This window comes from Aegilops tauschii, chromosome 1 (genome assembly GCF_002575655.3).
Source record: "Aegilops tauschii subsp. strangulata cultivar AL8/78 chromosome 1, Aet v6.0, whole genome shotgun sequence".
In the NCBI taxonomy this organism is placed as follows: Eukaryota; Viridiplantae; Streptophyta; class Magnoliopsida; order Poales; family Poaceae; genus Aegilops; species Aegilops tauschii.
In genome coordinates, this window is record NC_053035.3 from 161,343,799 (window position 1) to 161,415,887 (window position 72,089).

The 72,089-nt window shown below is 47.4% G+C and overlaps 1 pseudogene; it reads left to right on the forward strand.

The window, feature by feature from the left end:
- The first annotated feature begins 11,195 nt into the window (after window positions 1-11,195).
- LOC141027887 (uncharacterized) lies at window positions 11,196-30,813 on the forward strand (annotated as a pseudogene).
- Window positions 30,814-72,089: the final 41,276 nt, after the last annotated feature.

A 72,089-nucleotide genomic window follows, 5' to 3' on the forward strand; every position in this document is an offset into this window, starting at 1 on the left:
GGGGTGCTTGGAACTTTAGTCTCTTAAAGAGACTATTTTTAGTCAGACTAAAATAAGTCCCTTGGATCCAAGCACCCTCTAAGCATCCTGGAATTCTTTGACAAAACTAAGCACCCTGAAATTCTTTGACAACTAAACTGTTGGCTATATGATGTTGGCCATATTTATTGTACGTATATAATGTGAATAAACGAGTGGTAGTACTATACCAACTAAAAGATGAAATGTAAGAAATACTAGTATGTACGTACTGAAGAGTTAATGTAACGAGAAGAAACATAACATAGTTCTGCTGGGGGCTCAGCACAACACACCCCTCAAATTAAATTAAGCACACCTGAAATTAAACTTTGCAACTATTCCGGTAGACACTGCATTAGAACCACTATGAGCAACGACACTGCCACCTTACTCGGAGTCCTCGTCCAGGTCCTCGACTTCGTCCTTGTCCGTCTTCCTCTTGGCCAATACTTCTTTGCTTGAACCGCACACTTGGCTGTTGCTCTTCATCCAACCCTTGTAGATATTGAAGCAAAGGTAGCCATCCATTGTAGCGTAGTGGATGTGGTCTATATCTAGTACATTCCGCTGCCATGCATGACGATGAAACGTGTATGGAGGTTTCTCCTGTTTACCGTACGAAGGATGAACCATGGCTCCTGCCAGGGTCAGCATTGAAGGCTGACAAGAGGACACCAGCCGATTCTTCTGGAGGTCGAAGGTGTTGCCTACAACAAGGCCTATCCGACGCAGGACTTCTTTGTCGTTACCAAAGTCTACAGTAATGAATTTGACTAGGTTGCTCTCGAGGAAGTCCTTAAAATCCTGGCACTCAACGTCGGCATGGCATATGTGGTAGACCAAGCATAAGTCATGCACGCAAACCTGGATCACGGCGGGCTTCTTCCTCTCTTCGTCCTTTAGATCCTTCCCTCGTCCCAGGACTGTGGTGTACTCAACATCTAGCCCAGCGACCCACTCATCATCTGAGTCTTCGAACATGCGTCTGAAGCGAGAAAGGCATCCTTTCACTATCGCGGAAGAACAGGTGTAGATGACGTCGAACTCATTGCCGGTGATGGTTCTAACCTTGTACTCACCGCCGATCCTGGAGATTTGGGCCGCCATGGATTTGGGAGGAGGGTTAGGATTAGTGGAACTGCTATAATGTGAATGGACGGGACGACTAGGAGCGAACCGCCGTAGTATTGAAGGACGTGTGGGGACGAGTAGGAGCGAACTGCCAGCGTGCGAACGGCAGGGTAGTGGCTTTCCATTCTCCCATGATACGGGCTTCCGAGAGCCCTTGGATCTGAGATCGGACGGTTGCATGGCGTGATTCTAGACCTATGGGTGAATATCCTATCCTGGAGGGTTATTCTGCAAATTTTCAGCAACTTAGCATGCGATCGTTTGATCTCAGATCCAAGGGCTGCCAGCAGCCCGTATCATGGTCGCGCCTATCACGACCGTCGCGTCGCTCGTGCGGTCGAGCCCTTGGAGATTTAACACGGTGTGTTAGGCTATTTGATGTTGGCATGTCATACATAGTCATCACTTAGTCACTCATACTACAACAAGGTTGGCTATAAGGTTGGCTATAAGTGTAATTTTTTTACTCCTCTCTATCTCTTTCTTCGTACTCCCTCCGTCCCATAATATAAGAACGTTTTTGACACTAGTGTAGTGCCAAAAACGTTCTTATATGATGGGACACAGGAAGTACTAGTATTTATTGCATTTGCCAAGGAGTGACCTCTTCCAATGAAATGGTGTTGCTATGTTTGCTTCATTTAATTAGACTCAAAATTGTCTTTTCACCTAGGTACACGCGCTTAGCACCGTTTCTTCCTTGGGTGACCAAACTAGTCTCTCTCTTCTTGATTAACTTGCCACATCAGACTTTATGCCTATGTGGCAAGCTTAAGCACATGTAGGAGCAAGTAAAAGTAAGTACAAGAGTGCGCTTTACATGGCATTTTTGCATATGTGGAGGAAAGAGAGGCAAGGAAAAAGTGGAGAAGTGGGCTCTCATGCAAGAGCCAGCCTCTACTACATGGTGGAGCATTGGGAGAGGCACCTGTATGGAGGTGGTCAGAAATCGGGAGACTCACGCCGGTCGTAGCGCCGCAGTTAAAATGATAATGGCAAGTCAAATCACGGGGCCCCACCTGTCCAGCAGTAACTCGCTGTCAAATCACACAGCCCTACGTTTGCAGCAGCCTACTCCCTCGTCTTCTCGCGTCTCTGTCGAGCCTACTAGGCGGAACTGCCCCGCCTACCGCGCAGGAAAAGCCCCGCCCTCGACTTTTAAATAGTATACAGTATACTAATTTTGTATCCATGGATTGCACCCGCGCCATGGAGCAAAGCGTCTAGAAAATGGCGGTACACATGTACGGAGTATACGGCACGCCCGTCGCGTTCGCGTCGCACCCCAGACGGTCGGTCGGTTTGGCACGCTGCTCTCCAAATGGAACGCGCGTCATATTGCGTTTGCACACACATGTGGGATGGCAATTGAGAACCGAACATAGGCACACTCCCCGGCCCCGCAAGTCGGGTGACTTAATAGAAGAGGGAGACGAGCGATAGTACTAGAGAAGTGTTGTACTACGTTGGTGCCTGGACGATCCCTACAAGACACGGAAGAGGGAGAGGAGCGTGCGGCAGCGATTTAGGATTGGACGAGAGGGCCGGCGCGCTGTGACTGGATCAAAATCAAAATCAATTTACCCTTCAATTAAGAAAGCGACCCCAGATTAACTAGTCTCCCTTTTATTCTGGGTCATAATTGACCATGATTTTCGCACATAAAATATATGTTATACGTTGCAAAAATAATATAATTTGAAAGTACATTCAGATACGAACCAAACGATACAATTTTTGGTGACATGCATTCACATTTTTCTTGTCAAATACAGTACGTGGTCAAACTTTGACCCAAAATACGCAAAACAACAAAAAAATACTTCCAGGACCAGCGCCGCTCTTCCACTCTTCTCGTCTTAAACCACCGCCGCTCCTCTCCTGTTCCAATCTAAATGCAGCGCCGCTCCTCTCCTCTTCCATTTCAAAACCACCGCCCCTCCTCTCCTGTTCCAGTCCAAAACCAGCGTCGCTCCTCTCCCGTTCTAATCCAAAACCAGCGCTACTCCTCTCCTCTTCCATTCAAAAACCACCGCCGGCAAGTGAAGGTGCTGTGGAGAAGTAGATCGATGGAGGAGTACAACCGATACGTGAGGATCGCAGACGGCGACCCTGTGAAGCTAGCTAGGATGTTGGAGATACAGTCTTGGTTTGAGAACAAGGACCAACTAGCGGCGACGGCGACATCCATGGCCAAATATCTGCAACAGAGCGAAAAGGCGGCGATACTCCCGAAGGGAGTCGCGCCGGAGTACATAGAGCTGCTCCTTTGGGCCATGGAGCAAACAGATTCACCGAATCCGATCGTGAGGGAGCGGTGGTGGGAGTATCGATCCCAGATGGAGTATCGACCAGAGATTGAAGGATCGAGCATCTACAGGGTGCCATTTGTGAGGGTGTCCTGCCAGAGCGAGCCGGTGGAGTCTTCGTCGACCGAACCCAACTGCAAGAGGAGAAAAGCAGTTGGCCCGACGACGCTTCCCCGCCATCGTCTCCCTCGCCGTTCACATCGTCTCACGGGGCGACTGTCTGCCGCCGAGGAATAGGAGGGGGCTGCCCCCCCCCCCCCCAGCCCAATAGTCGGGCAGGTTGTGAATTGTCAGGAGGAGCTTAGGGTTATCAGTATTTGCATGTTGTGAATTGTGTTCTGTGTTGTGTATTTTGAGAGTACTTTCAGATATGAATGTCTTTTGAATTTCAGATTTGCAGTATTGAGCATATGAAGTATTTTATGAATTCTAGAGATCTATTTTTAGCACTTGAAAAATGTAGTTTCATAGGAGTATAAAAGTGCAGACAATGTGATTCTCAGAGAAGAAACTGCAAGTTTCAGTTTCAGATAAGAAACTCCAAGTTTAGTTTCAGATAAGAAACTCCAAGTTTAGTTTCAGATAAGAAACTGCAACTTTCAGAGGCAGAGCATTTATATTAACACGGCCTTTTCAAACAGGATTAACATCATGTTGGAAGTTTTATTCATGGTTGAAAATGGAACTACCAGCCAGTTAACATCATGCTGATCAACATTCATGCATAGCACATCTTCATATGATGCACAGTCAAAATGCCCACACAATGTAGAGTGTGCGAAACATAGAGAAAACGAGGGACGAAGTTTTGGCAAGTGTTGGACATGGTTTTGGGCTGCCCCGTCTAGGCCTGCTCCCTCCTCCCCGCGGCCGGCTCTGCTACCGCACAGGCCTCACCGCCCCACCATACTCCCATCGCTGGCCTAGCCATCACTCTACTCACCCACACCTGCTGTTATTCTCCGGTGACGGCAGACGAACCAGTAAACCCTCGTACAGTCATACTCCCCTCCGCGTGGGAAACAACTGCTGAATCTTCCCTGCCTCCGTGTCATTCCCTTCCTAGGCCTCGCCGTCGTCCACCGCCCTGGTGCTCTCGGCGCGGCCTGGTCAACGTGGTCAACGACCGACATGCATATGAAGTGGACTGTACGTGGAGAGGCCGACAACTGGGTCCACGGCCGCAAGCAAGGAAATGCCTCCTTATTACGCGCAAAATAATGATTCCTCCACCTGACATCAGGGACCCACCGAAGGCCTCTGTAGTTCGCGAAAAAAATGTTACCACCGCTGACAGCTCGGACCCACCAGCTATATCTTCGCACGCAAGGAAGTGCCTCCTTATTATGCACAAAAAAATGAATACTCCCCCAACTAGCTGGGACCCACCATGGTGGGAGGCTGACTTGGGGGCCTACTAAGTTGACTGGGACGGGGGCCTTTGTCAACTTTAGTCAATATGAACGATTCTAGCTCAAGTGACCGTACGATGTCCATCCAACGGCCGTAGTGCTTCTTCAACCTCTGGTCTTCTTGCTCCAGACGCCCAAAGCAGCACCGGTCGTGCCGCATGCTCCTGCCTCCCGTGGCCGGCTGTGCTGCCACGGAGGCCTCACCGCCCCCTACTATTCCCACCGCTGGCCAGGCCCTGCGGCGACAGCAGCCTCACACCGCAGCCGAACCAGTGAACCCTCGTACTCCTCTCCGCGCGGGCTTCCACTGCCGCCTCTTCCCCGGCTCCGCGTCGTCCCCTTCCTAGGCCTCGCCATCGTCCACCGCCGTGGTGCTCTCCACGCGGCGTGGTCAACATGGTCAAGGAACGACTTCAATCGGAAGAGTACTGTACGTGGAGAGGATGACAGCTGGGTCCACGGCCACAGCCCAATTTTTTTGTGATTTGCCAAGTAAGTCGCTTTGTCAAGCCTGTTGGGCTGCAAATCTTTCAAGACGAGGAGAGCTTTCATTCTGCTGGCCGAGAAAATGGCCCATCAGTAATGAGAAATGGGCTGTACATTTTTAAAACACATCAAAGCGACAATTAGTTCCAAATATCTTTTTTTCATTTCGAGATTTTAAATTACATTAATTTTTTTTCGTGGAGAATTTGTTTGATTTTATATTGATATACATTTATTTTTAAAATCAGTTTGAAGGTGAGTCGAAATTTCAGGATTAAAAACAGTTCGGACCGCACCGAAATATGCAAAATTTCGTATAATTTTTTAACCGTGGCCACAATATGGGCTGTAATGCTAACAAAAAGAATATGGGCTTCAAAAAACCTTAATAATTAGCAAATGGGTTGTAAATTATGAGAAATAATGGCAGATGGGTTGTATGCTGTTTTCCACAGATTTGAGGCTTTCCTAAAAAAAGGTTGACGCACAAGCAGTGACTGTTGGATGGCCATCCAACGGCCGTCGTGCTTCTTCAATCTCTGCTCTTCCTGCTCCAGCCGCTCAAACAAGCGCCGGCGCCCCTCCTCCCCGCGGCCGGCTCTGCTGCCGCGTAGGCCTCACCGCCCCACCGTACTCCCATCGCTGGCCTAGCCATCCCTCTACTCACCCACACCTACTATTATTCTCCGGCGACGGCAGACGAACCAGTAAACCCTCATACAGTCGTACTCCCCTCCGCCTGGGAAACAACTGCCGAGTCTTCCCTGCCTCCGTGTCGTTCCCTTCCTAGGCTTCGCCGTCGTCCACCGCCCTGGTGCTCTCGGCACGGCCTGGTCAACGTGGTCAACGACTGACATGCATCTGAAGTGGACTGTACGTGGAGAGGCCGACAGCTGGGTCCACGGCCGCATGCAAGGAAATGCCTCCTTATTACGCGCAAAATAATGATCCTCCACCTGACATCATGGACCCACCGAAAGGGCCTCTGTATTTCGCGAAAAAACATTACCGCCGCTGACAGCTCGGACCCACCAGCTATATCTTCGCACGCAAGGAAGTGCCTCCTTATTACGCACAAAAAAAAGAATACTCCCCCTGCTAGCTAGGACCCACCATGGTGGGAGGCTGACTTGTGGGCCTACTAAGTTGACTGGGATGGAGGCCTTTGTCAACTTTAGTCAATATGAACGATTCTAGCTCCAGTGACCGTACGATGTCCATCCAACGGCCGTAGTGCTTCTTCAACCTCTGGTCTTCTTGCTCCAGCTGCCCAAAGCAGCGCCGGTCGTGCCGCATGCTCCTGCCTCCCATGGCCGGCTTTGCTGCCGTGGAGGCCTCACCGCCCCCTACTATTCCCACCGCTGGCCAGGCCCTGCGGCGACGGCAGCCTCACACCAAAGCCGAACCAGTGAACCCTCGTACTCCTCTCCGCGCGGGCTTCCACTGCCGCGTCTTCCCCGGCTCCGCATCGTCCCCTTCCTAGGACTCGCCGTCGTCCACCGCCGTGGTGCTCTTCGCACGGCGTGGTCAGTGTGGTCAAGGAACGACTTCCATCGGAAGAGTACTGTACGTGGAGAGGCTGACAGCTGGGTCCATGGCCACAGCCCAGTTTTTTTGTGATTTGCCAAGTCGCTTTGTCAGGCCTGTTGGGCTGCAAATCTTTCAAGACGAGGAGAGCTTTCATTCGGCTGGCCGAGAAAATGGCCCATCAGTAATGAGAAATGGGCTGTACATTTTTAAAACACATCAAACCAGCAATTAGTTTCAAATATCTTTTTTTTCATTTCGAGATTTTAAATTACATTAATTTTTATGCATGGAGAATTTGTTGGATTTTATATTGATATACATTTATTTTTAAAATCAGTTTGAATGTGAGTCAAAATTTCGGGATTAAAAACAGTTCGGACCGCACCAAAATATGCAAAACTTCGTATAATTTTTAAACCGTGGCCACAATATGGGCTGTAATGCTAACAAAAAGAATATGGGCTCCCAAAAAAACCTTAATAATTAGGAAATGGGCTATAAATTATTAGAAATAATGGCAGATGGGCTGCATGCTGTTTTCCACAGATTTGAGGCTTTCCTAAAAAAAGGTTGACGCACAAGCAGTGACTGTTGGATGGCCATCCAACGGCCGTCGTGCTTCCTCAATCTCTGCTGTTCCTGCTCCAGCCGCTCAAACAAGCGCCGGCGGGACTGCCTGCTCCCTCCTCCACGCGGCCGGCTCTGCTGCCGCGCAGGCCTCATCGCCCCATCGTACTCCCATCGCTGGCCTAGCCATCCCTCTACTCACCCACACATGTTGTTATTCTCCGGCGACGGCAGACGAACCAGTAAACCCTCGTATAGTCGTACTCCCCTCCGCGTGGGAAACAACTGCCGAGTCTTCCCTGCCTCCGTGTCGTTCCCTTCCTAGGCCTCGCCGTCGTCCACCGCCCTGGTGCTCTCATCGCAGCCTGGTCAACGTGGTCAACGACCGACATGCATCTGAAGTGGACTGTACGTGGAGAGGCCGACAGCTGGCTCCACGGCCGCACGCAAGGAAATGCCTCCTTATTACGCGCAAAATAATGCTTCCTCCACCTGACATCAGGGACCCACCGAAACGGCCTTTGTATTTCGCGAAAAAACGTTACCGCCGCTGACAGCTCGGACCCACCACCTATACCTTCGCATGCAAGGAAGTGCCTCCTTATTACGCACAAAAAAATGAATACTCCCCCTGCTAGCTGGGACCCACCATGGTGGGAGGCCGACTTGTGGGCCTACTAAGTTGACTGGGAGGGGGCCTTTATCAACTTTAGTCAATATGAACAATTCTAGCTCCAGTGACCGTACGATGTCCATCCAACGGCCGTAGTGCTTCTTCAACCTCTGGTCTTCTTGCTCCAGCCGCCCAAAGCAGCGCCGGTCGTGCCGCATGCTCTTGCCTCCCGTGGCCAGCTGTGCTGCCGCAGAGGCCTCACCGCCCCCTACTATTCCCACCGCTGGCCAGGCCCTGCGGCGACGGCAGCCTCACACCGCAGCCGAACCAGTGAACCCTCGTACTCCTCTTCGCGCGGGCTTCCACTGCTGACCTTCCCCGGCTCCCCGTCGTCCCCTTCCTAGGCCTCGCCGTCGTCCACCGCCCTGGTGCTCTCGGCACGGCGTGGTCAACGTGGTCAAGGAACGACTTCCATCGGACGTGGACTGCACGTGGAGAGGCTGACAGCTGAGTCCACGGCCGCAGCAAGGAAGTGCCTCCTTATTACGCGGTAAATAATTATTCCTCCACCTGACAGTTGGGACCCACCGGATGGGCCATTGTATTTCATGAAAAAAACGTTTCCCCCTGACTGCTAGGACCCACCAGCTACATCTTCGCACGCAAGGAAGTGCGTCCGGGCAAAAAAAACGATTCGCCCCCCTGACTGCTGGGACCCACCAGCTACATCTTCGCAGGCAAGGAAGTGCCTGACAGTCGGGACCCACCTGGTCGAGGCGTACGTAGTGTTGTCATTCTGGTCGCGAACGTGTATGTACATATATACTGGTGGATGTAGAGGCGCGCACGTGTCGTAGTAGAGGCGCGCACGTAGCATGTACACGTACGTACAGCGGCCAGGGTGCAAGAAAGAAAATACGGCCACGTATGTGTACATACGAGCGGGGTCTCGAACGCCTACTCGCGCATACGTACCGCCGGGGCTCGTGTACATGGCTGGGTCGGAACGGAGAAACAGCGTCGTCGTCGTGTTCATGGGGAGGCAAGGGAATGCGTCGTGTTCATGGGGAGGCAACAGAATGCGTCGTGTTCATCGGGACGCAACGGAACGCGTGGGAGCCAACCGGCTGGGTCAGAACGGAATGCGTGGTCGTGTTCATCGGGAGGGCTTGGACGGAACAGGCGATGGAAACGAGGCCTGGCGTACCGCACAACGGAGGAAACGGACCTCCTACGTTCGGAACGGGGTCCTGTTGATCGGGAGGGGTGTGGCGTACCGCAAAATGGAGGAAACAGACCTCCTACGGTCGAAACGGGGGTCCTGTTGATCGGGAGGGGTGTGGCGTACCGCAAAACGGACGAAACGGACCTCCTACGGTCGAAACGGGGGTCCTGTTGATCGGGAGGGGTGTGGCGTACCGCAAAACGGACGAAACGGACCTCCTACGGTCGAAACGGGGGTCCTGTTGATCGGGAGGGGTGTGGCGCACCGCAAAACGGGACTCCACGGGATACTGTTCATCTCCACCGTCGACCTGCTCCAGCCTCCACGGGCTACCCGACCTCCTCCAGCCTCCACGGGCTCCTCTTCATCCAGCCTCCACCGAGCGCTAGTCCACCGGCTACTGTTCAACCACCCCTTCACGGGCACCCCTCCACCGTCTACTGTTCATCCAACCCTCCACACCACGGGGTCTTGTTCAACCACCCCTCCACGGGCACCACCGTCTACTGTTCATCCAGCCCTCCACCACACCACGGGGTCCTGTTCATCCAGAGGCAACGCCACCGCTCACTGTTCATCCAACCCGCCCCCCCGCCCCGCAACGCTCACTGTTCACCCCGAGGCAGCATCGATCGGCTTCAGTTAGCAGCAGTAGCGAAGGAATCGCTCGATCGGGTTCAGCTAACAGCCATCGATCGATCGCTCGGGTTTAGTAACGCGTAGCCTGCAGTGCAATCGCTCGGGTTCAGTTAGAGCCCAACGCCTCGCTCGGGTTCAGTTAGAGCCAACGCCTCGCACACACGCGCGTATGTGTATGAGAGAAACGCGCATCGCTCGGCCCCTGACCTCCCACCGTAATCGGGAACTCCCTGAAATTTTCCTCGCCCTCGCTTCTACCACAGTTTTTTCCGTCATGGACGGCCCAAAGAATGTCATGCAGCTGTGTCTCCGGCCCGCCCAAGACGAAAATCCCATTTTCTGTCATGATTTTTTGTCATAGAAGTAGGAGCCCACCACATCTATGATGATACCGGGTTTTGTCACAATTATCGTCATAGAAGTGTCATATGTATGACAGAAAAAAATTTCGTTCGGCCCAAAATGTCACGGATGTGTCTTTTTTTTGTAGTGTAGCCGCTCCGGCTTCTAAGGAACCCATGTTCCTCTACTTCGCCACCACCACCCGGGTGGTCTGTACCGTGATCATGGTCGAGCGCCCAGAAGACGGCAAGGCACAGCCAGTTCAGAGGCCCATCTACTACCTGAGTGAGGTGCTGTCAACCTCCAAGGAGAACTACCCCCACTAGCAGAAGATGTGCTACGGCGTGTACTTTGCCACCAAGGAGCTCAAGCAGTACTTCTAGGAGCACACCATCACGGTTGTATGCACCGTCCCACTTGCCGAGATCATAGGCAACAGAGATGCGTCAGGTCGGGTGGCGAAGTGGGCCATCGAGCTAGCTCCCCACACCGTCCTCTACCAGCACCGCACCACCATCAAGTCCCAAGAGCTGGCCGACTTCATAGTCGACTAGGCCGAGACCCAGTACCTGCTGCCAGCGTCAGATTCCACCCATTGGCGGATGCACTTCGACGGCTCGAAGATGTGCACCAGTTTGGGAGCCGGCATCGTCCTCACCTCTCCCAAAGGCGACAAGCTCAAGTCCACGCTGCAGATCCACTTTGCCGTCTCCAACAACGTGGCCGAGTACGAGGCGCTCATCCACGGGCTCCGGCTGGCCAAGGAGATTGGCATCCGCAGAGTGCTGTGTTACGGCGACTCGGAGTTGGTCGTCCAGCAGTCGTCTGGTGACTGGGACGCCAAGGACGCAAACATGGCGAGCTACCGTTTTCTCGTCCAGCAGATCAGCGGGCACTTTGATGGGTGCGAGTTGCTTCACATGCCACGGGCCGACAACGAGCAAGCTGACACCCTGGCCCGGATCGGCTCCACCTGGCAAGCCATACCAGCAGGCGTCTCCCTCCAGTGCCTGCACAAGCCGTCTATCAAGCCTTCGCCGGAATCAGAGTCCATCTTCGTGCCGGCTGACCCTGGAGCAGTCGAATCCGGCTTGGGGACTTCAGCAGTCAGCCCGGGGACTTCGGCAGGTGCTACCTCTTGAGCACTGCGTTGGTTTTCCCTTGAAGAGGAAAGGGTGATGCAGTAAAGTAGCGTAAGTATTTCCCTCAGTTTTTGAGAACCTAGGTATCAATCCAGTAGGAGGCCACGCTCATGTCCCTTGCGCCTACACAAACAAATACAAACCTCGCAACCAACGCAATAAAGGGGTTGTCAATCCCTTCACGGTCACTTACGAAAGTGAGATCTGATAGATATGATAAGATAATATTTTTGGTATTTTTATAATAAAGATGCAAAGTAAAATAAAAGGCAATAAAAATAGCTAAGTGTTGGAAGATTAATATGATGGAAAATAGACCCGGGGGCCATAGGTTTCACTAGTCATTTCTCTCAAGAACATAAGTATTACGGTGGGTGAACAAATTACTGTTGAGAAATTGATAGAATTGAGCATAGTTATGAGAATATCTAGGTATGATCATGTATATAGGCATCACGTCCGTGACAAGTAGATCAACTCCTTCCTGCATCTACTACTATGACTCCACACATCGACTGCTATCCAGCATGCATCTAGAGTATTAACTTCAAAAGAACAGAGTAATGCTTTAAGTAAGATGACATGATGTAGAGGGATAATCTCATGCAATATGATATAAACCCCATGTTGTTATCCTCGATGGCAACAATACAATACGTGCCTTGCTGCCCCTGTTGTCACTGGGAAAGGCCACCGCAAGATTGAACCCAAAGCTAAGCACTTCTCCCATTGCAAGAAAGATCAATCTAGTAGGCCAAACCAAACTGATAATTCGAAGAGACTTGCAAAGATAACCAATCATACATAAAAGAATTCAGAGAAGATTCAAATATTGTTCATAGATAAACTTGATCATAAACCCACAATTCATCGGTCTCAACAAACACACCGCAAAAGAAGATTACATCGAATAGATCTCCACGAGAATCGTGGAGAACTTTGTATTGAGATCCAAAGAGAGAGAAGAAGCCATCTAGCTAATAACTATGGACCCGAAGGTCTGAGGTAAACTACTCACACATCATCGGAGAGGCTATGGTGTTGATGTAGAAGCCCTCCGTGATCAATGCCCCCTCCGGCAGGACGCCGGAAAAGGCCCCAAGATGGGATCTCACGGGTACAAAAGGTTGCGGCGGTGGAATTAGGTTTTTGGGGATGCTTCTGTTGGTTTGGGGGTACGTAGGTATATATAGGAGGAAGAAGTACGTCGGTGGAGCAACGTGGGCCCCACGAGGGTGGAGGGCGCGCCCAGGGGAGTAGGCGCACCCCCCTGTCTCGTGCTCTCCTGGTTGATTTCTTGACGTAGACTCCAAGTCCTCTGGATCACGTTTGTTCCGAAAATCACGTTCCCGAAGGTTTCATTCCGTTTGGACTCCGTTTGATATTCTTTTTCTGCGAAACTTTGAAATAGGCAAAAAAATATCAATTTGGGCTGGGCCTCCGGTTAATAGGTTAGTCCCAAAAATAATATAAAAGTGTATAACAAAGCCAATTAATCATCCAAAACAAAATATAATATAGCATGAAGCAATCCAAAATTATAGATACGTTGGAGATGTATCAAGCATCCCCAAGCTTAATTCCTGCTCGTCCTCAAGTAGGTAAATGATAAAAACAGAATTTTTGATGCGGAATGCTACTTGGCATATTTTTTTAATGTAACCCTCTTAATTGTGGTATGAATATTCAGATCCGAAAGATTCAAGATAAAAGTTTAATGTTGACATAAAAGCAATAATACTTCAAGCATACAAACTAAGCAATTATGTCTTCTCAAAATAACATGGCCAAAGAAAGTTCATCCCTACAAAATCATATAGTTTAGTCATGCTCCATTTTCATCACAGAAGAATGCTCTCATCATGCACAACCCCGATGACAAGCCAAGCAATTGTTTCATACTTTAGTAATCTCAAATTTTTCAAGCTTCACGCAATACATGAGTGTGAGCCATGGATATAGCACTATGGGTGGAATAGAATATAATGATGGGGGTTATGTGGAGAAGACAAAAAAGGAGAAACTCTCACATCAACGCGGCTAATCAACGGGCTATGGAGATGCCCATCGATTGATGTTAATGCAAGGAGTAGGGATTGCCATGCAACGGATGCACTAGAGCTATAAATGCATAAAAGCTCAACAAAAGAAACTAAGTGGGTGTGCATCCAACTTGCTTGCTCACGAAGACCTAGGGCATTTGAGGAAGCCCGTTGTTGGAATATACAAGCCAAGTTCTATAATGAAAAATTCCCACTAGTATATGAAAGTGACAAAACAAGAGACTCTCTATCATGAAAATCATGGTACTACTTTGAAGCACAAGTGTGGGAAAAAGGGATAGTAGCATTGTCCCTTTTTATTTTCTCCCTATTTTTGGGCCTCCTTTTTTTGGCCTTTCTCTTATTTTTATTGGGACAATGCTCTATGAATGATGATCATCACACTTCTATTTATTTACAACTTAATGATTACACCTCGATACTAGAACAAGGTATGACTCTATATGAATGCCTCCGGCGGTATACCGGGATACGCAATGAATCAAGAGTGACATGTATGAAAAATTATGAATGGTGGATTTGCCACAAATACAATGTCAACTACATGATCATGCAAAGCAATATGACAATGATGGACGTGTCATGATAAACGGAACGGTGGAAAGTTGCATGGCAATATATCTCGGAATGGCTATGGAAATGCCATAATAGGTAGGTATGGTGGCTGTTTTGAGGAAGATATAATGAGGTTTATGTGTGACAGAGCGTATCATATCACGGAGTTTGGATGCACCGGCGAAGTTTGCACCAACTCTCAATGTGAGAAAGGGCAATGCACGGTACCGAAGAGGCTAGCAATGATGGAAGGGTAAGAGTGTGTATAATCCATGGACTCAACATTAGTCATAAAGAACTCACATAATTATTGCAAAAATCTAAGTAGTCATCAAAAACCAAGCACTACGCGCATGCTCCTTGGGGGATAGATTGGTAGGAAAAGACCATCGCTCGTCCCCGACCACCACTCATAAGGAAGACAATCAAAGAACACCTCATGTTTCAAATTTGTTACATAACGTTTACCATCGTGCATGCTACGGCACTTGCAAACTTCAACACAAGTATTTCTCAATTTCACAACTACTCAACTAGCACAACTTTAATATCACTACCTCCATATCTCAAAACAATCATCAAGCATCAAACTTCTCTTAGTATTCAGCACACTCATAAGAAAGTTTTTACTAGTCTTGAATACTTAGCATATTAGGATTAATTTTCTGATTTAAGCAAATTACCATGCTATTTAAGACTTTCAAATAATATAAGTGAAGCATGAGAGAATAATAGTTTCTATAAAACAAAACCACCGCCGTGCTCTAAAAGATATAAGTGAAGCACTAGAGCAAAAACTATATAGCTCAAAAGATATAAGCGAAGCGCATAGAGTATTCTAATAAATTCTGAATCATGTGTGTCTCTCTCAAAAGGTGTGTACAGCAAAGATGATTGTGGTAAACTAAAAAGCAAAGACTCAAATGATACAAGACGCTTCAATCAAAACACATATCATGTGGTGAATAAAAATATAGCTCCAAGTAAAGTTACCGATGGAAGTAGACGAAAGAGGGGATGCCTTTCGGGGCATCCCCAAGCTTTGGCTTTTTGGTGTCCTTAGATTATCCTGGGGTGCCATGGGCATCCCAATCTTAGGCTCTTGCCACTCCTTGTTCCATAATCCATCAAATATTTTACCCAAAACTTGAAAACGTCACAACACAAAACTTAACAGAAAATCTTGTGATCTCCGTTAGCGAAAGAAAACAAAACACCACTTCAAGGTACTGTAATGAACTCATTCTTTATTTATATTGGTGTTAAACCTACTGTATTACAACTTCTCTATGGCTTATAAACTATTTTACTAACCATAGATTCATCAAAATAAGCAAACAACACACGAAAAACAGAATCTGTCAAAAACAGAACAGTCTGTAGTAATCTGTAACTATCACAAACTTCTGGAACTCCAAAAAATCTACCAAAATAGGAAGACCTAGACAATTTGTTTATTGGTCTTCTGCAATTGGAATAAATATTTTATCACGTTCTGGTGATTTTTAATAATTGTTTTCGTGAACAGAAAGTTTCTGGAATTTTCAGCAAGATCAAATAACTATCATCCAAGAAGATCCTATAGGTTTAAGTTGGCACAAACACTAATTAAAACATAAAAACAAATCTAACCAGTGGCTAGATCAAAGATTTGTTCCTAAACAGAAGCAAAAAGCAAAAAACTAAAAATAAAATTGGGTTGCCTCCCAACAAGCGCTATCGTTTAACGCCCCTTGCTAGGCATAAAAGCAAGGATAGATCTAGGTATTGCCATCTTTGGTAGGCAATCCATAAGTGGCTCTCATAATAGATTCATCTGGTAGTTTAATTTTATTTCTAGGAAAGTGTTCCATGCCTTTCTTTAACGGAAATTGGAATCTAATATTTCCTTCCTTCATATCAATAATTGCACCAATCGTTCTAAGAAAAGGTCTATCAAGAATAATAGGACATGAAGGATTGCAATCTATATCAAGAACAATAAAATCTACGGGCACATAGTTCCTATTTGCAACAATAAGAACATCATTAATTCTTCCCATAGGTTTCTTAATGGTGGAATCCGCAAGGTGCAAGTTCAAAGAACAATCATCAAATTCACGGAAACCTAGCAAATCACACAAAGTTTTTGGAATCGTGGAAACACTAGCACCCAAATCACACAAAGCATAGCATTCATGATCTTTAATTTTAATTTTAATAGTAGGTTCCCACTCATCATAAAGTTTTCTAGGGATAGAAACTTCCAACTCAAGTTTTTCTTCATAAGATTGCATCAAAGCATCAATGATATGTTTAGTAAAAGCTTTATGTTGACTATAAGCATGTGGAGAATTTAACACGGATTGCAACAAGGAAATACAATCTATCAAAGATAAATTATCATAATTAAATTCCTTGAAATCCAAAAAGTGGGTTCATTAATATCTAGAGTGTTGATCTCTTCAATCCCACTTTTACCAATTTTTGCATCATGATCTAAAAACTCCGAATTTTTGGGACGCCTTCTAGGTAAAGGTGGCTCGTATACAGTTCCATAATTATCAAGATTCATATTGGAAAACAAAGATTTAATAGGGGACACATCAATAACTTTTAGATCTTCACCTTTATTCTCATAAAAATTAGAAGAACACGCCTTCACAAAGCAATCTTTCTTAGCACTCATCCTAGCGGTTCTTTCTTTGCACTCAAATGGAAATTCTCATGGACTTGAGAGACTCATTGATATCATGCTTAGGTGGGATAGATCTAAGTTTCAAGGAATCAACATCAAGAGAAATTATATCAACGTTCCTAGCCAATTCATCAATCTTAGGCAACTTTTCTTCAAGCAAAGCATTGAAATTCTTTTGCGAATTCATAAATTATTTAACACTAGTCTCAAATTCAGAGGGCATCTTATTAAAATTTCCATAAGAATTGCTGTAGTAATTACCATAATTATTAGAGGGGTTACTAGGATACGGCCTAGGATTAAAGTTTCCTCTATACGCGTTGTTACCAGAATTATTCCTACCAACAAAATTCACATCCATAGATTCATTATTATTTTCAATCAAAGTAGACAAATGCATATCATTAGGATCATAAGAAACACTTTTATTAGCAAATAATTTCATAAGTTCATCCATCTTTCCACTAAAAACATTAATTTCTTCTATCGCACGCACCTTTTTACTAGTAGATCTTTTAGTGTGCCATTGAGAATAATTAACCATAATATCATCTAGGAGTTTAGTAGCTTCTCCTAAAGTGATTTCCATAAAAGTGCCTCCTGCGGCCGAATCTAAAGATCTCTAGAAGCAAAATTCAATCCGGCATAAATTTTTTGTATAATCATCCACAAATTCAAACCATGTGTAGGGCAATTACGTATCATTAATTTCATCCTCTCCCAAGCTTGTGCAACATGTTCATGATCAAGTTGCTTTAAATTCATAATATCGTTTCTAAGAGAGATGATCTTAGCGGGAGGAAAATACTTAAAGATAAAAGCATCTTTGCACTTATTCCAAGAATCAATACTATTTTTAGGCAAAGACGAAAACCAAGCTTTAGCACGATCTCTAAGCAAAAAAGGAAATAGCTTCAATTTAACAGTATCATTGTCCACATCTTTCTTCTTTTGCATACCACACAAATCAACGAAGCTATTTAGATGGGTAGCGGCATCTTCACTAGGAAGGCCGGCGAATTGATCTGTCATGACAAGATTCAACAAAGCAGCATTAATTTCACAAGATTCAGTATCGGTAAGGGGAGCAATCGGAGTGCTAAGAAAATCATTGTTGTTGGTATTGGTAAAGTCACACAATTTAGTATTATCTTGAGCCATCGTGACAAGCAAGCTATCCAACACATGAACAAACAAGAAGAGAGCGAAAAAGAGGCGAACGGAGAGACGGAGAATAAAACGGCAAGGGTGAAGTGGGGGAGAGGAAAACGAGAGGCAAATGGCAAATAATGTAATGCGGGAGATAAGAGTTTGTGATGGGTACTTGGTATGTTGACTTTTGCGTAGACTCCCCGGAAACGGCGCCAGAAATCCTTCTTGCTACCTCTTGAGCACCGCGTTGGTTTTCCCTTAAAGAGGAAAGGGTGATGCAGTAAAGTAGCGTAAGTATTTCCCTCAGTTTTTGAGAACCAAGGTATCAATCCACTAGGAGGCCACGCTCAAGTCCCTCGCACCTACACAAACAAATAAAAACCTCGCAACCAATGCAATAAAGGGGTTGTCAATCCCTTCACGGTCACTTACGAAAGTGAGATCTGATAGATATGATAAGATAATATGTTTGGTATTTTTATAATAAAGATGCAACGTAAAATAAAAGGCAAAAAAAATAGCTAAGTGTTGGAAGATTAATATGATGGAAAATAGACCCGGGGGCCATAGGTTTCACTAGTGGCTTCTCTCAAGAACATAAGTATTACGGTGGGTGAACAAATTACTGTCGAGCAATTGATAGAAAAGTGCATAATTATGAGAATATCTAGGCATGATCATGTATATAGGCATCACGTCTGTGACAAGTAGACCGACTCCTGCCTGCATCTACTACTATTACTCCACACATCGATCGCTATCCAGCATGCATCTAGAGTATTAAGTTCAAAAGAACAGAGTAATGCTTTAAGTAAGATGACATGATGTAGAGGTTTAAACTCATGCAATATGATATAAACCCCATCTTGTTATCCTCGATGGCAACAATACAATACGTGCCTTGCTGCCCCTGTTGTCACTGGGAAAGGACACCACAAGATTGAACCCAAAGCTAAGCACTTCTATGAGTGCAAGAAAGATCAATCTAGTAGGCCAAACCAAACTGATAATTCGAAGAGACTTGCAAAGATAACCAATCATACATAAAAGAATTCAGAGAAGATTCAAATATTGTTCGTAGATAAACTTGATCATAAACCCACAATTCATCGGTCTCAACAAACACACCGCAAAAGAAGATTACGTCGAATAGATCTCCACGAGAATCGTGGAGAACTTTGTATTGATATCCAAAGAGAGAGAAGAAGCCATCTAGCTAATAACTATGTGTTGGGGAATGTAGTAATTTCAAAAAAATTCCTACGCACACGCAAGATCATGGTGATGCATAGCAACAAGAGGGGAGAGTGTTGTCCACGTACCCTCGTACACCGAAAGCGGAAGCGTTAGCACAACGCGGTTGATGTAGTCGTACGTCTTCACGATCCGACCGATCCTGTACCGAACGCACGACACCTCCGACTTCAGCACACGTTCAGCCCGATTACATCCCTCGAACTCCGATCCAGCCGAGTGTTGAGGGAGAGTTTCGTCAGCACGACGGCATGGTGACGATGATGATGTTCTACCAACGCAGGTCTTCGCCTAAGCACCGCTACGATATTATTGAGGTGGACTATGGTGGAGGGGGGCACCGCACACGGCTAAAAGATCAATGATCAATTGTTGTGTCTCTAGGGTGCCCCTTGCCCCCGTATATAATGGAGCAAGGGGGGAGGTGCGGCCGGCCAGGAGGGGGCGCGCCAGTTGGAGTCCTACTCCCACCGGGAGTAGTACTCCCTCCCTTTTCCTTGTTGGATTAGGAGTGGAGGGGGAAAGAGGAGGGAGAGAGGAAGGAAAGGGGGGGCGCCGCCCCCCTCTCCTTTTCCTATTCGGACTAGGGGGGAGGGGTCCGCGGCCTTGCCCTGGCCGCCTCTCCTCTTCTCCACTAAGGCCCACTATGGCCCATTAACCCCCGGGGGGTTCCGCTAACCCCTCCGGTACTCCGGTAAAATCCCGATTTCACCCGGAACACTTCCGATATCCAAATATAGGCTTCCAATATATTAATCTTCATGTCTCGACCATTTCGAGACTCCTCGACATGTCCGTGATCACATCCGGGACTCCGAACAACCTTCGGTACATCAAAACTCATAAACTCATAATATAATCGTCATCGAAACTTTAAGCGTGCAGACCCTACGGGTTCGAGAACTATGTAGACGTGACCAAGACACGTCTCCGGTCAATAACCAATAGCGGAACCTCGATGCTCATATTGGCTCCCACATATTCTACGAAGATCTTTATCGGTCAGACCGCATAACAACATAGGTTGTTCCCTTTGTCATCAGTATGTTACTTGCCCGAGATTCGACCGTCGGTATCTCAATACCTAGTTCAATCTCGTTACCGGCAAGTCTCTTTACTCGTTCCGTAATACATCATCCCGCAACTAACTCATTAGTTGCAATGCTTGCAAGGCTTACGTGATGTGCAATACCGAGTGGGCCCAGAGATACCTCTCCGACAATCGGAGTGACAAATCCTAATCTCGAAATATGCCAACCCAACAAGTACCTTCGGAGACACCTGTAGAGCACCTTTATAATCACCCAGTTACGTTGTGACGTTTGATAGCACACAAAGTGTTCCTCCGGTAAACGGGAGTTGCATAATCTCATAGTCATAGGAACATGTATAAGTCATGAAGAAAGCAATAGCAACATACTAAACGATCGAGTGCTAAGCTAACGGAATGGGTCAAGCCAATCACATCATTCTCCTAATGATGTGATCCTGTTAATCAAATGACAACTCATGTCTATGGCTAGGAAACATAACCATCTTTAATCAACGAGCTAGTCAAGTAGAGGCATACTAGTGACACTCTGTTTGTCTATGTATTCACACAAGTATTATGTTTCTGGTTAATACAATTCTAGCATGAATAATAAACATTTATCATGAAATAAGGAAATAAATAATAAATTTATTATTGTGTCTAGGGCATATTTCCTTCAGCCTCCCACTTGCACTAGAGTCAATAATCTAGATCACATCGCCATGTGATTAACACCCATAGTTCACATCGTCATGTGACCAACACCCAAAGGGTTTACTAGAGTCAATAATCTAGTTCACATCGTTATGTGATTAACACCCAAAGAGTACTAAGGTGTGATCATGTTTTGCTTGTGAGAGAAGTTTAGTCAACGGGTCTGCCACATTCAGATCCGTATGTATTTTGCAAATTTCTATGTCAACAATGCTCTGCATGGAGCTACTCTAGCTAATTGCTCCAATTTCAATATGCATCCGGATTGAGATTTAGAGTCATCTAGATCAGTGTCAAAACTTGCATCGACGTAACCCTTTACGACGAACCTTTTTGTCACCTCCATAATCGAGAAACATATCCTTATTCCACTAAGGATAATTTTGACTGTTGTCCAGTGATCTACTCCTAGATCACTATTGTACTCCCTTGCCAAAATTAGTGTAGGCTATACAATAGATCTGGTACACAACATGGCATATTTATAGAACCTATGGCCAAGGCATAGGGAATGACTTTCATTCTCTGTCTATCATCTGCCGTAGTCGGGCTTTGAGTCTTACTCAATTTCACACCTTGTAACACAGGCAAGAACTCTTTCTTTGACTGTTCCATTTTGAACTACTTCAAAATCTTGTCAAGGTATGTACTCATTGAAAAACTTATCAAGGGTCTTGATCTATCTCTATAGATCTTGATGCTCAATATGTAAGCAGCTTCACCGAGGTCTTTCTTTGAAAAACTCCTTTCAAACACTCCTTTGTGCTTTGCAGAATAATTCTACATTATTTCCAATCAACAATATGTCATTCACATATACTTATCAGAAATGTTGTAGTGCTCCCACTCACTTTCTTGTAAATACAGGCTTCACTGCAAGTCTGTATAAAACTATATGCTTTGATCAACTCATCAAAGCATATATTCCAACTTCGAGATGCTTGCACCAGTCCATAGATGGATCGCTGGAGCTTGCACACTTTGTTAGCATCCTTTGGATCGATAAAACCTTCAGGTTGCATCATATACAACTTTTCTTCCAGAAATCCATTCAGGAATGCAATCTTTACATCCATTTGCCAAATTTCATAAAATGTGGCAATTTGCTAACATGATTCGGACAGACTTAAGCATCGCTACGAGTGAGAAGGTCTCATCGTAGTCAACTCCTTGAACTTTGTCAAAATCTTTTTCAACAATTCTAGCTTTGTAGATAGTAACACTAGTATCAGCGTCCGTCTTCCTCTTGAAGATCCATTTAATCTCAATGGTTCGCCGATCATTTGGGCAAGTCAATCAAAGTCCATACTTTGTTCTCATACATGGATCCCATCTCAGATTTCATGGCTTCAGGCCATTTTGCGGAATCTGGTCTCCCCATCGCTTCTTCATAGTTCGTAGGTTCATCATGGTCTAGTAACATAACCTCCAGAACAGGATTACCGTACCACTCTGGTGCGGATCTTACTCTGGTTGACCTATGAGGTTCGGTAGTAACTTGATCTGAAGTTTCATGATCATCATCATTAGCTTTCTCACTAATTGGTGTAGGAGTCACAGGAACAAATTTCTGTGATGAACTACTTTCCAATAAGGGAGCAGGTACAGTTACCTCATCAAGTTCTACTTTCCTCCCACTCACTTCTTTCAAGAGAAACTCCTTCTCTAGAAAGGATCCAAATTTAGCAACGAATATCTTGCCTTCAGATCTGTGATAGAAGGTGTACCCCACTGTCTCCTTTGGGTATCCTATGAAGACACATTTCTCCGATTTGGGTTCGAGCTTATCAGGTTGAAGCTTTTTCACATGACCATCGCAGCCCCAAACTTTAATGAACGACAACTTTGGTTTCTTGCCAAACCACAGTTCATACAGTGTCATCTCAACGGATTTAGATGGTCCCCTATTTAACATGAATGCAGCTGTCTCTAATGCATAACCCCAAAACTATAGTGGTAAATCGGTAAGAAACATCATAGATTGCACTGTCTCCAATAAAGTACGGTTATGACGTTCGGACACACCATTACGCTGTGGTGTTTCAGGTGGCATGATTTTGTGAAACTATTCCACATTGTTTTAATTGAAGGCCAAACTCGTAACTCAAATATTCGTCTCCGCGATCAGATCGTAGAAACTTTATTTTCTTGACACGATGATTTTCCACTTCACTCTGAAATTCTTTGAACTTTTCAAATGTTTCAGACTTATGTTTCATTAGGTAGATATAACCATATCTGCTCAAATCATATATGAAGGTCAGAAAATAACGATACCCGCCGCGAGCCTCAACACTCATCAGACCGTATACATCAGTATGTATTATTTCCAACAAGTTTGTTGCTTGCTCCATTGTTCTGGAGAACGGAGTCTTAGTCATCTTGCCCATGAGGCATGGTTCGCAAGTATCAAGTGATTCCAAAAGCCCATCAGCATGGAGTTTCTTCATGCGCTTTACACCAATATGACCTAAACGGCAGTGCCACAAATAAGTTGCGCTATCATTATTAACTTTGCATCTTTTGGCTTCAATATTATGAATATGTGTATCACTATGATCGAGATCCAACAAACTATTTTCATTGGGTGTATGACCATCGAAGGTTTTATTCATGTAAACAGAATAACAATTATTCTCTGATTTTAAATGAATAAACGTATTGCAATAAACATGATCAAATCATATTCATTCTTAACGCAAACACCAAATAACATTTATTTAGGTCCAACACTAATCCCGAAAGTATAGGTAGTGTGCGATGATGATCATATCAATCTTGGAACCACTTCCAACACACATCGTCACTTCACCCTTAACTAGTCTCTGTTCATTTTGCAACTCCCGTTTCGAGTTACTACTCTTAGCAACTGAACCAGTATCCAATACTGAGGGGTTGCTATAAACACTAGTAGAGTACACATCAATAACATGTATATCAAATATAGCTTGTTCACTTTGCCATCCTTCTTATCCGTCAAATACTTGGGGTAGTTCCACTTCCAGTGACCAGTTCCTTTGCAGTAGAAGCACTTAGTCTCAGGCTTAGGTCCAGACTTGGGCTTCTTCACTTGAGCAGCAACTTGCTTGCCGTTCTTCTTGAAGTTCCCCTTCTTCCCTTTGCCCTTTTTCTTGAAACTAGTGGTCTTGTCAACCATCAACACTTGATGTTTTTCTTGATTTCTACCTTCGCCGATTTTAGCATCGCGAAGAGCTCAGGAATTACTTTCTTCATCCCTTGCATATTATAGTTCATCATGAAGTTCAAGTAACTTGGTGATAGTGACTAGAGAACTTTGTCAATTACTATCTTATCTAGAAGATTAACTCCCACTTGATTCAAGAAATTGTAGTACTCAGAAAATCTGAGCACATGCTCACTCGTTGAGCTATTCTCCTCCATCTTGTAGGCAAAGTACTATCAGAGGTCTCATACCTCTCGACACGGGCATGAGTATGAAATACCAATTTCAACTCTTGGAACATCTTATATGCTCCGTGGCGTACAAAACATTTTTGAAGTCCCGGTTCTAAGCCGTAAAGCATGGTGCACTAAACTATCAAGTAGTCATCATACCGAGCTTTGTCAAAACGTTCATAACGTCTGTATCTGCTCCTGCAATATTTCTGTCACCTAGCGGTGCATTAAGGACATAATTCTTCTGTGCAGCAATGAGGATAATCCTCAGATCACGGATCCAATCCGCATCATTGCTACTAACATCTTTCAACATATATTTCTCTAGGAACATATCAAAATAAATGGGGAACAACATCGCGAGCTATTGATCTACAACATAGATATGCAAATACTACCAGGACTAAGTTCATGATAAATTTAAGTTCAATTAATAATATTACTTGAGAACTCCCACTTAGATAGACATCCCTCTAATCATCTAAGTGATCACGTGATCCAAATCAACTAAACCATAACCGATCATCACGTGAAATGGAGTAGCTTTCAATGGTAAACATCACTATGTTGATCATATCTACTATATGATTCACGCTCGACCTTTCGATCTCAGTGTTCCGAGGCCATATCTGCATATGCTAGGCTCGTCAAGATTAACCTGAGTATTCTGTGTGTGCAAAACTGGCTTGCACCCGTTGTAGATGGACGTAGAGCTTATCACACCCGATCATCACGTGGTGTCTGGGCACGACGAACTTTGGCAAAGGTGCATACTCAGGGAGAACACTTTTATCTTGAAATTTAGTGAGAGATCATCTTATAATGCTACTGTCAATCAAAGCAAAATAAGATGCATATAAGATAGACATCACATGCAATCAATATAAGTGATATGATATGGCCATCATCATCTTGTGCTTGTGATCTCCATCTCCGAAGCACCGTCATGATCACCATCGTCACCGGCGCGACACCTTGATCTCCATCGTAGCATCGTTGTCGTCTCGCCAATCTTATGCTTCTACGACTATCGCTACCACTTAGTGATAAACTAAAGCATTACAGGGCGATTGCATTGCATACAATAAGGCGACAACCATATGGCTCCTCCCAGTTGCCGATAACTCGGTTACAAAACATGATAATATCATACAATACAATTTAGCATCATGTCTTGACCATATCACATCACAACATGCCCTGCAAAAACAAGTTAGATGTCCTCTACTTTGTTGTTGCAAGTTTTACGTGGCTGCTACTGGGCTTAGCAAGAACCGTTCTTACCTACGCATCAAAACCACAACGATAGTTTGTCAAGTTGGTGATGTTTTAACCTTCACAAGGCCGGGCGTAGCCACACTCGGTTCAACTAAAGTTGGAGAAATTGACACCCGCCAGCCACATGTGTGCAAAGCACGTCGGTAGAACCAGTCTCGCGTAAGCGTACGCGTAATGTCGGTCCGGGCCGCTTATCCCATCAATACCGCCGAACCAAAGTATGACAAGATGGTAAGCAGTATGACTTATATCGCCCACAACTCACTTGTGTTCTATTCGTGCATATGACATCTACGCATAAAACCTGGCTCGGATGCCACTGTTGGGGAACGTAGTAATTTCAAAAAAAATCCTACGCACATGCAAGATCATGGTGATGCATAGCAATGAGAGGGGAGAGTGTTGTCCACGTACCCTCGTAGACCGAAAGCGGAAGCATTAGCACAACGCGGTTGATGTAGTCGTACGTCTTCACGATCCGACCGATCAAGTACCGAACGCACGGCACCTCCGAGTTCAGCACACGTTCAGCCCGATGACGTCCCTCGAACTCCGATCCAGCCGAGTGTTGAGGGAGAGTTTCATCAGCATGACAGCATGGTGACGATGATGATGTTCTACCGACGCAGGGCTTCGCCTAAGCACCGCTATGATATTATCGAGGTGGACTATGGTGGAGGGGGGCACCGCACACAGCTAAAAGATCAATGATCAATTGTTGTGTCTCTAGGGTGCCCCCTTGCCCCCGTATATAAAGGAGCAAGGGGGGAGGTGCGGCCGGCCTGGAGGGGGCGCGCCAGGAGGAGTCCTACTCCCACTGGGAGTAGGACTCCCTCCCTTTTCCTTGTTGGATTAGGAGTGCAGGGGGAAAGAGGAGGGAGAGAGGAAGGAAAAGGGGGGCGCCGCCCCCCTCTCCTTGTCCTATTCGGACTAGGGGGGAGGGGCGCGCGGCCCTGCCCTGGCCGCCTCTCCTCTTCTCCACTAAGGCCCACTATGGCCCATTAACCCCCGGGGGATTCCGGTAACCCCTCCGGTACTCCGGTAAAATCCCGATTTCACCCGGAACACTTCCGATATCAAAATATAGGCTTCCAATATATCAATATTCATGTCTCGACCATTTCGAGACTCCTCTTCATGTCCGTGATCACATCCGGGACTTCGAACAACCTTCAGTACAACAAAACTCATAAACTCATAATATAATCGTCATCGAAACTTTAAGCGTGCGGACCCTACGGGTTCGAGAACTATGTAGACATGACCAAGAGACGTCTCCGATCAATAACCAATAGCGGAACCTGGATGCTCATATTGGCTCCCACATATTCTACAAGGATCTTTATCGGTCAGACCGCATAACAACTTACGTTGTTCCCTTTGTCATCAGTATGTTACTTGCCCGAGATTCGATCGTCGGTATCTCAATACCTAGTTCAATCTCGTTACCGGCAAGTCTCTTTACTTGTTCCGTAATACATCGTCCCGCAACTAACTCATTAGTTGCAATGCTTGCAAGGCTTAAGTGATGTGCATTACCGAGTGGGCCCAGAGATACCTCTCCGACAATCGGAGTGACAAATCCTAATCTCGAAATACGCCAACCCAACAAGTACCTTCGGAGACACCTGTAGAGCACCTTTATAATCACCCAGTTACGTTGTGACGTTTAATAGAACACAAAGTGTTCCTCCGGTGAACGGGAGTTGCATAATCTCATAGTCATATGAACATGTATAAGTCATGAAGAAAGCAATAGCAACATACTAAACGATCGAGTGCTAAGCTAACGGAATGGGTCAAGTCAATGACATCATTCTCCTAATGATGTGATCCTGCTAATCAAATGACAACTCATGTCTATGGCTAGGAAACATAACCATCTTTAATCAACGAGCTAGTCAAGTAGAGGCATACTAGTGACACTCCGTTTGTCTATGTATTCACACAAGTATTATGTTTCCGATTAATACAATTCTAGCATGATTAATAAGCATTTATCATGAAATAAGGAAATAAATAATAACTTTATTATTGCCTCTAGGGCATATTTCCTCCACTATGGACCCGAAGGTTTGAGGTAAACTACTGACACATCATCGGAGAGGCTATGGTGTTGATCTAGAAGCCCTCCGTGATCAATGCCCCCTCCGGCAGGACGCCGGAAAAGGCCCCAAGATGGGATCTCACGGGTACAGAAGGTTGCGGCGGTGGAATTAGGTTTTCATGGATGCTTCTGTTGGTTTGGGGGTACGTAGGTATATATAGGAGGAAGAAGTACATCGATGGAGCAATGTGGGCCCCACGAGGGTGGAGGGCGCGCCCAGGGGGGTAGGCGCGCCCCCTGCCTCGTGCTCTCCTGGTTGATTTCTTGACATAGACTCCAAGTCCTCTGGATCACGTTTGTTCCGAAAATCACGTTCCCAAAGGTTTCATTCCGTTTGGACTCCGTTTGATATTATTTTTCTGCGAAACTCTGAAATAGGCAAAAAACAGCAATTTGGACTGGGCCTCCGGTTAATAGGTTAGTCCCAAAAATAATATAAACGTGTATAACAAAGCCCATTAATCATCCAAAACAGAATATAATATAGCATGAAGCAATCAAAAATTATAGATACGTTGGAGACGTATCAGCAGGCGGCTCGGGGACTGCAGCACTCGAACCCGGCCTGGGGACTTCAGGACCCAGCCCAGGGGCTGCAGCAGTCGGCCCGAGGACTTCAACGACGCAGCAAGCAGCGGACGGCTCCGACCCGCCGCCTCCCAACCCAACCTCCCTGGTTCCGGTTGCTATCATGACAGTGGTAGAAGCACCATCATGGGCGCAGCCCATCCTCAACTTCCTGGTGAGCAGAGAGCTACCAGCCGACGAGATTCTGGCCCGGCAGGTGCAACGCCGGGCAGCAGCATACACAATAGTGAACAGAGAGCTTGTCAGGCGCTGCATGACTGATGTCCTCCAGCGCTGTGTAGAGCTAGAGAAGGGCATGGCAATCCTCAGAGATATTGACCAAGGCGAATGCGGCCACCACACCGCCTCCAAATCCCTTGTCGCCAAAGCTTTCCGCCATGGTTTCTTTTGGCCGGCTGCTTTGGATGACGCCAAGGAGTTGGTCCGCAAATGCAAGGGGTGCTAACGCTTCAGCTCCAAGCAACACATGTCGGCTTCTGCACTCAAGACCATCCCCCTTACTTGGTCATTTGCCGTCTGGGGGCTGGACATGGTGGGCCCGTTCAAAACAGCACGCGGCGGCATGACCCATGTGCTGGTCGCCGTGGACAAGTTCACAAAGTGGATTGAAGCAAAGCTGATCAAGAAGCCGAACGGTCCGACTGCTGTGACCTTCATTGCGGATATCACCGTCCGGTACGGCATCCCACACAGCATTATCGCCAAAAATGGCACAAACATCGCCAAAGGCGCCTTGGCCCGTTTCTGCGCGATGCAGGGCATCCGACTGGACTTAGCATCTGTTGCCCATCCGCAGTCAAACGGCCAGGTGGAGCGAGCAAACGGCCTCATCCTGTCCGGCATCAAGCCCTGACTGGTCGAGTCGCTGTAGCCCTCGGCTGGCTGCTGGATCGAGGAGCTGTCGGCCATCCTTTGGAGTCTCCGGACTACGCCGAACAAAGCAACCGGCTTCACTCCCTTCTTCCTCGTGTACGGGGCCGAGGTTGTCATCCCAACTGACATTGTGTTCGACTCGCCTCGCATCACCATGTACACGGAGGCAAAAGCGAAGGAAGTGCAAGAAGACAGCGTCGATCTGCTGGAAGAGGCCCGGCTGCTGGCACTCAGCCGGTCCACCATCTACTAGCAGAGCCTACGCCACTACCACAGTCGAAAGGGCAGGCCTCGATACTTCCACGAAGGGGGCCTTGTGCTCCGGCTGATCCAGCGAACAGCCGGCCAAGACAAGCTCTCGGCTCCGTGGGAGGAGCCTTTCATCATCAGCAAGGCCCTGGGAAATGACTCCTACTACCTCATCGACGCACATAAGCCCAGGGCATGCAAGAGGGACGATTCCGGCAAGGAAACGGAGCTCCCATGGAACGCAAATCTTCTCTGTCAATTTTATAGTTGATGCACTATATGTACCACGCCACCTTTTGTATTATGCAAAGACAACAGGTCCCCCGAGGAGCACTCGGGGGCTACCTTTTTATCTATATGATAAGATTCGCCTATGAATGTATTATTTCATTCCTTCGCCCTGCATCGGGCCCGGTCAGCCGGCCCAGGGGCTCGCCGCCTTGACCTAAGCTGGTACCACCTACAGTCGGCCAAGTACTGTGCCGACATCTAAGCCCTCTCTTGTCTTAAGCCACAGCTCCAGAGCGACTGTCTGGCTGGCCAGAGCTAAAGGCAGGAAGTGATGTGCACACGAAAAATGACTAAGAACGCCAGCATAGGCCAAGCTGGCTCCTCGCCTCACTTGTCCGGTTGCCGAGCAGCTAGCCGGCAGGCTTCTTGCTTGACTAGCTACGCTCTAGACGGCCAAAGTACTTGTCTATCCTAAACGGTCAAGCCCCTGACCCAGCCACGGACCATAGAGCGGCTGTCTGGCCGGCAGGGCAGTAGCCAAAGGAAGGCGGCAAAGGAAAAAGCCAAAAATGGCAAAAGCAAAACCAAGCCAGAACCCGGCAAGAGCACAAGCATGTGCGAGAATAAGTTATTTACATGAGCAAAAGGCCCATGGCCAGCATTCAACAGCGTTTGAATTACACCCCCGGTGGGTAGAACTGTGTAAATTTAACTTGTTCGATCAAAGTACAAGACAGGAAAAACTTGAAAGATAAACGGCCGACTAGGCCAGGGGCGCTGCAAGCGGCATGGACCGGTCGGCGGAGGCAGAGGCGCCAGCAGGTGGAGCGTCCGACTGGCGGGTCTCGGTTGGTCGGCATCGACAGCAGTCAATGCGGTCTCCCCCGTTCGCTGGTCAAGGCCCGATCAAGCTGAGGCTGGCTGGTCGCTCCGTCATCCGGCGCGACGTCTTCGCCTTCGTCGTCCTCATCTTCCTCGCCCTCGTCGCTGGAGGCGATCTCCTCCACCGAGTCCTCCCCCTCCTCTGGGTTCAGCCCGAACCAGTTTGACGGCACCTCAGCGTCGTCTTCGTCCAGCTCCAGGATGAAGACGTCGGTGTCGGTGTAATCGGCAATTGCCGCCGCACGCTTGACAAGCTCGTCGAGCACCACCTCCAGCTCGAGTCCGGCCTCCTGCTGGAAGGTGGCCAGCTACGCCAACCTTAGTTCCTGATACTAGGCCTTGGCGAACTCCAGCGCAGTCCTGGCGCCTGCTCGAGCCGCGGCGCCCTTCCAAGCCTCAAACCGCTCGACCGCCACCTCCAGCCAGTCGGCAGTCCGACTGGGAGTGCGAGGGACCTGAGCATCCGGCCAGAGCCCTGCCAGGACCTACGACCCGGCGTGCTGCAGACGGCGGAGCAGACGGTGTGCTGGCTCAAGGCGCATCTTGATGGCCAAGATCTGTTTGCCAAGATTCCAGGGCGCATTCGGCGGAATGTTGGCACCCATCCTCCTCCACTGATCGCGTCGCACCTTGATGGGTTGGCTGGCGGTGACGGAGTGACCCGGAAGAAATTTTGTCCAAGAAGAAGACTAAAGAGTTTAGAAGGTGGCTTCTGTAGCAGTCAGCGACTAAACAACAAAAGAAGGAATGACTTACCATCGACCATGTCCTCGATCACTCCGTAGCCGTCCGACAGCAGCTTCTCCCTCTTGGCCCAGTTCGAGCGCTGAGTCTCGAACTCGTCCTTGAGGAGCCCCTCGCCATCCTTCAGCTGCTGGACCTCCGCCTTGTGCTTCTCCGCCTGGTCCGCCAGCTCCTTTGACAGCCGGTCGCACTCCTTGGCGGCCTGGCTGCGCTCTTGCTCCTTGGCGCGAAGCTCAGTCTCGAGCTCGCCCACGCGTGCCTGCAGCTGAGCGGCGGCCGCTACCAGAACAAAAAAGAAAGAACAGTGTCGAGCATCAACACAAAAACAAGAAGTTGCCGAAAGATCCGGCCCGACTGCTCAGCAGTAGGACCGAATCTCGGGTGCTACACCCAGCGGGTGCGCTTGCGCGCCCCCATTGAAAGACAAAGTTCATACCTCGGCTCTGGTTCAGGTCGGCGGTTCGCTTGGCCAGCGCCTAGTTCTGGGAATTGAAGGCGGCTGCACAAAGATTGTGGTAATCCTGCAATAGGAGACACCTCAGCACTCGGAAGCTCAACTTGAAGTTCCAGCCCGTCTGCTCAGCAGCCAGCCCGGAACTCGGGGGCTACACCCAGTGGGTGCGCTGACGCGCCCCCACGTAAGATTACAACAATTGAAAAAGAGCAAAACCTTACCCGGACGATTGTCTGCATCTCCAGCAGCTCGCTCCTGGACTTCAGGAGGGCGGCACCGTGGGCGTTGAACCGCTCGAAGATGTCCTTCACCGCCATGTTGAGGGTACCCGAGCCGGCTCCTGACCCCCAGTCCGGCAGAGCAGCACTGGTGGCCTTGGTGTCGGGCGCCGTTGAGCTCGCGGCCCCAACCTCCATCGGCCTCGGCACTGAGACCGCCCGAGCTGGGCGCTGGCGCGCAAGGACGCGGGTCGTCACCGCCTGGCTCACCACCCGCTCAACGCTAGATGGTAGCACCACCGGCACTTCGGGCCGGCTGCCCCGATGGCCAGCAGTCGGCGCGCGCGGAGGCACTTCTGTCTCCGGGACGACGGGGTCGGCCCCTCCCCTCTCCAGGGCCATCCGGTCGGCCCCGGCCCCTCAGTTGGCACCTGGCCTTCCACCACCGGCGGCTCCGTTTGCTGTGGGGCGGTGGCCTCCGGAGCCCTGTCGCGAGCCGCCTCCTCTTCCCGCGCCTTGGCAGCCGTGTCCGCCTGCTCCATGGCCGCCGCATCGGCCTTCGCCCATGCCGCGCTAGCAGCCTACGCCTCTGCCTGGGCCGCGGCGTCCCGCTCCAGCTGCGCCTCCCGCGCGTTCCTCTCCGTAGCCTCCCAAAGGGCGGAGGCCGGGTCCACACGACGGGCGTCTTCGGGGCCTCTTGCCGCCCCAATCACCGAGGTGGACTGAGCCCGCGACAGAGAAAGCGGAGCCCTGCATAACACGGCAAGACAAGCTAAGAAGTGTTTGCAAGAAGAGAAGCCAACACAAGACAGAGACAAGGAAGAAAAGCCAGGACAAAAACGATCAAGGAAAGAGCGACCAAGATACTTACACAGACACCATGGGGCGCTGCTTTGGGCCCTTCCGAATGGCGGCCGCCTTCGCAGCCTCTTGCCGCTTGGTCGCGGCAACCGTAGGCCTGGCTTTCTTGGACGGCCGACTGCCGAACATCCCGGCGTCGGCCCGACGCTTCGGCACGCCGGGTGCTCCAATCAGCGCCGTCCAGGAGCCGGTGCCTGTCCTGCAGGTGTCTGAAGCATGGCGCTGCTCGTCCGCTTCCTCGTCGTCGTCCGGCCATTCCCCAATACCGCCTCCTGCGGCCCCGCCTACCACCTCGCCGCCTCCAGTGGCATCGTCCTCCTCCATGCCGGCCGCCCCCATCTCGGGGTCGTCCACGTCACTCTCCACGCGACCCGCCAGGTATTCATGGCCTGGATCCGGCGCGTCGTCTGCCGTCTGTCCCGGGAAGCGCTACATCATATCCAGACGGTCTAGCGGCACGAAGAGCTCGACACAAGCAGAGAAAAATAATCGAAAACTAACCAGAGGCGGTGGATTGGCGCAGCTGTACGGCTCCTTGCCGAACCGCCAGGTCGTCTCGGCGAGCTTGCAGTCGAAGAAGTAGTTGACGAGCCGGACCACCTCCACGGTCGGCATCACCTTGGTGGACATCCAGCACGGATCCCGGGAGCTGCTCATGATGCTGATCAGATGAGGCCAGGCCTGAAGAGGCAGCACCAGCATTCGACGAAGACGGCCAACAGATCCGAATCCTTGAGGCCCTCCGACTCCGTCATCTCTTGGAGGCGGGTGAGGGCAGTGGTGATGGAGGCTAATGGCGTCCTTGGCCGAAACTTCTTCTTGTTCCGAGGCTCAGGCGGCGGGCCAGCTACATAAGCTGGAAGGTTGACATAGTCCTGTGACTCGTGGATGTTCCGTATGTAGAAGTACGACTTATGCCAGAGTTTGGCCGACTCCAGCAGAGCGAGGGCCGGGAAGCGGGGCCCGGAGCCAGAGTGCCGCACTGCCACGCAAGCCACGCATTGGGTCGCCTCTCCCTTGACAGCGGTGATGACCTTGAGTAGAAGAGCTTCCCCCACAACTCGATCATAGGAAAGACGCTGAGGTACCCCTCGCAAAGGGTGACGAAGACAGAGAGCAGCAACACCATATTCGACGTGAGATGATGGGGTTGGAGATGGTAGAACTCAAGAAAAGAGCGGAGGAAGCCGCTCGTCAGCAGGCCGGAGCCGCGGAGGAAGTGCGTCCACAAGATGACGCGCTCGCCGTTCTCTGACACCGGTGAGATCTCCCTTCCGGGGGGTAAATGCACCTCCACGATCGCCGCGCGGGGAAGTCGCCGTGTTTGGCGGAGGAACTTGAGATGGTCGGCATGGATGTTCGACACATCCCAGTCGCCTCGAGTCATTGCTTGTGGTTGCTTGGTGGGGGAGCGGCGAGGTCACGTGACGGCGAGGCCGCGGCGACACGAAGAAGTCAAGCGGTGGCGAGCTGCGGCGGCGCTTCAGCAGCGGGCAGCAAGACGGCGCAGCATGGCAGCAAGACGAAGGAAGAAGAAGATGGAGAGGAAGGAGGGCGCGCGTGCGTTCTGCCGCACCCACCTCCTCCTATTTATAACCGCAGTGGCAATGGCAAAGCCAAGATGACGCTTCATGGGGGTGTGGGATTAACTGCGCCCACACCCCGCACGATCCTGCGTATTTCGCGCCTTTACGGTGCATGATTAATGCGCCCAAGAAGGGCAACCGTCTGCCTCGGCCTTGTAGCCTGGCCTGCGCGTGCCAAGGCCATGTAGTGGTGGGCCCGGGCCTGCGGCGATGTCCCATCACGCGCGTGGGTTGGCAGGGTAGCCTGGCCTGCTGGTGACGCGTGACAAGCGAGAACGGGCGGCAAGCCTGCCATCCGGTTGGCGCGCCACCCGGCGTCCACCACGACGATTCGAATTCACCAGGCAGTCGACCCCGCCTCGGCCGGCTCCTAATAGTCGGCTTCACCAGAAGCCGGGCTAAGCAAGAATACAAGGCCCCTCGGAGTAGGAAGCTGCTGAGGCACCTCGATTCAAGCCGCGGCGCCCCACCATCTTTGGGGACTACTATCGGAGGGATTGACCACAGGTAGCCTCATCAGCACCCCATAGCATTTCAAGACATCGGAGCTAGCAAAGCCCCTCGAACCTCCCGGACGTACGACCGGCTCCTTGGGCCGGCTGGTCAAGGAGGCCGGCTGCTAGAAGATGGGGTGCTCTCAGAAGGCGGCCTCAACGGAGCCGGCACCTAGTAGGCGGCCCTGCGCCCCCTCAAAGTTTGCACCCATTTACTACAATGAGACGGGGCGTGGCTATAGGACCATTTGCCACCCCCGAATCCCGGACGAACGTGCCAACAATGTAGGCGTACCAAGCGGACCTCCCTCACTCCGCGCGGCACTGTAGCCACGCGGCTCATGACGCGGCCAACGTCAGCTGGAGCCATGCTCCCACGACGGGCGGTCGGTACGGCCCGCAGGCGGCGGGCCCTACCTGTTCGCGAGGAACTAGAAGACGGCGCACCCCGAGCAGGCGGCCTCGAGGGTGGGCCGACCTCCAGCAGTCGGCCCTCCCTGCCCTCAGAGTTTGTGTGCCATTAATCTGAAGAGACAGAGTGTGGCTACAATGAGCGCCTGATACGTCTCCAACGTATCTATAATTTTTGATTGTTCCATGCTATTATATTATCCGTTTTGGATGTTTAATGGGCTTCAATATGCTCTTTTATATTATTTTTGGGACTAACCTATTAACCGGAGGCCTAGTGCGAGTTTCTGTTTTTTTTTGCCTATTTTAGAGTTTCACAGAAAAGGAATATCAAACGGAGTCCAAATGGAATGAAACCTTCGTGATGATCTTTCTTGGACTAAAAGCAACCCAGAAGACTTGGAGTCGAAGTTTGGAACTCCACGAGGCGGCCACGAGGCAGCAGGGCATGCCCAGGGGGGTAGGCGCGCCCCCACCCTCGTGGGCCCCTCGTAGCTCCACCGACGTACTTCTTTCGCCTATATATACTCTTATACCCTAGATCGATCGCAGAGAGCCACGAAACCACTTTTCCACCGCAGAAACCTTCTGTACCCGTGAGATCCCATCTTGGGGCCTCTTCTGATGATCTGTCGGAGGGGGAATCGATCACGGAGGGCTTCTACATCAACACCATTGCCTCTCCGATGAAGCGTGAGTAGTTTTCCACAGACCTTCGGGTCCATAGTTATTAGCTAGATGGCTTCTTCTCTCTATTTGATTCTCAATACAAAGTTCTCCTCGATGTTCTTGGAGATCTATTCGATGTAATACTCTTTTGCGGTGTGTTTGCCGAGATCCGATGAACTGTGGATTTATGAACAAGATTGTCTATGAATATTATGTGCTTCTTCTCTGAATTCTTATATGCATGATTTGATATCTTTGCAAGTCTCTTCGAATTATCGGTTTAGTTTGGCCTACTAGATTGATCTTTCTTGCAATGGGAGAAGTGCTTAGCTTTGGGTTCAATCTTGCGGTGTCCTTTCCCAGTGACAGTAGGGGCAACAAGTCACGTATTGTATTGTTGCCATCGAGGATAAAAAGATGGGGTTTATATCATATTGTTTAAGTTTATCCCTCTACATCATGTCATCTTGCTTAATGCGTTACTCTGTTCTTATGCACTTAATACTCTAGATGCATGCTGGATAGCGGTCGATGTGTGGAGTAATAGTAGTAGATGCAGAATCATTTCGATCTACTTGACACGGACGTGATGCCTATATTCATGATCATTGGCTTAGATATCTTCATAACTATGCGCTTTTCTATCAATTGCTCGGCAGTAATTTGTTCACCCATCGTAATACATGCTATCTTGAGAGAAGCCACTAGTGAAACCTATGGCCCCCAGGTATCTTTCTTATTATATTGCATCTCTTTTATTTACATCGCATCTCGTTTACTATTTTGCAATCTTTACTTTCCAATCTAAAGAAAAAAATACCAAAAATATTTACTTTACTATCTTTATTACATCTCACTTTTGTGAGTGACCGTGAAGGGATTGACAACCCCTTTATCGCGTTGGTTGCAACGTTCTTGATTGTTTGTGCAGGTACTAGGTGTCTTGTGCATTGTCTCCTACTGGATTGATACCTTGGTTCTCAAAACCGAGGAAATACTTACGCTACTTTGTTGAATCACCTTTTCCTCTTCAAGCGAAAACTAACACATGCTCAAGAGGTAGCAAGAAGGATTTCTGGCGCCGTTGCCGAGGAGATCTACGCCAAGTCAAGACATACCAAGTACCCATCATAAACTCTTCTCCCTCGCATTACATTATTTGCCATTCGCCTCTCGTTTTCCTCTCCCCACTTCTAAAACGATTATTGAAAACCTTTGCCTTTTCTTCGCCCCTCTTCCGTTCGCCTCTTTTCTCTTGCTTCTTGTGCGTCCGTGCGCTAGTTCGTTTGTTTCACCTTCATGGCTAGTCCTCCTATCATTGTTAATACTCCCGATAATGAAGTTCTCAATTTTAAACAAAGGGAGGGAGAAAATCTAAAAGATGCTTGGTATAGAATTTGCAATGCTCAAAATAGATCTACTAGAAATCAATCCACTTCCGTTCTTCTTCGCAATTTTTACGTCGGCATTACTCCTTGGAATAAGTATGTTCTTGACACCATTACCGGAGGGAATTTCTTGGGAAGCCATACTTTTGATTCTTATAATGCTATGATAGATTTGTGAGGCCCACCACCTCTTTTGGTCAATGGAACTATTTTAACTTTGGAACATGTGATGCAAAGGCTTGATATTATTGAAAATAAAATTGCCACTATAGAGTTAATCAAAAATTTGGATAAAAAGATACACAACCAAATTACCCAATACGGATCTAAGGTAGGAGTTACTCTGAAAAATCTTAGGGAGAAGGATCCCATAGTTAATGAGAAGATACATCAAGATTCTACTAGAATTGATAAACTCGAAGATATTATTACCAACTTGGGGTCCGCTTTTTCTGCTGTTAAAAATACCTCAAATCCTCCTCCTACCAAACTTGCCAAGTTTATCTATGTTCCTAAAAATAAGGATGAATCTTCTAGTAAGGAAAATGAAGACCTCAAATCAATAAGTGTTCACCCCAACTTTTTCGATATCATTAAGGAACCTTTTGCTACAAATGAATTTCCTGATTTCTTGCCTAGGAGTTTGATCATTAACAAAAAAAAAGAACCTCATAAGGGTTATGAGTGTTCAATTGAAGAATTGCATACCATAGATGACAATACCTAGATCTATTCTTGTTTTTATGACTAGCTAGGGACGTTAAACGATAGCGCTTGTTGGGAGGCAACCCAATGTTATTTTTGTTCTTTGCTTTTTGTTCCTATTTAGTAATAAATAATTCATCTAGCTTCTGTTATGATTGTGTTTTTATGTTTTAGTTAGTGTTTGTGCCAAGTAAAACCAATAGGATCTTCTTGGGTGATAGTTGTTTGATCTTGCTGAAAAAGACAGAAACTTTGTGCTCAAGAAAATAATTGTTAAAATTCACTAGGACATGATAAAATACTAATTCTTTCTGAAGAAGATCAATATACAAATTATCCAGGTTGTCCTAGTTTCTCAGAATTGTTAGAGTTCCATAAGTATTCGAACAAATCAGATTGCTACATACTGTTCTGTTTTGACAGATTCTGTTTTTCGTGTGTTGTTTGCTTATTTTGATGAATCTATGAGTAGTATCGGGGGTATGAACCATAGAGAAGTTGGAATACAGTAGGTTTAACACCAATATAAATAAAGAATGAGTTCATTATAGTACCTTAAAGTGGTGGTTTATTTTCTTATACTAACGGAGCTCATGAGATTTTCTGTTGAAGTTTTGTGTTGTGAAGTTTTCTAGTTTTTGGGTAAAGATTTGATGGATTTTGGAATAAGGAGTGGCAAGAGCCTAATCTGGGGGATGCCCAAGGCACCCCATGTTAAAATTCAAGGACAACCAAAAGCATATGCTTGGCGATGCTCCGGAAGGCATCCCCTCTTTTGTCTCCGTCTATCGGTAACTTTACTTGAGGCTATATTTTTATTCACCATAGACCTTTGAAGGAAATATGCCCTAGAGGCAATAATAAAGTTATTATTTATTTCCTTATATCATGATAAATGTTTATTATTCATGCTAGAATTGTATTAACCGGAAACATAATACATGTGTGAATACATAGACAAACAGAGTGTCACTAGTATGCCTCTACTTGACTAGCTCGTTGATCAAAGATGGTTATGTTTCCTAGCCATAGACATGAGTTGTCATTTGATTAACGGGATCACATCATTAGGAGAATGATGTGATTGACTTGACCCATTCCGTTAGCTTAGCACTCGATCGTTTAGTATGTTGCTATTGCTTTCTTCATGACTTATACATGTTCCTATGACTATGAGATTATGCAACTCCCGTTTACCGGAGGAACACTTTGTGTGCTACCAAATGTCACAACGTAACTGGGTGATTATAAAGGTGCTCTATAGGTGTCTCCAAAGGTACTTGTTGGGTTGGCGTATTTCGAGATTAGGATTTGTCACTCCGATTGTCGGAGAGGTATCTCTGGGCCCACTCAGTAATACACATCACTATAAGCCTTGCAAGCATTGTGACCAATGAGTTAGTTGCGGGATGATGTATTACGGAACGAGTAAAGAGACTTGCCAGTAACGATATTGAACTAGGTATCGAGATACCGACGATCGAATCTCAGGCAAGTAACATACCGATGACAAAGGGAACAACGTATGTTGTTATGCGGTCTGACCGATAAAGATCTTCGTAGAATATGTGGGAACCAATATGAGCATCCCGGTTCCGCTATTGGTTATTGACCGGAGAGGTGTCTCGGTCATGTTTACATAGTTCTCGAACCCGTAGGGTCCGCACGCTTAACGTTACGATGACAGTTATATTATGAGTTTATATGTTTTGATGTACCGAAGGTTGTTCGGAGTCCCAGATGTGATCACGGACATGACGAGGAGTCTCGAAATGGTCGAGACATAAAGATTGATATATTGGAAGCCTATGTTTGGACATCGAAAGTGTTCCGGGTGAAATCGGGATTTTTTCGGAGTACCGGGAGGTTACCGGAACCCCCCGGTAACTTAATGGGCCTTATTGGGCCAAGGTGGAAGAGAGGAGAGGAGGCCAGGGCAGGGCCGCGTGTGCCTCCCCCCCAGTACGAATAGGACAAGGAGAGGGGGCGGCGCCCCCCTTCCTTCCTCCCCTCCACCTTTTCCCCCTTCCTCTCCTAGTCCAACATGGAAAGGGGGGAGTCCTACTCCCGGTAGGAGTAGGACTCCTCCTGGCGCGCCTCTCCTCCCTTGGCCGGCGGCCTCCCCCTTGCTCCTTTATATACGGGGGCAGGGGGGCACCTCTCTACACACAATTGATCAACGATCTTTTAGCCGTGTGCGGTGCCCCTCTCCACCATATTACACCTCGATAATATCGTAGTGGTGCTTAGGCGAAACCCTGCGTCGGTAGAACATCATCATCGTCACCACGCCGTCGTGCTGACGAAATTCTCCCTCAACACTCGGCTGGATTGGAGTTCGAGGGACGTCATCGAGCTGAACGTGTGCTGAACTCGGAGGTGCCGTGCGTTCGGTACTTGATCGGTCGGATCGTGAATACGTACGACTACATCAACCGCGTTGTGTTAAACGCTTTCGCTATCGGTCTACGAGGGTACGTGGACAACACTATCCCCTCTCGTTGCTATGCATCACCATGATCTTGCGTGTGCGTAGGAATTTTTTTGAAATTACTACGTTCCCCTACAGTGGTATCAGAGCCAGGTTTTATGCGTTGATGTTATATGCACGAGTAGAACACAAGTGAGTTGTGGGCGATATAAGTCATACTGCTTACCAGCATGTCATACTTTGGTTCGGCGGTATTGTGAGATGAAGTGGCCCGGACCGACATTACGCGTACGCTTACGCGAGACTGGTTTCACCGTTGCGAGCACTCGTTGCTTAAAGGTGACTGGCGGGTGTCTGTCTCTCTCACTTTAGTTGAACCGAGTGTGGCTACGCCCGGTCCTTGCGAAGGTTAAAACAGCACCAACTTGACAAACTATCGTTGTGGTTTTGATGCGTAGGTAAGAACGGTTCTTGCTAAGCCCGTAGCAGCCACGTAAAACTTGCAACAACAAAGTAGAGGACGTCTAAATTGTTTTTGCAGGGCATGTTGTGATGTGATATGGTCAAGACATGATGCTATATTTTATTGTATGAGATGATCATGTTTTGTAACCGTGTTATCGGCAACTGGCAGGAGCCATATGGTTGTCGCTTTATTGTATGCAATGCAATCGCCATGTAATTGTTTTACTTTATCACTAAGCGGTAGCGATAGTCGTAAAAGCAATAGTTGGCGAGACGACAACGATACTACGATGGAGATCAAGGTGTCGCACCGGTGACGATGGTGATCATGACGGTGCTTCGGAGATGGAAATCACACGCACAAGATGATGATGGCCATATCATATCACTTATATTGATTGCATGTGATGTTTATCTTTTATGCATCTTATCTTGCTTTGATTGATGGTAGCATTATAAGATGATCTCTCACTAAAATTTCAAGATAAAAGTGTTCTCCCTGAGTATGCACCATTGCGAAAGTTCCTCGTGCTGAGACACCACGTGATGATCGGGTGTGATAGGCTCTACGTTCAAATACAACGGGTGCAAAACAGTTGCACACGCGGAATACTCAGGTTAAACTTGACGAGCCTAGCATATGCAGATATGGCCTCGGAACACGAAGACCGAAAGGTCGAGCGTGAATCATATAGTAGATATGATCAACATAGTGATGTTCACCATTGAAGCTACTCCATCTCACGTGATGATCGGACATGGTTTAGTTGATTTGGATCACGTAATCACTTAGATGATTAGAGGGATGTCTATCTAAGTGGGAGTTCTTAAGTAATGATTAATAGAACTTAAATTTATCATGAACTTATTACCTGATAGTATCTTGCTTGTCTATGTTAATTGTAGATAAATGGCCCGTGTTGTTGTTCCGTTGAATTTTAATGCGTTCCTTGAGAAAGCAAAATTGAAAGATGATGGTAGCAATTACACGGACTGGGTCCGTAACTTGAGGATTATCCTCATTGCTGCACAGAAGAATTACGTCCTGGAAGCACCGCTGGGTGCCAGGCCTCCTGCAAGAGCAACACCAGAAGTTATGAACGTCTGGCAGAGCAAAGCTGATGACTACTCGATAGTTCAGTGTGCCATGCTTTACGGCTTAGAACCGGGTCTTCAACGACATTTTGAACTTCATGGAGCATATGAGATGTTCCAGGAGTTGAAGTTAATATTTCAAGCAAATGCCCGGATTGAGAGATATGAAGTCTCCAATAAGTTCTACAGCTGCAAGATGGAAGAGAATAGTTCTGTCAGTGAGCATATACTCAAAATGTCTGGGTATAATAATCACTTGATTCAACTGGGAGTTAATCTTTCAGATGATAGCGTCATTGACCGAATTCTCCAATCACTGCCACCAAGCTACAAGAGCTTGGTGATGAACTATAACATGCAAGGGATGAATAAGACAATTCCCGAACTCTTCGCAATGCTAAAGGCAGCAGAGGTAGAAATCAAAAAGGAGCATCAAGTGTTGATGGTCAATAAGACCACTAGTTTAAAGAAAAAGGGCAAAGGGAAGAAGAAGGGGAACTTCAAGAAGAACGGCAAGCAAGTTGCTGTTCAGGAGAAGAAACCCAAGTCTGGACCTAAGCCTGAAACTGAGTGCTTCTACTGCAAGCAGACTGATCACTGGAAGCGGAACTGCCCCAAGTATTTGGCGGATAAGAAGGATGGCAAGGTTAACAAAGGTATATGTGATATACATGTTATTGATGTGTACCTTACTAATGCTCGCAGTAGCACCTGGGTATTTGATACTGGTTCTGTTGCTAATATTTGCAAATCGAAACAGGGGCTATGGATTAAGCGAAGATTGGCTAAGGACAAGGTGACGATGCGCGTGGGAAATGGTTCCAAAGTCGATGTGATCGTGGTCGGCACGCTACCTCTACATCTACCTTCGGGATTAGTTTTAGACCTAAATAATTGTTATTTGGTGCCAGAGTTAAGCATGAACATTATCTGGATCTTGTTTAATGCGAGACGGTTATTCATTTAAATCAGAGAATAATGGTTGTTCTATTTATATGAATAATATCTTTTATGGTCATGCACCCTTGAAGAGTGGTCTAATTTTATTAAATCTCGATAGTAGTGACACACATATTCATAATGTCAAAGCCAAAAGATGCAGAGTTGATAATGATAGTGCAACTTATTTGTGGCACTGCCGTTTAGGTCATATTGGTGTAAAGCGCATGAAGAAACTGCATAATGATGGACTTTTGGAATCACTTGATTATGAATCACTTGGTACTTGCGAACCATGTCTCATGGGCAAGATGACTAAAACACCGTTCTCCAAAACTATGGAGAGGGCAACTGATTTGTTGGAAATCATACATACAGATGTATGTGGTCCGATGAATATTGAGGCTCGTGGCGGATATCGTTATTTTCTCACCTTCACAGATGATTTGAGCAGATATGGGTATATCTACTTAATGAAACATAAGTCTGAAACATTTGAAAAGTTCAAAGAATTTCAGAGCGAAGTTGAAAATCATCGTAACATGAAAATAAAGTTTCTACGATCAGATCGTGGAGGAGAATATTTGAGTTACGAGTTTGGCCTACATTTGAAACAATGCGGAATAGTTTCGCAACTCACGCCACCCGGAACACCACAACGTAATGGTGTGTCCGAACGTCGTAATCGTACTTTACTAGATATGGTGCGATCTATGATGTCTCTTACTGATTTACCGCTATCGTTTTGGGGTTATGCTTTAGAGACGACTGCATTCACTCTAAATAGGACACCATCGAAATCCGTTGAGACGACGCCTTATGAACTATGGTTTGTCAAGAAACCAAAGTTTCCGTATCTTAATGTTTGGGGTTGCGATGCTTATGTGAAGAAACATCAACCTGATAAGCTCGAACCTAAATTGGAGAAATGTGTCTTCATGGGATACCTAAAGGAGACTGTTGGGTACACCTTCTATCACAGATCCGAAGGCAAGACATTCGTTGCTAAGAATGGATCCTTTCTAGAGAAGGAGTTTCTCTCGAAAGAAGTGAGTGGGAGGAAAGTAGACCTTGATGAGGTAACTGTACCTGCTCCCATATTGGAAAGTAGATCATCACGGAAATCAGTTTCTGCGACACCTACACCAATTAGTGAGGAAGTTAATGATAATGATCATGAAACTTCAGATCAAGTTATTACCGAACGTTGTAGGTCAACCAGATTAAGATCCGCACCAGAGTGGTACGGTAATCCTGTTCTGGAGGTTATGTTGCTAGACCATGACGAACCTACGAACTATGAAGAAGCGATGGTGAGCCCAGATTCCGCAAAATGGCTTGAGGCCATGAAATCCGAGATGGGATCCATGTATGAGAACAAAGTATGGACTTTGGTTGACTTGTCCGATGATCGGCAAGCCATTGAAAATAAATGGATCTTCAAGAAGAAGACTGACGCTGACGGTAATGTTACTGTCTGTAAAGCTCGACTTGTTGCGAAAGGTTTTCGACAAGTTCAAGGGATTGACTACGATGAGACCTTCTCACCCGTAGCGATGCTTAAGTCTGTCCGAATCATGTTAGCAATTGCCGCATTTTATGATTATGAAATTTGGCAAATGGATGTCAAAACTGCATTCCTGAATGGATTTCTGGAAGAAGAGTTGTATATGATGCAACCGGAAGGTTTTGTCGATCCAAAGGGAGCTAACAGAGTGTGCAAGCTCCAGCGATCCATTTATGGACTGGTGCAAGCCTCTCGGAGTTGGAATAAACGTTTTGATAGTGTGATCAAAGCATTTGATTTTATACAGACTTTTGGAGAAGCCTATATTTACAAGAAAGTGAGTGGGAGCTCAGTAGCATTTCTGATATTATATGTGGATGACATATTGCTAATTGGAAATGATATAGAATTTCTGGGTAGCATAAAGGGATACTTGAATAAGAGTTTTTCAATGAAATACCTCGGTGAAGCTGCATATATATTAGGCATCAAGATCTACAGAGATAGATCAAGACGCTTAATTGGACTTTCACAAAGCACATACCTTGACAAAGTTATGAAGAAGTTCAAAATGGATCAAGCAAAGAAAGGGTTCTTGCCTGTACTACAAGGTGTGAGATTGAGTAAGACTCAATGCCCGACCACTGCAGAAGATAGAGAGAAGATGAAAGATGTTCCCTATGCTTCAGCCATAGGCTCTAACATGTATGCAATGCTATGTACCAGACCTGATGTGTGCCTTGCTATAAGTTTAGCAGGGAGGTACCAAAGTAATCCAGGAGTGGATCACTAGACAGTGGTCAAGAACATCCTGAAATACCTAAAAAGGACTAAGGATATGTTTTTCGTTTATGGAGGTGACAAAGAGCTCATCGTAAATGGTTACATTGATGCAAGCTTTGACACTGATCCGGACGATTCTAAATCGCAAACCGGATACGTATTTACATTGAACGGTGGAGCTGTCAGTTGGTGCAGTTCTAAGCAAAGTGTCGTGGCGGGATCTACGTGTGAAGTGGAGTACATAGCTACTTCGGAAGCAGCAAATGAAGGAGTCTGGATGAAGGAGTTCATATCCGATCTAGGTGTCATACCTAGTGCATCGGGACCAATGAAAATCTTTTGTGACAATACTGGTGCAATTGCCTTAGCAAAGGAATCCAGATTTCACAAGAGAACCAAGCACATCAAAAGACGCTTCAATTCCATCCGGGATTTAGTCCAGGTGGGAGACATAGAAATTTGCAAGATACACACGGATCTGAATGTTGCAGACCCATTGACTAAGCCTCTTCCACAAGCAAAACATGATCAGCACCAAGACTCCATGGGTGTGAGAATCATTACTGTGTAATCTAGATTATTGACTCTAGTGCAAGTGGGAGACTGAAGGAAATATGCCCTAGAGGCAATAATAAAGTTATTATTTATTTACTTATATCATGAAAAATGTTTATTATTCATGCTAGAATTGTATTAACCAGAAACATAATACATGTGTGAATACATAGACAAACAGAGTGTCACTAGTATGCCTCTACTTGACTAGCTCGTTGATCAAAGATGGTTATGTTTCCTAGCCATAGACATGAGTTGTCATTTGATTAATGGGATCACATCATTAGGAGAATGATGTGATTGACTTGACCCATTCCGTTAGCTTAGCACTCGATCGTTTAGTATGTTGCTATTGCTTTCTTTATGACTTATACATGTTCCTATAACTATGAGATTATGCAACTCCCGTTTACCGGAGGAACACTTTGTGTGCTACCAAATGTCACAACGTAACTGGGTGATTATAAAGGTGCTCTACAGGTGTCTCCAAAGGTACTTGTTGGGTTGGCGTATTTCGAGATTAGGATTTGTCACTCCGATTGTCGGAGAGGTATCTCTGGGCCCACTCAGTAATACACATCACTATAAACCTTGCAAGCATTGTGACTAATGAGTTAGTCGCGGGATGATGTATTACGGAATGAGTAAAGAGACTTGCCGGTAATGAGATTGAACTAGGTATCGAGATACCGACGATCGAATCTCGGGCAAGTAACATACCGATGACAAAGGGAACAACGTATGTTGTTATGCGGTCTGACCGATAAAGATCTTCGTAGAATATGTGGGAACAAATATGAGCATCCAAGTTCCGCTATTGGTTATTGACCGGAGAGGTGTCTCGGTCATGTCTACATAGTTCTCGAACCCGTAGGGTCCGCACGCTTAACGTTGCGATGACAGTTATATTATGAGTTTATATGTTTTGATGTACCGAAGGTTGTTCGGAGTCCCGGATGTGATCACGGACATGACGGGGAGTCTCGAAATGGTCGAGACATAAAGATTGATATATTGGAAGCCTATGTTTGGACATCGGAAGTGTTCCGGGTGAAATCGGGATTTTTTCGGAGTACCGGGAGGTTACCGGAACCCCCCCGGTAACTTAACGGGCCTTATTGGGCCTAGGTGGAAGAGAGGAGAGGAGGCCAGGGCAGGGCCGCGTGCCCCTCCCCCCCAGTCCGAATAGGACAAGGAGAGGGGGGCGGCGCCCCCCTTCCTTCCACCCCTCCACCTTTTCCCCCTTCCTCTCCTAGTCCAACATGGAAAGGGGGGAGTCCTACTCCCGGTAGGAGTAGGACTCCTCCTGGCGCGCCTCTCCTCCCTTGGCCGGCGGCATCCCCCTTGCTCCTTTATATACGAGGGCAGGGGCCACCTCTCTACACACAATTGATCAACGATTTTTTAGCCGTGTGCGGTGCCCCCGTCCACCATATTACACCTCGATAATATCGTAGCGGTGCTTAGGCAAAACCCTGCGTCGTAGAACATCATCATCGTCACCACGCCGTCGTGCTGACAAAACTCTCCCTCAACACTTGGCTGGATCGGAGTTCGAGGGACGTCGTCGAGCTGAACGTGTGCTAAACTCGGAGGTGCCGTGCGTTCGGTACTTGATCGGTCGGATCGTGAAGACGTACGACTACGTCAACCGCGTTGTGTTATACGCTTCCGCTATCGGTCTACGAGGGTACGTGGACAACACTCACCCCTCTCGTTGTTATGCATCACCATGAACTTGCGTGTGCGTAGGAAATTTTTTGAAATTACTACGTTCCCCAACAACCTTCGGGTCCATAGTTATTAGCTAGATGGCTTCTTCCCTCTATTTGATCCTCAATACAAAGTTCTCCTCGATGTTCTTGGAGATCTATTCGATGTAATACACTTTTGCGGTGTGTTTGCCGAGATCCGACGAATTGTCGATTTATGAACAAGATTATCTATGAATATTATTTGGTTCTTCTCTGAATTCTTATATGCATGATTTGATATCTTTGCAAGTCTCTTCGAATTATAGGTTTAGTTTGGCCTACTAGATTGATCTTTCGTGCAACGGGAGAAGTGCTTAGCTTTTGGTTCAATCTTGCAGTGTCCTTTCCTTGTGATAATAGGGGCAAAAGGGCACGTATTGTATTGTTGCCATCGAGGATAAAAATATGGGGTTTATATCATATTGTTTGAGTTTATCCCTCTACATCATGTCATCTTGCTTAATGCGTTACTCCGTTCTTATGCACTTAATACTCTAGATGCATGCTGGATAGCGGTTGATGTGTGGAGTAATAGTAGTAGATGCAAAATCATTTCGATCTACTTGACATGGACGTGATGCCTATATTCATGATCATTGCCTTAGATATCTTCATAACTATGCACTTTTCTATCAATTGCTCGGCAGTAATTTGTTCACCCACCGTAATACATGCTACCTTGAGAGAAGCCACTATTGAAACCTATGGCCCCCGGGTCTCTTTCTTATTATATTGCATCTCTTTTATTTACATCGCATCTTGTTTACTATTTTGCAATCTTTACTTTCCAATCTATACAACAAAAATACCAAAATTATTTACTTTACTATCTTTATTAGATCTTACTTTTGCGAGGGACTGTGAAGGGATTGACAGCCCCTTTATCGCGTTGGTTGCAAGGTTCTTGATTGTTTGTGCAGGTACTACGTGACTTGTGCGTTGTCTCTTACTGGATTGATACCTTGGTTCTCAAAACTGAGGGAAATACTTACGCTACTTTGCTGCATCACCCTTTCCTCTTCAAGGGAAAACCAACACATGCTCAAGAGGTAGCAGCGCCCACCAGGCGGCGGGACTGTAGCCATGCGTCCCCCGACAAGGCCTCCGTCAGCAAGGGCGAGGCTATAGTAAGAAGCAGACAGCATGGCCCGCAGGCGGTGGGCCCTACCTGTCGGCCGAGTACATGGCAGCCGGTGGGACCCACTAGGCGGCGGGCCCCAGCAGCCGGCGGAGAAGTCGGCACCCAGAGACACTGACAGCCGGGTGCTACACGCGGGCGGATTACCATTGTACCCCTGGGGGTAGGCCTATATAAACCCCCCAGGTTCACCATGCAAAGGGTTTAGAACCTTAGCCAACATGCACCCACATAGCTAGAGAGGTAGAAGAGCCAGCCTTGCCCCTCTTCCTCCTCTGGACGAAAAGGTCAAGGAGCAACCTTGTAGCCACCTATTGACGATAGTCATCATGCGGAAACCCTGCAGAGCAGGACTAGGGATGTTATCTCCACAGAGAGCCCCGAACCTGGGTAAGACTCGTAGGCGTTCGAGATCTTGCTCACTCCCGCTTCCAGGGCCCGACGACGTACTCCTGTCCCCATCCATGATAAGCCACCCCCTAACATATCTCGCTAGATATCCCCGACAGACGACGCACACCAAGAGGAGCAAATCCACGGCCTATTGGCATGGTACCAGCATGGCCACCACCACGTCCTCCATTACCACGACCGCCATCTTGGCCAGCAACAACCGGCTAATGTTGAGCTTGCCAACCGTGGTCAGCTTGTTGTAATCATGCACGACGAGTTGAAGTAGCTTCAACATTGGCAACATAGTTGTAGCACCACAATTACCACCATGAACACGCTTCAACATGATCATCATTAGGTTGATGATTTTGTTGGCGACGCATAGAAGCTTGCAAAGTAGCCACGACTTGCGTCAAAGCTGTAATGGAATGTTGAACTACAATCACAGTTTGACAAGTTGTATTTGTTGTATCTTTAGTTCTAGCAAGCTTCAATTCAACAACACACACATCCTCTTGTATACCATCACAAGAAGAATTAAATTGGTTTGTTAAATGATCATGAAGTGTCGCATATTCATTTCAATGCATCACATATTTAGGATCTTTTTTATGTTGTACATCAACAAGCTCAGTAGACATGATTAGTAGGCACAAAAATCCAGATATATGGGGAAGACTCTCAACTCACTCAAAACTAAAAGAAACAAGGTATTTTACCGTTCCAAAGTGAATTAGAAAAAGGTTACCAACTTGTATGGGCACATGCATTGATGTGATGTAGCGAATACCGAAGGTGAAAATTATCACACAACAAACCAGGGTATATGGTGGAGCTTGGTTGGGATACCTAACAACACCAGCTCACAAATCATAGTATTGATCATATGACAAAAAGACCCACGAAAAACGCACAAGATGGAGATAAATGGGGCAAATGCAAATCTAAAATTAAGCTCAAAATTATGGTACGTTGAAGTGATGCTCGTGTTGCAATTGCACAAGAGAGATGCTAGCAAAACTCCAAATGTATACGGCCACAAGATTTCTCAATCTAGTGGTGCAATGAATGTGGCAGAATTACTGAAACACATCTCCAAAAATGCATCCAACTTTCACGTGTAACTTTTTTCTCCTTTTTCTTTCTTTCTTTCTTTATTTTTCTTTATTTCTTTCTTTTTCCTTATCAAGAGAAACTGAGCAATTAGTAACCAATCTAAATTTGCCAAAATAAAAGATGCAATCTACAAATTCCAATGTGAGGAGCCCATGGAGCAAAGAATATGCTAGACTCAATAGGAAAGTTCTACACAAAAGAAGAAAGGCTGACCACGGTTATCAAAAGGAAACACGATCTAATTTGGGTGGGTAATCTAACCAAAATAATACTGACTCGGACAAACAAACTTGACAGCAACCAAACTACTCTGACTTGAGAATGAAAATTCTAGACAAACTACTAAGACTTAGATCAGAATATGACTTACGCAAGTAAAGGACTAGACCAGCAACTAAAACTTGGAACTATGCTATCTAGGCTATGGCAGCAAACTCTAAACCCTAATCTCTTTGTGTGGCTTTTTTTTATAGGACAAAAATAAAAAGAATCTAAGGATTGATGGATGCTCACCGAGTAAACTCTGGAAATCTGATACCAAGATGATAAGGGATGGCCCGACCTTCTCACTGAGGGGATGATGTTGTTGATGAACTTGTAGTATAACTTGTCTGATGCTCTTGAACTCTCCGCTTTTTCCCCTGTTGCCAATGCGGTGGATCTTCAACCCTATGGATATTCGCAACACCACACACTTGCGCACGTAGCCACCAACCATGAAGCGGTTTGAAACCTACCAATTACCAATGGAACAACAGATTACACTTGACTTTCAGAAACAAAACTCCAAATCGATGCAAACTTGGAGTGGATAAATATTCTTGATCGATGCAAAGAGGAATGTGAATTCGGACTTAAAGCAATTCATTCTGGTAGATATTTAATCAAAACGTGGTATAACCCTAAAATCCATGACTTACATGGGTATATGAAGACCCCTAGACATCTAACCTAGTGTTGGGGTCGAAATCAACCATATCTCTAACTTTCCTAACTTAAACTACTCTATCTGGAAAACTGGCAGAAACAACCATCGTATTGTTTTGACGACTGCAACTCGATCACCGTGACTCAGGGGTTGTGGGTATACAATTTGGAAAGCACACGAGTCAGGCTTTCCAAATTGTATTTACATTCCTTATTTGAAGCATGGACACAGATTTTGCATGCATATCAATTTCGGGCCTCCTGGCAATCAATCCGAATCTGGCGCTGATTTTCCTTCTCTTTATGTTGTGGACCTGCCTCCCTCTCGTCCCTTGTGCACTTGGTGATATTGGTCATCGATAGGTGTTCTTCTTGCTGCAATTCTTCAGCTCCACGTGTCAAGCTTGTCTTCTCTTCAAATCTGATCGTACAAACATGCAAAGACTTAGGTGGTATTAGATTCCCATTAAGACAAATGTCAGATTCAACTAAGAGTGACTTCACCTATTGTTCTAGTAGTTTTACACGTGCTCTTGTAATTGGTCCAATTATGATTTCATTGGACTTGTCATGTGCGGAAACATCATCAATGATAAAGGATGTTAAAGGACTAGGGATGTCCTCATCAATCCCACCCAGCTTCAACATTTGCCTTTAGGCTCCCCGATGGCGACGACGATCAAGTAGACACGGGAGAGCAGGACAGATTTGAAATCATCCCGTCCTCAGCAAACAGGGGCGCCTTTCCCTTTACATCCATCTTGGCACTGGAACTATTTTTAACAACTCCGGGTAATTCTATAAGAAAGTGACCGAGGCTGCAATTGAGGCCTTGCCATTACCATGTACAATATTATTATGGTGGTGCCATTCTCACCTGAGCAAAAACAAGATCAATTCCCTTTTATCTTTTGATGATCGACTAAGCAGCTGCAGGAACCATTCTGTCCCAGTAGGTCTAAACTGTGATTCAGGTGGCAAAGTCCAGACCCTGTGCATGCCATCCCTCAATGCTCTCGCTGTATTGCAACATGCAATGGCATGGTGTTCATCTTCTAGTTCTACACCACATACGAAACACCTAGAATCAATAGTACTTATGCACCTATGCAGACTGCTAATAACCGCCAAAGAGTTTGTTGCCAGCCTCCATGCAAAGACTCAATTTTTTGTGGTACGGGTGAAAGTTCAACTAATCCCCAAGTGATTTTGCTAATTCATATCAACATATACATCATTGAACTAATGCGTATTCAAATATTATTCCAGGAAAGTTCAATGTTGGTACGGCAAGGGCATGTGAATGTGGATCTCCTCAAAATGCAAAGGACATGCATTGGCAAAAGCTTCGAGACTCTACATTTTTGGTTAAGTGATCCAAGATACATTGAGTCCATAGGAAAGCTAATACTATTAAAAGGGGAGGAGGTTTTGATCATGAGTCATTTGCTCAAGTGCTTGAAGATATTGCTCCAAAACCCCCAGGCACACCCTTACACTCCAATTTGTCCAAAATCCAGAAGTTCATCTCAGTCCCACCGGTACTCATACACCCGGACCCACCGAGATACACTTGACAGAGCCACTGCCTCAACCCTAGAAAATCGGTCTCACCAAGATGACATTCGGTCCCATCGAAGGGCACTGGCAAACTTATTGTAACCCATTGACTTCTTCTCGGAATTACCGAGTGAAATTGATCAAAATCACCAAAGTGTTGATAGTGCTTAGGTCATCACAAATCGGTCCCACCGAAACGTCTGAAGTTCAAACCTTTTGCTCTACTCGGTCTCATCGAGTTTTTCACCCAGTCCCTCTGAGTTTTGCATAAAGGTGTGTAACGGTTAGGATTTTGGTGAAGACAATATATACCCCACCCACACCACCTACTATCAGAGAGAGCAACCAGGATGAAGCCACCAATTCGCATATCCATTTTCTGAGACAGAACCACCTACACTTTCATTGAGATCAAGGGATTCCACTCCAACCATTTGATCCTTGATTTCTAGCCCCCTCAAGTTACTTTCCACTCCAATACTTCTCCTACTACCATGCCCAATCTAAGAGAGAGTGATTGAGTATGAGGAGGCTATCTTTTGAAGCACCAAAGCAAGGAGTTCATCATCAACAACAACAACTATTAACTTTTGTAGAGTGGGGTCTTCTAGATTGGTTAGGTGTCACTTGGGAGCCTCCAAATCGTGTGGAGTTGAACCAAGAAGTTTGTAAGGCCAAGGGATCACCTACTTTGTGAAGAACTACCTCGAGTGAGGTTAGTCCTTCGTGGACGTAAGTGTCGGATTACGGGTTCCGGCAAACCCTTGTGAGGTTCGAACTCTGGGGTGCGCGCGAAGAACACTCTCTTCCTAGCTCGCTCGCTCAACGATCTCACGGCCTAGCTCGATGAACCCAAAGAACAAGAAACACAAAGGTTTATACTGGTTCGGGCCACCTTGCGGTGTAATACCCTACTCCAGTGTGGTGGTAGATTGCACTACAAAAAAAGACACATCCGTGACATTTTGGGCCGAACGAAAGAAAATTCTGTCATACATATGACACTTCTATGACGATAATTGTGACAAAACCCGGTATCATCATAGATGTGGTGGGCTCCTACTTCTATGACAAAAAATCATAACAGAAAATGGGCTTTTCGTCCTGGGCGGGCCGGAGACGCAGCTACATGACATTCTTTGGGCCGTCCATGACGGAAAAACCGGGGTAGAAGCGAGGGCGAGGAAAATTTCGGGGAGTTCCCGGTTACGGTGGGAGGTCGGGGCCGAGCGATGCGCGTTTCTCTCGTACACGTACGCGCGTGTGTGCGAGGCGTTGGCTCTAACTGAACCCGAGCGAGGCGTTGGGCTCTAACTGAACCCGAGCGATTGCACTGCAGGCTACGCGTCACTGAACCCGAGCGATCGATCGATGGCTGTTAACTGAACCCGATCGAGCGATTCCTTGGCTACTGCTGCTAACTGAAGCCGATCGATGCTGCCTCTGGATGAACAGTGAGCGTTGCTGGGGGGTTTGGATGAACAGTTCCCGGTGGGGGTGGATGAACAGGACCCCGTGGTGTTGCCTCTCGATGAATAGGACCCCGATCGATCGAGCCGGTTGGGGCTGGATGAACAGGACCCCGTGGAGGGCAGGATGAACAGTACCACCCCGTGGAGGGCAGAATGAACAGTAGACGGTGGAGGGCTGGATGAACAGTAGCCTATGGAGGGGTGGTTGAACAGGAGCCCGTGGAGAGGGCTAGTTGAACAGTAGCCTCTGGAGGGGTGGTTGAACAGGAGCCCGTGGAGAGGGCTAGTTGAACAGTAGCCGGTGGAGTAGCGCGTGGTGGAGGCTGGATGAACAGGAGCTCGTGGATGAATAGTCGCAGGTGGAGGCTAGAGGAGGTCGACGGTGGATGAACAGTAGCCCGTGGAGGCTGGAGGGGGTCGGCGGTGGAGATGAACAGTATCCCGTGGAGTCCCATTTTGCGGTATGCCACACCCCTCCCGATGAACAGGACCCCTGTTTCGACCGTAGCACTCCAACACAAGTCCGTTTCCTCCGTTTTGCGGTACGCCAAACCCCTCGCGATCAACAGGACCCCGTTTCGACCGTAGGAGGCCCGTTTCCTCCGTTTTGCGGTACGCCAGACCCCTCCCGATGAACAGGATCCCGTTTCAAACGTGGCCGGTCGAACACAAGGCCGTTTCCTTCGTTCTGCGGTACGCCAGGCCTTGTTTCCATCGGCTGTTCCGTCCAAGCCCTCCCGATGAACACGACGATGCATTCCGTTCCGACCCAGCCGGTTGGCTCCCCATGAACACGACGACAACGTTGTTTCTCCGTTCCGACCCAGCCATGTACACGAGCCCTGGGCGTACGTATGCGCGAGTAGGCGTTCGAGACATACGTGGCCGTATTTTCTTTCTTGCACCCTGGCCGCTGTACGTACGTGTACATGCTACGTGCGCGCCTCTACTACGACACGTACGCGCCTCTACTACGACACGTGCGCGCCTCTACATCCACCAGTATATATGTACGTACACGTTCGCGACCAGAATGACAACGCTACGTACGCTTTGACCAGGTGGGTCCCGACTGTCAGGCACTTCCTTGCCTGGGAAGATGTAGATGGTGGGTCCCAGCAGTCAGGGGGGCGAATCATTTTTTTTGCCCGGACGCACTTCCTTGCGTGCGAAGATGTAGCTGGTGGGTCCCAGCAGTCAGGGGGAAACGTTTTTTCGCGAAATACAGTGGCCCATCCGGTCGGTCCCAGCTGTCGGGTGGAGGAATAATCATTTTGCGCGTAATAAGGAGGCACTTCCTTGCTGCGGCCGTGGACCCAGCTGTCAGCCTCTCCACGTACAGTCCACGTCTGATGGAAGTCGTTCCTTGACCACGGTGACCACGCCGTGCCAAGAGCACCAGGGCGGTGGACGACGGCAAGGCCTAGGAAGGGGACGACGAGCCGGGGAAGACGCGGCAGTGGAAGCCCGCGTGGAGAGGAGTACGAGGGTTCACTGGTTCGGCTGCGGTGTGAGGCTGCCGTCGCCGCAGGGCCTGGCCAGCGGTGGGAATAGTAAGGGGCGGTGAGGCCTCCATGGCAGCACAGCCGGCCACGGGAGGCAGGAGCATGCGGCACGACCGGCGCTGCGTTGGGCGGCTGGAGCAAGAAGACCAGAGGTTGAAGAAGCACTACGGCCGTTGGATGGACATCGTAAGGTCACTGGAGCTAGAATCGTGCATATTGACTAAGTTGACACAGCCCTCCGTCCCCACAAGTTAGCCTGCCACTATACTGGGTCCCAGCTAACAGGGGGAGTATTCATTTTTTTTGTGCGTAATAAGGAGGCACTTCCTTGCGTGCGAAGATATAGCTGGTGGGTCCGAGCTGTCAGGGGCGGTAACATTTTTTTGTGAAATACAGAGGCCCTTTCGGTGGGTCCCTGATGTCAGATGGAGGAATCATTATTTTGCGCATAATAAGGAGGCATTTCCTTGCATGCGGCCGTTGACCCAGCTGTCGGCCTCTCCACGTACAGTCCACTTCAGATGCATGTCGGTCGTTGGCCACGTTGACCAGGCCGCGCCGAGAGCACCAGGGCGGTGGACGACGGCGAGTCCTAGGAAGGGAACGACACGGAGGCAGGGAAGACTCGACAGTTGTTTCTCACGCGGAGGGGAGTACGACTGTACGAGGGTTTACTGGTTCGTCTGCCGTCGCCGGAGAATAACAGCAGGTGTGGGTGAGTAGAGGGATGGCTAGGCCAGTGATGGGAGTACGGTGGGGCGGTGAGGCCTGCGCGGCAGCAGAGCCGGCCGCGGGGAGGAGGGAGCAGGCAGTCCCGTCGGCGCTTGTTTGAGCGGCTGGAGCAGGAAGAGCAGAGATTGAAGAAGCACGACGGTCGTTGGATGGACATCCAACAATCAGTGCTTGTGCGTCAACCTTTTTTTAGGAAAGCCTCAAATCTGTGGAAAACAGCATACAGCCCATCTGCCATTATTTCTAATAATTTACAGCCCATTTGCTAATTATTAAGGTTTTTTTTGGAGCCCATATTCTTTTTGTTAGCATTACAGGCCATATTGTGGCCACGGTTAAAAAATTATACGAAATTTTGCATATTTCGGTGCGGTCCGAACTGTTTTTAATCCCGAAATTTCGACTCACATTCAAACTGATTTTAAAAATAAATGTATATCAATATAAAATCCAACAAATTCTCCACGCATAAAAATTAATGCAATTTAAAATCTCGAAATGAAAAAAAAAGATATTTGAAACTAATTGCCGGTTTGATGTGTTTTAAAAATGTACAACCCATTTCTCATTACTGATGGGCCATTTTCTCGGCCAGCCGAATGAAAGCTCTCCTCGTCTTGAAAGATTTGCAGCCCAACAGGCCTGGCAAATCACAAAAAAACTGGGCAGTGGCCGTGGACCCAGCTGTCAGCCTCTCCACGTATAGTACTCTTCCGATGGAATGTCGTTGACCATGTTGACCACGCCGCGCCGAGAGCACCATGGCGGTGGACGACGGCGAGGCCTAGGAAGTGGACGACGCGGAGTCGGGGAAGACGCGGAAGTGGATGCCCACGCGGAGAGGAGTACGAGGGTTCACTGGTTCGGCTGCGGTGTGAGGCTGCCGTCACCGCAGGGCCTGGCTAGCGGTGGGAGTAGTAGGGCGATGAGGCCTCAACGGCAGCACAGCCGGCCACTGGAGGCAGGAGCAGGCGGTCTCCCCGGCGCTGGTTTGGGCGGCTGGTGCAAGAAGAGCAGCGATTGAAGAAGCAGAAGGACCGTTTGATTCAAATCCAATGGTTACTGCTGCTAGAATCGTTTGTTGACTAAGTTGACAAGCCCTGCGTACGCGTCAACTTAGTAGGCCCATAGGTCAGCCTCCCAACCGATGCGCCCCAGATGTCAGTGGGAGGAATCATTTTTTCGCGTAATAAGGAGGCAGTTGATTGCGTGCGGCCAGGCCAGCGGAGGGAGTAGGGTGGGCTGGGGAAGCCTGCGCGGCATCACAGCCGGCCACAAGAGGAGGGAGCACGCAGTCCCGTCGGCGCTAGTTTAGGCGGCTGGAGCAGGAAGATCAGAGATTGAAGAAGCACGTCGGCCATTGGATGGACATCCAAAAGTCACTGCTGCTAGAATCGTGTGTGCACTGGCAAAAATTTGCGTAAACAAGTCAGCCTCAAAATATGTGGCGTGTACAACCCATTTGCTATTATTTTTATAATTTTTACTCATTTTCTAATTCATATGGAATTTATTGCAACCCCTTTTCCATTTTTAGAATTGCTGGCCATTTTCTGGTCAGTACGAGGGTCAAAAATTAACTAAATATGTGGGAAATTTTGAAAAGTCGCAAATTTTTGCTGGGGAACGAAATATTCTTAATCCAAAAATTAATAGCCATACTAAAACAAATTTAAAAATTAATTAGTACTATGTCATGTCAAATCCAATGAAATACGTATAAGATATCAGTGAAGAACAAAAACAAAAAAAGAAACTTATATCCCATTTGCTATAAATTTTTTGGAATTTTCAACCCCTTTTGATATTACTTTTAACAGACATTGACCATACTCTTAAGCCAGGCCGGAATGCATCCCTCCTCGTCTTGAAAGATTTGCAGCCCTGTAATTCGGAGAAAACAAATAGGCCTAGCTTGGGTAGTCTTCAAAAAGAAATACTGGGCTACCTATTTTCCCAAAGAACTGGTGCATGAGCATTTAGCTTTATTTATTTATTTACTTATTTATGTTTAGGGGACCATGAGCATGTACTTGGGCCGGATTCATGTGAGAGCCTCCCTTCCAGTTAATTATGGGCTTCTCTATTGGGCCTTCATTAGTGGGCTGCATGTTATCAACAAGTGGAAAATGTGTTCCGTACGAAAAATAGTATGCGCTACGTACTGTACGGGGCACTAAAGGATCGAACCGTGCAACAACTTCCAAAACCTTGTGTTTGTCGTTCTAACAACAGATTTATTCAACCAACAGACGAAATATACTACTGATTGTACATTGAAAACAGCAGCAGCAGCAACCAGGGCCGGGGTGCAACAGAAGCAGTAAGCAGGCCAGAAGAGTGAAGACGCAACTCTCTCTTCCAAACCAAACATCAGCCATCATTACAAAAGGGCTACCAAAAAAGAACAAGTGTATGCATCAAACTAAATAAAGATCCTACTACACCAAGTGTACGCATCTAACTAACTGGCTCAGTTAGACGTTACTATTTATTAAGCTCTGGAGATTGGCTGACGGCTTGAACCAGATGGGTGCCTGACGGGGGAAACTCCAGCCAGCAGGTCGAAGTCTGATACTTGCGACCCTCTCTCCTACTTTGGGCTGCAGAGCATGGCGGCACATATCAGGGTATGGTGCATGCAGAGACGCATGGTACGCTGTGTACACACAGTTTTGCCTGATGAACGAAATCGCGCTGCCATCATGATCCTTGCCATCGGTTATCTCCTGGTTAATCAGATAATTCAGTTCGACAAATAGAGAGCGTGTACCAAGGCTATTTACCAGCTTCCAGTCAAAAATTCCTAAGGCCCAGAGAAGCCGGGACCCTGCTCAAAGACCTTGCAGTGACTGTGATTGTATTCCGCGAAACAACACGTCTGGAACGTGCGAACGATCATCAATCTTTCGCCGTCGTCTGATCGAGCTAGGAACCACCTGCAACTGCCATGCTGCTTTTCTTTGAAAGGTTCTGGGATTAGGAAGGGTAGGGACACCAGGCGGCCTACAACATCATATCAAGTTGGAGTCAAATAAAAAAGGGCTCTTGATTTAGTCAATCTTAAGAAGAGCATGTTATGAGCATGAATATTTTTTCAGCAAATGTTGACAGTAATATAAGCAAGCCATCATGATATCATAGGAAAGTAACATACTACTGTAACAACCGTTTGTAGCGATGACTGGAGTAGGCCAGCAATACGTCCAGCCATAGAAGGAGTCGACAGCGTAAATGAAGCCCTTGTGTTCAATGGCATCAGAGAACCATGGAGGATGTATGATCCTGCGATGGACGTGCAGATTTATCCACTTACCGCAGTGACCTGTCAGATAGGCGAGACCGCGGTTGAAGAACGCAATTAGCCTGAAGTCTTTATAATTCGCAGATCTTGTGGGCACTTGGCAGATTACAACCTTGAGCAAATCAAACATGGTATCATGTTGGCTACTGTAAGATTCTGAGTATTCTGGGCCGCGGTGCCAAAGCAGTGCAGTGTTAATCGAAGGAAGGGGGATCAATCGCCGGGTGTAGACCTCCACGAACATCCAGCTACCGCGACCGTCGACGAGCACCATCCAAGACGTGTTCATGCCGACCCAGTACACACCGTTAATGTAGTTGAGGCTGACGGGGATCGGATCGCAGTCAAGGGGGTTGATGCTCGCCACCCTACGATCGTTATGCTGCGTGACACGCCGTTTCTGAAGATCAGGCGGCATCAGCAAGCAAGGAGCTGGCTTAAAAAGCTCCGGCCTGAGGGCTTTGAGTAAACGATACAGCCCCAACGAGCACGCGGCGAGCGGCATGGTACTGAGGTTGTCCACACGCGAAACAATGAGCTTGATTACCTCTATGGGGAGCGAATTCCAGCCACTCTTTTGGCTTATGCTGCTCGGTTCTGCCATTGTTAGCGGGGATGGAAGATTGGACGAGATTATGTGCGGACAAAGATGGAGAAGCGAATATGTGCTGCGGGAAGTGGACAGGTGATGATGACTATAGCACGCTGCTTGACTTACGAGACACATACCAGCAGCGTAGGGTCGTGTCGATGCCAGACAACTTGCTTGAGTGATCACAGTACTGGTACTCCCTACAGTGCTATGCGCTAACTTGCTTGAGGAGAGTAGTAGAGTAGGACTCTGCTCTACTACTAGCACCGGAGGAGTAGTATTCTAATCTAAAATAGTTACAAACTTCAATGCCCGAGCGTGGAACGACTACGAACCATGCTCAAAGACCGTGTCTACGTGGTGTTTGGACATGGGCCACAACCTCAACGCCAACGGTGCTGCTCCCATTGCATTGTATGTGTTTCTGTCCTTCCTGTTCGAAATCGTGGTAGAATTCATGTTTCTACTCTGTATCCTACAACTATGCTAGTCCACATGATTAGTTTCATCTCTGTTATAGCTGTCATGATTTATTTTGTGCTTATTCGGATTAAATCTCGTAGTAACTTGCTCATATATGGGTGCCCGATGCCATTTTGTGGCTCGTCGGCGGATATGGTGCATCACCTCACGGATGCGTGCAGCGGTCACTGCTGGCCCTTGGCGGAGAACATCAAGTACGAGACGTGCTACCCGTTCACCATGTCGGAGTCGCTGGAGGATCATCGCCGCCTGCTAGTCTCGGAGGAGGACGGCAGCGTCTTCCTCTTGATCGTGGGCACCGGCGAGGCCCGTTTAGGCCGCCGCCCCGTCTCTGTAATGTGCATCAGGGGCGACACCGCTGACGCTGACACTGACACGAGGCCAATGTACGGGTGCGTGGTCAGTGTTACTACCCCTCCGGGTCGCGTGGGCGGCGACACCGGCCTCATCGAACGGACTTGGACTCTGGGGAGCTGGGACTATCCCGCCAATGTGGACTTGGAAAACCCATGGCCTCCTTTACCCGCCGACGCGGTGCACGGGGACTTCAAGGAGGTTCACTTGGAAGTACGCATTATCAAGTTAAATGTTGATCATTAGTCTTCGCTCAATGTAATCCGCTGTCTAAGCATGTGGAGACTTCCATGCAGGATCTTGCTCTATTGGAGTATCGCGCATGAATAAAAGTGTATCCGTTTATGGTTCAGTCTAGAATCTTCCATGTATGAATTTTTACTACAGTACTGGTGAAAGACTTACGATGAACCATTTCTTACATCTCCTCTGCCCGCTTGCAAGTCATCCTTATTTAATCCCTCCGTCTAGGTGTATAAGGGCATGGTTAATATTACTTAATAGTATAGCCAACTGTTGACTATAAGAAAGTGCCATGTCATCTGTAGCCAACATGTATAACAATCGATATTCAAAAACTAATTCTTAAAGATCATTTCTTGCAAAGCACAATAAGTGTTATTTCTTCACAAGTTTTGGATGCAGGTTGAACAGTTGAACACTTTTGTTTGCAAAAGATACCTTTTTATCTATTTCACCCGGATGTTTGTTAGCTCTAGAGATGAAATAATATCCGAAGAAACCTATCGTACCCGTTACACATGACATGACCCCCACAACCTTTGTAAAAATAAACAACTCCCCGATCAATGCATTTCACTCTTCGGTGCAACGCACGGGCACCTTACTACTATAGATTAGTACGACCAAAAATTGAACAAACATTATATATTGTACGATAAATGCTGATGCATGTCACCTAAAATTATATCATTCAAAACTATGTTCAAATACGAATCCAACGATATAGTTTTTGTTGACATGCACTAACATTTTGTTAGTTAAATCTTCAGTCAAATTCAATGGGGGACTAATAAACCATGACCGATGTAGTACAAGTGTAGAGGGCGGCGCTGCACGGGAGTCTCTCCTCTCACCCTGCTCGTGGCGCGGCAGTAAAGCCATCATATCACAAAACCCAACCACTCCCACTAATAAGTGGCCTGGTAAAATAAACGGACAGGCAACCATCACATCCCTCCGTCTTTTTTGCATTTCATCTCTCTGCATTTACTTTCTCCGGTTCATCTCGCACACTCGATCCCTAGCTACTACTCCTAGGGCCAGTTCTTTTGGCGGCTTCCCCAGCTTTTCCCACAAGACTAGTCATAGTGGAGAGTAACAATAAGGCGCCTCACTCATTTATTTCGGCTTCTAAACTACTACTCCGTCCTGGTTTATTCCTCACCATTGTAATTTGTGCTAAATTTTGACCAAAGATTTAACTGGTTTATTCCTCACCATTGTAATCCCTCCGTCTAGGTGTGTAAGTCATCTTATGAAAACCAAATAATCCCAAAACACTTAGGCGCGGTGCATTAACTTCTACCTCGTTTCTTATTTCTTGACATATCAACCAATAAGAGATAAAGAGTGTGCATGCTTTTAATGACTTGAGATGTCAAACACGACATGCGGTGGTTAGTTCATTGCATGCAATACTATTAATTAGCAAATAAAAATTAATGTTTCTCATTTTCTCCACCTCCTTGGTCATGGTGCACAGCCTAAGATGACTTACTCACCTAGACGGATGGAGTAGTGCATGTGACATGCACTAACATTTCATTAGTTAAATTTATAATCAAAATTTGACACAGATTACAATGGGGACCAATAAACCAGGACGGAGGTAGTAGTTAGAGCATGGTTAATAGTATAGCCAGCTGCTGGCTATAAGCCAGTGCCATGTCATCTACAGTCCATCTTATAGCCAACATGTACAATAAGGGCATGTACAACAGTTCAGACAACCGCTGTCTATAATATTAATCCACGTCACTTATAGACAAAACTACAGACATCTTCTACAACAGGGTGTATTTTGTCTATCTATAACACTAGTGGCTGGAATAAGAAAGAAACACCCAGCGGCTACAAAATTACATTATCCAACTTAAATCCCATTGTTTTTGTTAGTTTGCTAACTAGTCACGAGGCCCACGACTTGTATTCTGCTAGTTTGCTACCGGCCACGAGGCCCACGATCCCACGACATGCGACGCGCTCCATACAACGGGAAAAAGATCGTCGGTAAGTAGCGATTTGCACGGCAACAAACCGTCGTTATTTCTGCAGATGGACTCCCTGGTTTTTCCTATTCTCTTTCTTCCACGTAGTTTATGTTCCTACGTGTCATATGTTACAGACAGCTGACCGTATACCATTGTACATGCCCTAATAGATCAAAAGAGTGTACTACTTTTTTATTATGTGGCCCACTTCTCATTCTCACAAAGTGCCTAGTAGCACGTGCTAGAGCTGGCTCTTCACGAAGAGCCCGCTTACCTTCTCTCTCCTCTTCTCTTTCCTCCAACTAAGCAGAAATATACTGGTTTATTTCTTATAGCCCGCTGACTCAGCTCTATTGTACTTGCTCTTATGGGATTACTAATCTAGAAGCCTAAAAGAACTGGCCCCTGGTACTCCTACTAGTAGTAGTACTCAAGTTGGAATTCCAATTGCACGGCACAACTTGTTAGGCAAAAAATTCGATACAGGGTGTAGGAAGCGGTTTGGGAATTTGCATGCCTTTCCAACCAGTGAGATACTCCGTACAAAGTACGACAGAGAAATAACCACAGAGAAGGAAGCTAAAAGTAAACAATCAAACGAGCATGTTTGCATTTGTTTTGCATTGAATCGTTTCACAAGCTTGACTAGTGTTGTTTTTCTACTTTTACAAAAACCACATCGTAATGTTAAAACGTGCATTTGCACGTACATAAGTAATAGTATTACTCCCTCCGTCTAGGTGTATAAGTCTTCCCTCCTTCTTGGTCACGGTGCACAACCAAAGATGACTTATTGACCTGGACGGAGGGAGTAGCACAGTCTACAAGCATATATCGAGAGAGACGTGTAGTGCGATAGTATATAGTAAAGTTTGTGCTATATGCACGTACTTGCAAAATGCGTACGAATACACAAGGTTTCCAAACTTTCCCTTTTACATACTTAATGAAGGACGCTAAAAATTCCTGAATGTTCGGGAGTTATCATTTGCGTCCCAAAACTAATGAGATCGCCTTACGAAACAAAAATTATACTCCTCCTAAAAGCCACGGCGCTCGCAGGAGCGCTTGCGGCGCGCCACGAGTACCCTGGTGCGCGGCCGTTTCCCAGCGCGCCGACACAACGCCTCTTCCTCAGCCTCGCAACTCGCGAGGTGCTGATTGGCGGCTTGCCGGCGGGCGAGCGCGATCTCACCGGTGTGGTGATCCGGCGCCAACAGGTACTCCTCCTCACTGGAAGCATGCACCCGGTCCACGTACCGCCAAGCGTAGATGACGCGCTTGGGCCCAACTGCACTCAGGGCGTCGGCACGGGCGTCCTCCGCCACCCTGACGGCCCTCGCACGAGCCTTCCGCCAAAGAGCCAATTGCCTGACTCTCTCGGACGCGACATAGGCCTCCGAGGCAGCTTGTTCTGCGGTGCGCTTCTCTTCCTCGGCCTTCTTCTCCGCCTCTATTTTGGCGCGCTCTGCTGGAGGCAAAGCCTCCCACAAGGCGACATCCATCCTCAAGGCTGGGGGGCTCGGCGGGCGGCGCAGCGTTCTCCTCGTAGCGGGGAGCCGACGCGTCCTCCGGCGCGCGTGCTGGCAAGATTGGGAACGCCGACGCGTCCACCTCGACACGTTGCGGCGAGGAGCGGAACACCGATGCGTCCTCCTCGAGTAGTGGCGGCGAGGAACGGAACGGCGACGCGTCGCGTCGCGGCGAGGAGCGGAACGCCGACGCGTCCTCCTCGACTAGTGGCGGCAAGGAGCGGAACGGCGACGCGTCGCATAGTGGGGAGGAGCGGAACACCAACGCGTCCTCCTCGACTAGTGGCGGCGAGGAACGGAACGGCGACGCGTGACCATCCGCGCGGTGCAGCGAGGGGCTCCTAGGGGTTGGGAGGGGCGATGCCATGGTGGTCGACGTGAGAGGGAGGGGGAGGAGATAGCGATGAACGTGAACGTGAGGGGTAGGAGATAGCGATGTCGTGGGAGGCGCAGTATTTATAGCGAGCAATGGCACACCTACGTAAGATATGGACTGAGCTGCACTGACTTAACTGCATGTCTAGTTGCGTCACTGACATGTGGGCCAGACCCCTGTTGGGCCCATATGTCAGTGACCCAATGCATCTGCAGTTAAGTAACAGCTACGTGGGCATATTTGTTGGAGTAAATTACGGGGGAGCGAAGGGGTGGAAATATTGCTGGTCACAACGGATTGGACGAGCGTGGGGGGAGGAGAGTCATGCATGCAGATTTTTTCACATGGGGTGGAGTGGTGGGACCGCCGGAGGGAGAAGGAGAGTTTGGCAGGCATATTGTTTCCACACATGGAGAGGAAAAGATTTGGAGACGAACGGGCTTCCTGCAGGTATGGGGAACGGTGCATAATAAGTCATCTTGCATGCCGGGCTAGGTATAGTCTCAAGTCATTAAAAACATACACGCCCCACACATGTTCATATTTCAAGGTGCACTAAATTATTGCATGTGATGATTAAGGCTGGCCATAATGGTGGTATCTTAGCTGGTATCATGCACACGGGAATAACAAACATGCTGATGTGGCATAGAATTAAAGAAGAGAGGGGGGTTAGAGTAACTAGTGTTCATGCATGCATTGGTAAACACATTTTTTTGTGAAGAACGACAACACTAGTTGAGTACTTTTGTAGACTTCAAAAACTATTCCACCGCCTCTACTATCTTGCTAAGAGTAGGTGAAAATTTTGAATCGAGCCCTTTAAACTAGAAGGGAGGTAGTGGTACTCTAAGGCTGGTCATAGTGGGGAGTAACTTAGACTAGTAACATGCATATGTTACTAATCTATGTTACTACCTCTATAGTGCATAGTATCATAAATTAGTATCATAGGTGGTCTCATTTATTGCCATGCATTACACATAGTAGCATCACATTTATTATGTTACGGTATCTACCTATGTTACTATAATCATCTGTCTCTTATACTCGTTATAATCAGTATTGTAGATATTGATATTTTTAGTATAAATTTGGTCGTGGGATTTCATTGATGCCTGTCAAAGCGTGGAGAAAGCGGAGCTTAGGGCTTGCATTGCCGGTCTCTACATAGGTATTTCTCTTCATAATCCTGCAATTTTAGAGACTGATTCCGCTTTTGTGGTAGCGTCTCTTGCATCAGGGGACTATGACAGGTCTGCTATGCATGACCTGAAGATGAAAGCGTTGAGCATCTCGAAGTTGATCAACAATCTTCAATTGTCAAAGATTAGCCGTTCGGCCAATAAGGTGGCACACTTAATCTCTAAGTATAGCTTTGACAATACATTAGATGGTATTCTTGTAAATAACGTACCGCCCTGTGTGGTGAATATTGTATCGAATGAGTGTACTGGTGTGGCTGGTTAATTAATATAAGGTGGTGTTCAAAAAAAGAAGTATAAATTTGGTCAAACACTTTGCAAACGGTTGATGGGAGTAAAAAGGACCAGAGGGAGTATCATGCATGCGGAGTAGGCAAAAAAATTGCTTGTCTAAAAAAAGGCAAAAAAATTGCTCATTTATAGCCGGTCGAAGTCTCAAAGGGCGCGACCGCGCGAGGGAGGCGAAGGTCGTGGGAGGCGCGACGTTTGACGGAATTAAGTGAAGTTACATCCACGCGCCGGCATGGCGTGCAAACAGGCAGAAGCTATACCGTCAGGCCTACGATATGGGTCTAGTAGACATGACATCTAGTGGGTCCCGCATAGTTCTCGAGAACTCTTTGGGGGCTTGCAGCCGTTTATCCATCGGGCAAGCCAGCAACCCCACGCCGTTCGCACGCCCTACTCGTCCACGTCTTCTACCTTACAACGCGGCTCCACCAGCTGCTCGTGTGCTTGGCAGCGCGGCGGCATCTTGAGGAGGGACTGCAGACGACGTGAGCGGGCGAGCCTTCAGCTTCATGGCACCGGGATGGCAGCGACACGGCGGTGATGGGCGAGAAATTGTTGGCCGGAGCAGGCGGGCGCCGGCATGCGCAACAGCGGCGGCGGCATATTGATGAGTGCGCATGTGGGAGCTTACTTTAGTTATATATATAAGGTTGGTCAAACTTAAAAGAAAACCGTACTAGTACACGTAAACATTAGACTTAGGCAGCGCTTTTATTAGTTAGTACCATAGCCACGATATGGAATCCTGTGCAAGCGTGTGAACCACGGCCGCGCCGTCGATTGAACGGTGCGTCACCGTGTCGTGCTCGAAGGACATCCACCGAACCTTTTTGTGTGTGTGAAAACAATCCACGAATATTACTCAACTTTTTTTCCTGTGAAAGTTATTGACGCTGCACTATTTCCATATATTTGAATTTAGCTCCAGTTCGTGTTTATTTGGATTTGGACGTTTTAGGTGCGCCCTAGTTTTTTTTAATACTGATTTTGTGTGTGTGACTGAGAGAGAACGTGTGTATGTGTCCATATGTGTGTTGTGGCAGAAGGGCAATGTGGAGACGGTGTGCGTGTGATACAGACATAGAGAGGTGTGAATGTGCAAATGATCATGCATGAGTGAGACATAGACAGATGCCGATACGTTGTGTATACATGAGAGAACGGTCTTCTAGTTTACTTTGTGTGTGTGTGTGTGTGTGTGTATGTCAGTTTGAGCATGTTGTGACGTACTATAGACCTTGTATACATCTTGGGATTCGACAATGATAGTAACTATTGAATTGTATAGACCATTACATTCGAAGTCAATAGCCTAATATATTTATTTCACAATTTCAACAAATGATTAGTTCACTACAACTAAGAAAACAAATGTGTACTCCCTCCGTTTTTATTTAAGTCCGCGTATTAGCATTGGTCAAAGTCAAGTTTTGTAAACTCTCAGAAAGCTTATAACAAAAAATATTAACATATAGAATAACAAATAAATACCATTAGATTCATTATTGAATGTACTTTCACATCATACATATTTGTTATGGTAAATGTTTATATTTTTCTATAAACTTGGTCAAACTTTAGGAAGTTTGACTTCGGTCAAACCTAATATGCAGAGTTTACTACTACTACTCGCTAGCTGCTTAGCCGAATCACTCAACACGCCACACGGGGAGTCCAGTGTCACAAAATTTTGAGGTCGGCAGGAAAATCTCCCGCGACCCGTATTCGAGCAGTGGGAAGTTACCATCATAGCCTTCGGAACAGGCCTACGGATGACGCTTGGTAGGGGGCTGTTTTCGTAACTTCAGGTTCACCCTACCCAGCCAACCCCACCCCGGCACCCAGAGTAGTACACCTGAATACTCCCCATTTTGTATCCCCACCGCAAAATAGACTTCTCCACGGCACCGCAGCCTTCGTGCTCCTCCCCTTTACATCGGCGCACTCGTCCACCGCAGCGCATCTGCCTCATCGATGACCTCGTACGCCGCACTAGAGCCGATCCACCGTCATCGTTGTACACAGAGCCTCTTCCCCGGCATCGTCTTCCACGGTCTCGGATCTGCTTCCCGGAAGCCGACGCCAAGCGTAGAAGTACCTCCGTCGTGGACAATGAACTGACTCCCGTTGCCGACCATGACTCACAGAGGCCGCCGCGACCATCGTTCTCCTCCTCGATTGGTAATGTGTGTATTGAATCACTTATCAGTACATGTGCAGTTCCAATTTTGTTCATACCTACCCTTCAAATTTCTTGGATGTTATTGTTCCTGTAAAAGTAATTGGTTATAGCCTCCATTGTCCAACAGAATATCAACTTGTAATTGTGCATCGCTCCTGTATCGCGCTGTGCTTGGGTAGGTTTTTCATCTGCAACCAGTAGTGTGGCAAATGATGGAAAGGTTTTTAGAACTAGCAAGATGCCCATGCGTTGCGCGTATCAAGATGCATTTGTATGAGTAGTTTATCTTGTGGGAGAAAAGTATGAACGAGGGAAGGCCTTATTTGCAAATCTGGAGAGGGGTATGGGTATCTTTTTGCAAAATTCCCATTTGTTTCCTTCCTATCTGTCAGATATAAATCGGACGGCCTATATTGCAAGAAAAAAAAGTATAGAGAAAAAAAGTAGACAGTAAAGGAAGTAGAGATAAATATTAAATATAAAATATAAAATAAATATAACAGTAGAGAAGAGAGTAGAGATAGCAGAGACGTCGGGAAAGGATCGCGCGCGCGGGAAAAAGCGGCCGGGCGTGCGCTAGTTTTGGCGCGCGGCGTCCAGCGCGCTTTATAAAATCCAACGCCCTCCCACTGCTTTGTGCCTTGCCACCGCTCTCTCCCAGTTCTGTGCCTCGCTACCGCTCTCTCCCAGCTCTTTTTCGCCTCACCGCCGCCGCGCCACCATGCCGCCGCGTCGCCGGAAACTTGGGGATACCGCGGCGTCCGCGCGCGCCCCTCCGGCGGCTTCTCCGCCGAGATCCGGTTCCGCGGGATGCACCTCGGCCTCGGCAATTTCGACACCGCCAACGAGGCCGCCCACGCGTACGACACGGCGGTGTGGCGCCTCCGGTGGCCTCATAGAACATTGAACTTCCCCAACGTGCCGACACGGGAGCGGGCGCAGGATCTCGCGCCTCTGCCGCGGCTTAGCACCGACGAGGATCGTCGCGACAACCGGAGGCGGGAGCACCGTCTCGGCATCGCCGAGATGGACGAGGAAGCCATGGCGCTGTGGCGCCAACACTTCCCACAGGACATCATCAAAGAGCGCGAGTTCTACGCGCAAAGGAGGGCGGAGAGGGAGAAGAGGAGGGCGGAGCGAGCCGCCTATCGCGAGGACAAGCGTAGGCGAAAAGCGGACGCTCAATTCAACATGAGGCTAGGAGCAGCGTCGCCCTGGGAATCCGACGACGATCGGTATCTTCACGCCTACGGTCAGACGTCGGAGGAGGACATCACCGAGGAGGAGTCGGACGACGAGGAGTAGTTGAATTATCTTTTTTTATCTATCTATGCTGAGAACTATCCTCTACTCCCTAGTATCTACTTCTCGATCTCAGCACTGTAAACGCTTTTTTAAAGCACCGCGTGTTGCGATTCTGTTGGAGATGCTCTAACATGGCAGACGAGTGATTTAATGTTGCCCACAAGATGCGCGAGTATTACTAGTAGTATATTTTTCTTACCATGTTGAGATTTTAAAACCACGAGTGCGAACATGCAGAGGAGCAATGAAGACCAAACACGGGATATTCGGGACATCTTCAAGGAGCGTGGCAAGTTAAAGAGGAGCTGCACCGAACCTGTGAAACGAGCTTTGGTAAGTAACACCCTTTCAATTACTTTCGTGTAGCCTCGTGTTCTTTGATGTGTATATGTTGTAGTTTCTGTTTCTCTTAAGCGTGGTGTTCTTCGATGTGTAATAAGAAGAGTCTTAATCATCCTAATGCTTTCGTTTTTAGCTTGAAGTAGGAAGTGGGTGTTCTCACCTTGTAGTCTGTTTTTATTTTTTTCCTTTTGAATTCACTTCTCCGAGTTCTGTTTATCTGGCTTCTACTAAATGGATCTAGGTTGCTCTGAGTATTGATCTAAAAAAGAAGTAACTGTTGGGGAACGTAGTAATAATTCAAAATTTTCCTATGTGTCACCAAGATCAATCTAGGAGATCCTAGCAATGAGAGAGAGGGAGTGCATCTTTATACCCTTGAAGATCGCTAAGCGGAAGCGTTACAAGAACGCAGTTGATGGAGTCGTACTCGCGGCGATTCAAATAGCGGAAGATCCGATCTAGCGCCGAACGGACGGCGCCTCCGCATTCAACACACATACAGCCCAGGGACATCTCCTCCTTCTTGATCCAGCAAGGTGAGAGGAGAAGTTGAGGGAGAACTCCAGCAGCACGACGGCGTGGTGGCGATGGAGCTCGTGGTTCTCCGACAGAGCTTCGCTAAGCACTACGGAGGAGGAGGAGTTGGAGGAGGAGAGGGCTGCGCCAGGCAAGGGGTGCGGCTGCCCTCTCTCTCCCTCACTATATATAGGGGGAAGGGGGGTGGAGGAGGCACCCTAGGGTTCCCTAGGGGAGGGGCGGTGGCCACAGGGGAAACCTTGGATGGGTTTGGGCGCCCCCACCCATGGGAAACTTGCCCCCCAAGCCGGGAGGGGTGGCTGCCCTAGGGGAGGCGCCCCCACCTCTCCACGTTACGTGAGATGGGGTGGGAGGCGCGCACAGCCCCTTAGTGTGTTGATGTGCCCTCTCCCCTTGGCCCATAAGGCCCCCCCAGCGCTTGTCGGGGCCTCCGAAACACCTTTCGGTCACGCTGGTCGTCACCCGGTACTCCCAGAACAATTCCGGACTCCAATACCCTTCGTCCAATATATCGATCTTCACCTCCGGACCATTCCGGAGTACCTCGTCATGTCCGGGATCACATCCGGGACTCCGAACAACCTTCGGTAACCACATACTATTTCCCACAACAACTCTAGCGTCACCGAACCTTAAGTATGTAGACCCTACGGGTTCGGGAATCATGTAGACATGACCGAGACGTTCTCCGGCCAATAACCAACAGCAGGATCTGGATACCCATGTTGGCTCCCACATGTTCCACGATGATCTCATCGGATGAACCACGATGTCGGGGATTCAATCAATCCCGTATACAATTCCCTTTGTCCACCGGTATGTTACTTGCCCGAGATTCGATCGTCGGTATCCCAATACCTCGTTCAATCTCGTTACTGGCAAGTCTCTTTATTCGTTCCGTAACGCAAGATCCCGTGGCTAACTCATTAGTCACATTGAGCTCATTATGATGATGCATTA